At 35.1% G+C, this 72,089-nt stretch overlaps 2 protein-coding genes across 2 annotated transcripts; one reads left to right on the forward strand and one right to left on the reverse strand.

Annotated features, from left to right (window-relative positions):
- Window positions 1–11,970: 11,970 nt before the first annotated feature.
- Window positions 11,971–12,905, forward strand: LOC122229705 (olfactory receptor 1C1-like). Its single transcript, XM_042955109.1, is given in 2 exon segments — window positions 11,971–12,475; window positions 12,478–12,905. Coding segments are annotated over 2 exon segments (933 nt in total).
- Window positions 12,906–27,251: 14,346 nt separating this feature from the next.
- On the reverse strand, window positions 27,252–34,238 carry LOC122229712 (olfactory receptor 14A16-like). The gene is made up of 3 exons (XM_042955120.1): window positions 33,337–34,238; window positions 28,396–28,414; window positions 27,252–27,338 (listed from the first exon to the last, which is right to left on the reverse strand). The coding sequence occupies exons 1-3, from the start codon at window positions 34,236–34,238 to the stop codon at window positions 27,252–27,254; spliced, it is 1,008 nt and encodes a 335-aa protein (XP_042811054.1).
- Between the last annotated feature and the right edge of the window lie 37,851 nt (window positions 34,239–72,089).

A 72,089-nucleotide genomic window follows, 5' to 3' on the forward strand; every position in this document is an offset into this window, starting at 1 on the left:
TTTATCTTGAAGGAAATTATAACACAAATGTATCACAAAGTGACTGAGAAATCAGAAAAGAAAATAAGAAAAAGCCTTTATGCATTAATACCTTAAATGTCACTTGTTTTTACTATTTTTTGAACAAGTGACTGTACCTTTTCATTTTTCCCTAAAATTATATAACTAGCCATGATCCCTCTCACTTCTAAGTGACAAATCACTTACTCTACAGTCCCTGAATTCTTATGTTAGTAATAGAAAAACAAAATAAATATGACCTAATTTTAACAACAACAACAAAAAAAATAGGTGACAGATTTATATAGTTCTGACTGCTGCAGAGAATGTTCAAAGCAGTTTCCATGGAACAACTCATTTAATTTTCACAAAAGCTATGTGACGGAATGGATCTGTCAGATTGGCCTGGCTACTAACCCACAATCAGTGTTACATCAGGTCGTAGGTATGTTTTTGCTTAGGTTATATGTTCCTGATGATCTGGAATGGGGGTATAGGTCTCATCACCCTGGTCAGCCAGTGATTAAGACTATTACCTGGTCCCCTTCTGGAATATTGCTGTTCATCATGGTCCTTGAGTCAGACATACCTGGGTTTAAATGTTTCTTCTGTACGTTTTCAGTCGTTTATGTAAATCCTCTAATCCTCTGCATGCCATTTGTCTATAAAATGTAGCTCTGTGGCTTACTTTTTTTTTTAAGTATCAGAAATATATCCCTTGTGTAAGATAATGAAATACCATGTATAGTACACAACAGCAAATGGCATAGTTCATTTAGGTTATAATTAATAAAAGGAATATTAATAAAATAAGTCTATAAGGTCATATAATAGTTGTTGATCCATTCAGTACAGAGCTATTTTATATATGATTTTATCTATCTATCATCTATCTATCTATCTATCTATGCATTTATTTAATTTAAATTCAAGTTTTTTACATACAGTGAGTCTTGATGTCAGGAATAGAACCCAGGGATTCATCTCTTACATATGATACCCTGTGCTCATCCTAACAAGAGCCCTCTTTAATGACCATCACCCATTTAGCACAAAACCCCTCCAGCAACACTCAGTTTGTTCTGTTTTTAAGAGTTTCTTATGGTTTGACTGCATCTGTTTTTACCTTATTTTTCTTTCCTTTCCCCTATGTTCGTCTGTTGAGTATCTAAAATCCCATATATGAGTGAAATCACATGATATAAATATGATTATAAAGTGCTTTAAGTTACAGAACATGGAGGTGGGGAAATTCATTCATGAACAGGAAGTGATCCAGTGAGCTCAAAGAGGAATTTGGCTTTTTAAATAAGTCTCAAAACATGAGTGGTATGTGATGATAAAAGACAATGGGGATCAAAACAAATGGTATAATAAAAATAAAACAACACTAGAGCTCATTTTATGCTTAATATATACCCATGTTATGTTTCAGAAATCTTAACAAATTGAAAACAATTAATTAAAATATGAGTGTCCATATGTTCTTGTAAAATAATCTATCATTTCCAGCTTATATATTATATTTTCTGGGATCCATAAATACTATTATGTTTTGCATAAAAACAATCTTGGAGAGGGGATTGGAGCTTGGTATTAGAAGCTATTGCAAAATATTCTTAAAAGCTGATGTAACATCTTACTATAAAGTAAAACTTTTGCATTTACAAATGAGGGGGGAGAAGCTTAAATGTGAGAAGATTTTTCTCAGTTTGAGATATTTCACACAGTTTTTTTGTTTGATTTGGTTTAGTTTGGATTGGTTTTAAGATAGCACAAGTGGAGTAGAGGCACAGAGGAAGAGATAGAGATAGAGATGAGAGAGAGAATCTTTCTTTTTATTTTTTTAATGTTTATTTATTTTTGAGACAGAGAGAGACAAGAGCATGAACAGGGTATGGTCAGAGAGAGGGAGACACAGAATCTGAAGCAGGCTCCAAGCTCTGAGCCATCAGCTCGAACTCCTGGAGTGTGAGATCATGACCTGAGCCGAAGTCGGACGCTCAACCGACTGAGCCACCCAGGCGCCCCTGAATCTTAATCAGACTTTTGTGCTCAGCACAGAGCACAATTCATGGCTTTATCCCACCACTGTGGGATTGTGACCTGAGCCAAAGTCAAGAATCAGACGCTCAACCAACTGAGCCACACAGAGACCTCTCACATAGTTTTTAAAATTCAAATTCATTTCGAAAATATTTTTAAATTGATGTCATTTAATATTAACAATTAAAACCAAATTTAATCCAAGTATTGCCCTCACTAACTCTACATTAATAATATCTATTACAAATATTTTGTTTGACAAGTCCTCTACCATTCTTTTATACTCAGCATCGTTTTCCCTTGATTACTGTCTTGTCTTCCCTTGCTTCCCTTCCCCTCTGCCAATGCCTGCTTGGTTCATCTAAGCCAGGATTATGCCCTCAATCACAGTATTTCCTCTACATACACAGCCACATGCATTCTCTTGAACCAACAGTTTTATACTTCACTACCTTAAACAATTCTATATTTTGTATATGTGGAGCTCCACCCTAATGTGATAAATTCTTAAAATAAAATATTACCATATGATAATATATATTGAATACATGTTTAATATGTTATAATTCAACACTATAGAGTCTTAGAGTATGTGCTTATTATTCCAACATCTTTGCTCCATGGCTTGCGGCAAGGTAACGTTTGGAATTCCCTACAAATGTAGCTTTTGTGTTCTGCATTCATGTCCTTCTCCCTATGCAGTTTATAATTCTAATTCCTCACTACCAGACCCAGAACATATTCTCAGTTCCAATATCGACTGCCCCTTACAAACACACGCACACACACACACACACACACACACGGACACACGCACACGCACACACACACACACACACACACACACACACGAACATGCACATACATCTACTAGATAGAGATGAAGTCACACTGGTGTTTAGCCTGGACACTAAATTGTTAATACAGTCATCATGCCGTTTGTTCTTAGGTACAAGTTAAAGGAAAATCAAATTTTGCATTTCAGAGACTTGATTTTTTTTAATGTTTTCAAAGGTAATCAAGTATTATGTGGAGGGTTTTATGAGGTTTAACATACACTAATGGGCAGTGCATACAAACACAATCCACATTCAGTTAACCCATTCTGACATAGCTTCTCTAAATACTGTTCTCTGTTTTATGTTGTCTCAGCTCATCAATTGTAATGTCTAGGAATTCCTGGGACATACAGCTGAGCTCATACTACTTGTGGAAAGCCCCCACAGATATTTCCCCAACTGGAGCCAATATTGTGGCTGGACCAGTCCTTGTGATTCTTACAATGGTTATGTTTCAACAACTATGAGGGAACTTTGAAAAAACAAGACTTATTACAAATCCTGGAGGGTACACAGCATACATGGGGTTCTGCAGCTAGATCATAATACACACACACACATACACGCACACGCGCAAAAGAGGATAAAATAATTATGCAAAATGATTTAGGGAAATCAGTGACTTCATCAAACATAATAACATCCATTTTACAGAAATCCCAGAAGAAGAGAGAGGAAAGGGGCAGAAAGTTTATTTGAAGAGATAGTAGCTGAAAACTTCCCTAATCTGGGGAATAAAGTAGATTTCCAGATCCAGGAGACACAGGGAACCTGCATGAGAATCAACAAAAGCAGACCAAATCAAGACACATTGTAATTAAAATGACAAAATATAGTAATAAAGAAAAAAAATGAAAGCAGCAAGATGAAATACATCCTTATCTTGCAAGGGAAAATGCATGAAGTTAGCAGAAAATTTTTCAACAGAAAGTTTTCAAGCCAAAAGGGAGTGTCATGATATATTCAAAGTGCTGGAAAAAATCTAGATCCAAGAATGAAGTATCCAGCAAGTCTATCATCCAGAATATAAGGACAGATAAAGAATTCCCCAGATGAACAAACACTAAATGAGTTTGTGATCATTAAACCAGCTCTGCAAGATATAATGCAAGGGAATCTTTGAGGTGACAGGAGAGACCAAAAGTGAGAGTTTAAAGATAGGAAACACAAAAACAGTAAATGTGAATATTTGCACACACCCTAAAAATCAGTGAACTGACAAAAAAGGATATAAAATATAATAACATATACCTGAAATATAGAGAGGAGAAGGGGAAAGAATGTATTCAAATTTAAATAGCCATCAACTTAACATAGACTATATGTAGAAGTCATTATATACAAACCTAATGGTAACCAAGTATCCAGAACCACTAATAATATGGAAAGAATAAAGTGAAAGAAATCCAAATATACCACTAAAGAAAATCAGCACAACGTGAAACAGAGAAAGACAAGAAAGGATCAGAGAAAATGTTCAGAAACAACTGCAGAACAAATAATAAACTGACAATAAATACATATTTATCAATAATTAGTTTTCATGTAAATGAGCTAAATGCTTCAATCAATCAAAAGGCATATGGTGAAAGAACAAGTTAGAAAAAAAAAGACCCATCTATAATGTGCCCACAAAAGACTCATTTTAAACCTAAAAACAGCAGCAGATTGAAAGTGAGAGGATGGAGAAATATTTACTATCCAAATGGAAGCCAAAAGAAAGCTGGAGTGGTTGGGGCACCTGGGTGACTCAGTTGGTCAAGCGTCCAACATCGGCTCAGGTCGCGACTCACAGGTTGTGAGTGAACCCCACATCCGGCTCTCTGCTGACAGTGCAGAACCTGCTTCAGATCCTCTTCTCCCTCTCTCAGCCCTTCCCCTTTCTCTCTCAAAAACAAGAATTTTTTTTTAAAGCTGTAGGAGCAATAGTTATATCAGAAAAAAAAAAAAGACTAGATTTTAAAACAAAAACAGTAACAAAATTTGAAGAAGGATGCTGTAAAATTGTAAAGGGGACAATCTATCAAGAAACTATAACAACTGTAAATATTTGTGCATCCAACAAATCACCCAAATACATAAAACAGTTCATAACAAACATAAAGAAACTAACTAATAGTAATACAATAATAATAGGGAACTTTAACACCTCATTTACGTTAATGGACAGATTTCTAAACAGAACAAGGAAACAATTCTTCAAATGACACACTCAAACAAGTGGATTTAACAAATATATTCAGAACATCATTCATTCAGAACATCACAACATCATTCAGAACATATATTCCATCCTAAAACATCATAGTACACACTGTTTTCAAACACACATTGGGTGTACTCCAGAATAGCGTCCACATTAGGATACAAACAAGTTTTATCAAACTTGATTCAAAAAGATCAAAGTCATACCATGCATTTTAACTGACCACAATGATATGAAACTGGAAGTGAACCACAAGAAAAATTCTGGAAATACCACAAAAATATAGAGATTAAATAACATGCTACTAAACAATCAATGGACAACCAGGAAATCAAATAAGAATTTTTTTTTAAGTACATGGAAAAAATCATGAAAACATAGCAGTCCAAAACATTTGGGGTGAAGCAAAAGGAGTGTTAATTGGGAAGTGTGTAGCAATACAGGCCTACCCCAAGAAGCAAGAATAATCTCAAATAAACAACTTAACCTTACACAGGGACTAGAAAAATAAAAACTAACAAAACGTATATTCAGCAGAAGGAAATAAATAATAAAATTTAACCAGAAATACATGATATAGAGGGATGCCTGGGTGGCTCAGTCCATTAACCATCTGACTTGGCTCAGATCATGATCTCATGGTTCAAGGGTTCAAGCCTTTCATCAGGCTCTGTGTTTCCAGCTCAGAGGCTGGAGCCTGCTTCACATTCTGTGTCTCCCTCTCACTCTGTCCCTTCCCCACTCATGCTCTTTCTAGCTCTCTCAAACATAAATAAACGTTAAAACAGTTAAAAAATAAATGACATAGAAACTTAAAAAAAAAAAAACAAAAAATACATAGTACACATCGAATAAATAAGATGCTTCTTTGAAATGAAATCAATAAAATTGATAAATCTCTAGCCAGACTTATCCGAAAAAATGAAAAACAATGTTCATATAAAAAATCATAAATGAGAGAGGAAAAATAACAAATAACACCACAGAAATACAAACAATTATAAGTGAATATTATGAAAAAGTATGTGCCAACCAATTGGACCACCTGGAATAAATGGATACATTCCTAGAAACATGAAATGCCAAAACTGAAACAGTCAGAAATAGAAAATTTGAACATACCAATAACCACTAAATAAATTGAACCAGTAATCAAAAAAACCTGAACAATCAAAAGTCCAGGGTCAGATGGCTTCACAGGTGAATTCTACCAAACATTTAAAGAAAAATTAATACCAATTATTCTCAAAAAATATTGTAAAAAAATAGAAGAAAAAGGAAAACTTCCAAATTTGTTCTATGAAGCCAGCATTACTGTAATATCAAAACTGGATAAACACACCACTAAAAAGAGAACAGGAAAATATCCCGGATAAGCATAGATGCAAAAATTCTAATCAAATACTAGCAAACCAAATTCAATAATATATTAAAACAACAACAACAACAACAACAACATTCAATCCCATCAAGTGAAATTTATTCTTGGGTTGCAATCTTTGCAAATCAATCAATGTGATACAGCATGTCAATAACAGAAAGAATAAGATCCATATGATCATTTCAATATGTCAAAAAAGAAAACAAAACAAAATAATAAATGAAGACCCCTCCAAAAACTTTCAGTTTATGTGGTTCACCATTATCAGAGATCCTAAGGGGGATCCTGTGAGACAAAGTACCAGAGACATCATTACAAGCATAAAACATACAGACATCACAATGACTCTAAACCCGTATCTTTCTATAATAACACTGAATGTAAATGGATTAAATGCGCCAACCAAAAGACATAGGGTATCAGAATGGATAAAAAAACAAGACCCATCTATTTGCTGTCTACAAGAGTCTCATTTTAGATCTGAGGACACCTTTAGATTGAGAGTGAGGGGATGGAGAACTATTTATCATGCTACTGGAAGCCAAAAGAAAGCTGGAGTAGCCATACTTATATCAGACAAACTAGACTTAAATTAAAAGCTGTAACAAGAGATGAAGAAGGGCATTATATAATAATTACAGGGTCTATCCATCAGGAAGAGCTAACAATTTTAAATGTCTATGCGCCGAATACCGGAGCCCCCAAATATATAAAACAATTACTCATAAACATAAGCAACCTTATTGATAAGAATGTGGTAATTGCAGGGGACTTTAACACCCCACTTACAGAAATGGATAGACCATCTAGACACACGGTCAATAAAGAAACAAGGGCCCTGAATGATACATTGGATCAGATGGACTTGACAGACATATTTAGAACTCTGCATCCCAAAGCAACAGAATATACTTTCTTCTCGAGTGCACATGGAACATTCTCCAAGATAGATCATATACTGGGTCACAAAACAGCCCTTCATAAGTTTACAGGAATGGAAATTATACCATGCATACTTTCAGACCACAATGCTATGAAGCTTGAAATCAACCACACGAAAAAGTCTGGAAAACCTCCAAAAGCATGGAGGTAAAAGAACACCCTATTAAAGAATGAGTGGGTCAACCAGGCAAGTAGAGAAGAAATTAAAAAATATATGGAAACAAACGAAAATGAAAATACAACAATCCAAACGCTTTGGGATGCAGCGAAGGCAGTCCTGAGAGGAAAATACATTGCAATCCAGGCCTATCTCCAGAAACAAGAAAAATCCCAAATACAAAATCTAACAGCACACCTAAAGGAAATAGAAGCAGAACAGCAAAGGCAGCCTAAACCCAGCAGAAGAAGAGAAATAATAAAGATCAGAGAAGAAATAAACAATATAGAATCTAAAAAAACGGTAGAGCATATCAACAAAACCAAGAGTTGGTTTTTTGAAAAAATAAACAAAATTGACCAACCTCTAGCCAGGCTTCTCAAAAAGAAAAGGGAGATGACCCAAATAGATAAAATCATGAATGCAAATGGAATTATTACAACCAATCCCTCAGAGATACAAACAATTATCAGGGAATACTATGAAAAATTATATGCCAACAAACTGGACAACCTGGAAGAAATGGACAAATTCCTAAACACCCACACTCTTCCAAAACTCAAGCAGGAGGAAATAGAAAGCTTGAACAGACCCATAACCAGCGAAGAAATTGAATGGGTTATCAAAAATCTCCCAACAAATAAGAGTCCAGGACCAGATGGCTTCCCACGGGAGTTCTACCAGACGTTTAAAGCAGAGATAATACCTCTCCTTCTCAAGCTATTCCAAGAAATAGAAAGGGAAGGAAAACTTCCAGACTCATTCTATGAAGTCAGCATTACTTTGATTCCTAACCAGACAGAGACCCAGTAAAAAAAGAGAACTACAGGCCAATATCCCTGATGAATATGGATGCAAAAATTCTCAATAAGATACTAGCAAATCGAATTCAACGGCATATAAAAAGCATTATTCACCATGATCAAGTGGGATTCATTCCTGGGATGCAGGGCTGGTTCAACATTCGCAAATAAATCAACGTGATACATCACATTAACAAAAAAAAAAAAAAAGAGAAGAACCATATGATCCTGTCAATCGATGCAGAAAAGGCCTTTGACAAAATCCAGCACCCTTTCTTAATAAAAACCCTTGAGAAAGTCGGGTTAGAAGGAACATACTTAAAGATCATAAAAGCCATTTATGAAAAGCCCACAGCTAACATCATCCTCAAAGGGGAAAAACTGAGAGCTTTTTCCCTGAGATCAGGAACACGACAGGGATGCCCACTCTCACTGCTGTTGTGTAACATAGTGCTGGAAGTTCTAGCATCAACAATCAGACAACAAAAGGAAATCAAAGGCATCCAAATTGGCAAAGATGAAGTCAAGCTTTCGCTTTTTGCAGATGACGTGATACTATACATGGAAAATCCGAGACTCCACCAGAAGTCTGCTAGAACTGATACATGAATTCAGCAAGGTTGCAGGATACAAAATCAATGTACAGAAGTCAGTTGCTTGCAATGAAGCAACAGAAAGACAAATAAAGAAATTGATCCCATTCACAATTGCACCAAGAAGCATAAAATACCTAGGAATAAACCTAACCAAAGATGTAAAAGATCTGTATGCTGAAAACTATAGAAAGCTTATGAAGGTAATTGAAGAAGATATAAAGAAATGGAAAGACATTCCCTGCTCATGGATTGTAAGAATAAATATTGTCAAACTGTCAATACTACCCAAAGCTATCTACACAGTCAATGCAATCCGAATCAAAATTGCACCAGCATTCTTCTCGAAACTAGAACAAGCAATCCTAAAATTCATATGGAACCACAGAAGGCCCCGAATAGCCAAAGTAATTTTGAAGAAGAAGACCAAAGCAGGAGGCATCACAATCCCAGACTTTAGCCTCTACTACAAAGCTGTCATCATCAAGACAGCATGGTATTGGCACAAAAACAGACACATAGACCAATGGAATAGAATAGAAACCCCAGAACTAGACCCACAAATGTATGGCCAACTCATCTTTGACAAAGCAGGAAAGAACATCCAATGGAAAAAAGACAGTCTCTTTAACAAATGGTGCTGGGAGAACTGGACAGCAACATGCAGAAGGTTGAAACTAGACCACTTTCTCACACCATTCACAAAATAAACTCAAAATGGATAAAGGACCTGAATGTGAACCTGAATTTGAAACCATCAAAACCCTAGAGGAGAAAGCAGGAAAAGACCTCTCTGACCTCAGCCGTAGCAATCTCTTACTCGACACATCCCCAAAGGCAAGGGAATTAAAAGCAAAAGTGAATTACTGGGACCTTATGAAGATAAAAAGCTTCTGCACAGCAAAGGAAACAACCAACAAAACTAAAAGGTAACCAACGGAATGGGAAAAGATATTTGCAAATGACATATCGGACAAAGGGCTAGTATCCAAAATCTATAAAGAGCTCACCAAACTCCACACCCAAAAAACAAATAACCCAGTGAAGAAATGGGCAGAAAACATGAATAGACACTTCTCTAAAGAAGACATCCAGATGGCCAACAGGCACATGAAAAGATGTTCAACGTCGCTCCTTATCAGGGAAATACAAATCAAAACCACACTCAGATATCACCTCACGCCAGTCAGAGTGGCCAAAATGAACAAATCAGGAGACTATAGATGCTGGAGAGGATGTGGAGAAACGGGAACCCTCTTGCACTGTTGGTGGGAATGCAAACTGGTGCAGACACTCTGGAAAGCAGTGTGGAGGTTCCTCAGAAAATTAAAAATAGACCTACCCTATGACCCAGCAATACCACTGCTAGGAATTTATCCAAGGGATACAGGAGTACTGATGCATAGGGGCACTTGTACCCCAATGTTTATAGCAGCACTCTCAACAATAGCCAAATTATGGAAAGAGCCTAAATGTCCATAAACTGATGAATGGATAAAGAAATTGTGGTTTATATACACAATGGAATACTACGTGGCAATGAGAAAAAATGAAATATGGTCTTTTGTAGCTACGTGGATGGAACTGGAGAGTGTGATGCTAAGTGAAATAAGCCATACAGAGAAAGACAGATACCATATGGTTTCACTCTTATGTGGATCCTGAGAAACGTAACAGAAACCCATGGGGGAGGGGAAGGAAAAAAAAAAAAAAGAGGTTAGAGTGGGAGAGAGCCAAAGCATAAGAGACTGTTAAAAACTGAGAACAAACTGAGGGTTGATGGGGGGTGGGAGGGAGGGGAGGGTGGGTGATGGGTATTGAGGAGTGCACCTTTTGGGATGAGTACTGGGTGTTGTATGGAAACCAGTTTGACAATAAATTTCATGAAAAAAATAAAAAAAAATTAAAACTAATATTTATAAAAATAAGGGAGAAACCAACTCACAAAGAAATATAAAACCAACTCACATTAGAAGATGAATTTGGGGGGTGTCTGGGTGGGTCAGTCGGTTGAGCGCCCAACTTCATCTCAGGTCATGATCTCACGGTTCATGGGTTTGAGTCCTGTATTGTTCTCTGTGCTGACAGCTCAGAGCATGGAGCCTACTTTGGATTCTGTGTCTCCCTCCCTCTCTCTCTCTGCCCCTTCCTCACTTGCACTCTCTCTCTCTCTCAAAGCAAAATAAACATTAAAAAAAAAAAGATGTATTTGGAACTTTGTATAGTCTCCAGTGTGCTGACCTCAAGGGAGAAAATGGTGTCCTGGTTCAAGATCTGTCCCCTTATATTATATAAATAAATACACTTTAATAAGTAAATACTCCCACAGTGATACAATATAATTATCTATAGAGAGAAACATGTTTATCTGTATCTCATTACTCTCTGTTTTTTCACCCTTGAGTAGGAATCTAAATGAATCTAAATGAATGCTCAGGCCTATGGATATATAGTGGGGAGGAAAATTGTTGATTGGCAAAAGTCTTAAGGAGGAAGGTATGTATTGATAATTTTCAAAGATTTTTGCAGGGATATGTGGGTGGTTGAGTCTGTTTAAGTGTCCAACTCTTGATTTTGGCTCAGGTCAAATTCAAGCCCTGCTTTAGGCTCTGTGCAGACAGCCTGGGACTGCCTGGGATTCTCTCTCTCCCTCTCTCTCTGCCCCTCCCCCATTTGCATACTCTGTCTCTCAAAATAAATAAATAAATAAACATTTTTAAAAAAAGAAGATATTATGCAGAAAATTTGCATTTTTGTTTGAAGGAAAAAAACATTCTTTCTTGAAAAAAGTTTAGATTGTTATGCCCAACATGTCTATGTGAATATATAGACAATGTCATAAACACAAGATATAATTGGTGAGCACAAAGAATTTGAATGGTACTTTATTACACACACACACACACATGCACACACACAAACATGCACACACATGTGTGTGAGATAGTTAACATTTCTAGTCTTTACAATTTAATATTTTCCTTTCCTAGATTTGTTGGGAAGATGGAAACAGGAAATCTAACAATTATCAAGGATTTTGTCCTTCTGGGACTTTCTGGATCAGCAGAGCAGCAACATTTCCTATCTGTGCTCTTCCTATGTATGTACTTAATCACTATATCAGGCAACATGCTCATCATCTTGGTTGTGGGCTTTGACTTTCACCTCCATTTACCCATGTATTTCTTCCTTAGTAACTTGGCCTTTGTTGATATCTGTTTTACCTCAACTACTATCCCCCAAATGATAGTGAACATCGTGACTGATACACAGACAATCTCTTTCATAGGATGCCTCAGCCAGCTTTTCTTCTTCATTTCTTTTGTGAATATGGACAGCCTTCTTCTCTGTGTGATGGCATACGATAGGTATGTGGCAATTTGCCGCCCTTTACATTATACTGCAATTATGAATCTGCCCTTTTGTGTCCAGCTAGTGGCTGGGCTCTGGATTGTCACTTATCTCCATGCCCTCTTACACACTCTCTTAATGGCACATCTGTACTTCTGTGTTCCAATATCATCCACCATTTCTTCTGTGATCTCAACCCTCTCTTGAAGCTCTCTTGCTCTGATATATCCCTCAATGTGATGGTTATTTTTATAGTGGGAGGTCTATTTGCTCTCACTCCCCTTATCTGCATCCTCATATCTTATGGACTGATCTTCTCCACGATCCTGAAGATCACATCTACTCAGGGGAAACAGAAAGCTTTCTCCACCTGTGGCTGCCACCTATCAGTGGTGGTGTTGTTCTATGGCACAGCCAGTGCTGTCTATTTCACCCCCTCCTCCTCTTTTACCCCTGAGAGTGACACCTTGTTAGCCATCATGTATACAGTGGTGACTCCAATGGTAAATCCTTTCATCTACAGTCTAAGGAACAACGACATGAAGAGAACACTTCAGAAAATGCTTTGTAAGGATTTACACTTTTAGCAGCAATCATGAATACCTAATGGCTGAATTAGACATCATGAATATGGTAATAAAATGTGCATTCATGGGTGATCATAGTAACAGTAATAAAAGCAAATGACAGCTAATAAATGTCTCTGTCATGCTGGAAATGATGATAAATGCTTTATATAGATTATCACATATAATCCTCAGAGTATAAAAATTAGATAAAATTATAAATCCATCTTTCAGATATGGAAAATGAATTTCAGGGAAGTTATATAGTGTGTGTATTGCCCTACTTTGTGAGTAAGGAATCTCTGGCTCCAGTACAAATATATTCTTGTGAAAATTATCAGTCTCTGTGATAAATTTCACAAATATCATAGATTAAGATAAACCATTCTGAACTTGAAATTTTATGAGTCCAAATTTAAATAAGTAGGCATGGACACAAATACTAGCTTCATAGTAAAGTGGAATGGTAAGGTCCTTGGATTCCTAATTTATAATGCAAAGTAAGGAATGCACATTCACATTAAAAATAAAACAAACAAACAAAGCTGGAGTGATGACTTGTAACCTTCACTTTTATCTAATAAGAAAGAATAGTTGTTTCATATTTGTGTAGTAAAATATTATCTTTCCCAAAGGTTATCTCAATCCCTTACAACAGTTTTAGGTGTAGAAAGTTGCTTAGGGGTATAATTTTGCATACAGAATACTATTAGGGTTGGTGATGTCTGTTTTAGGATTTCAAATATCATACAGGTAAATTCTGGACTGGTTACCTTTACCACGTTGAGCCATCAGATATTACATTACCAATAGTTATTTTTCCAGGAATAAATAATATTACACTCTTTATTCTACAATTTTTATTAGTTGTTAGTTTTCTTCTCTTTATTAATTTGTGTTTCATCAGTGTTCAATCCTTAAATCAATTGTTGCAGACTCAGAGTAAAGGTCTAAACATTTAGCAGTTTCCCACAACCAAAATAGTGACCTAATCCAAGTTACTTGAATTCTTTCTTTTGCAAATATCTAAATAGCCAGCTGAGATGGAACAGCTATGTAATGGAAAATTCTATATCCTTTCACCATAAACACCTTGCAAGACTTTACCTGTCTGATGATGAGCTTCAGCAAAATCATGACACAAATGGCAGCACATAGGAGGGATCAATAAGGAAGAGGGAAATGATAGTGATTGGGGAGGGGGGGTGGAAGTAGATATGCAGCAGTCTACACCATATATCATGAATCTTTCTTAGACCAGATCAGAAATTTAAAAGTTGGGGACTCCTGGGTGGCTCAGTCAATTGAGTATCTGACTCATGATTTTGACTCAGATCATGATATCACAGTCCATGAGTTTGAGCCCTGTATTGCTCTCTGTGTTGACAACAAAAAGCCTGCTTGGGATTCTCTCCCTCCCTCTCTCTCTGTTGCTCCCTTCCTCACATATGCTCTCTCTCTCAAAGTAAATAAATAAGCATAGAAAAAACAAGAAAATATATAGGTAAATTTGCACAAAAGTGTAACTTGGTAGCATGAACTGGGTGTTTTATAATGCATTTGGTATCCTTCAAACTTGCCATAGAAACCATAATTCCACTTACCCACTAGGATAAATAAAGTGAACTCATGAGAAATAAAAATTTTAGTATCATATTTCAGTAGTTTAAAGGATATAGGTGATTGCAAGACACAAGAAAAGCATAAAGCCTCATAAAATGGGTGCAGCTCACCAGTCCTTCTTTATCCTGTTAAGATGGACTATGAGCATGATATATGTTTCCATTTGTTTGTATTATCTTCAATTTTCTTCATCAATGTCTTATGTCCTCAGAGTACAGGTCTTTCATGTCTTTGGCTAAATTTAGTCTTAGGTATTTTATTCTTATTGATGTCAAGAGGATAATTTTCTTAATTTCTCTTCAGGCTCCTTTTTATTTATATATAGAAAAGCAACAGATATATATATATATACATATATATATATGTGTAGGCTGCAACTTTACTGAATTCATTTGCCAGTTCTATAGTGCTTGGGGGATTCTTTAGGGCTTTTTATGTACTGTCATGTGATCTGTAAATAGGTAGGTTTTACTTTTTCTTTACACATTTGGTTGTGATTTATTTATTTATTTATTTATTTATTTAGTCTGATTGCTGCAGCCAGGATTTCCAGTGCTATGTTGAAGAAAACTGCTGAGAATGGACATCCTTGCATTGTTTCTGATCTTAGAGGAAAGCTTTCAGTTGTTCCCCATTAAATATGATGTTAGCTGTTGGTGAGGATATGAAGAAAAGGGAATACTTGTGTACTATTAGTAAAAATGTAAATTGATTCATCCACTATGGAAAACAGTATGGAAGTTCCTCCGAATATTAGGAAAAAAAGAAATACCATATGATCCAGTAATTTCACTGCTGAGTATTCACCCGAGAAAGCCAAAACACTAATTCAAAAAGATATTTGCATGCTATGTTTATTGCAACATTGTTTTATTATGTTTATTACAGACAAGATAGGGAAACAACCTAAATGTCCATCAATATGTGATTGGACAGAGAAAATATGATATATATACACAATAGAATATTACTCATTGATAAAAGAGCATAAAATCTTGTCATTCACAACATTGATGAACATAGAACGTCTCGTGTTAAGTGAAATTAGTTAGACACAAAGACAATCACCATATGTTTTTACTCATAATTGGGATATAAACAACGAAACAAAACAAAGGCAAACAAAAATAGAAACAGGCATGCACAGAGAACAAACTGGTGTTTGCCAGAGGGGTGGATGAGCAAAATATCTGAAAGGGATTAAGCGGTACAATCCCCTTTTATAAAATATGTAAGTCATGGGGATGAAAGGTATAGCATAGGGAATAGAGTTAATAATATTGTAATAATTTTGTATGGTGACAGATGGAAACTACACTTACCATGGTGAGCATTGTGTAATATATAGATTACACACAATGTTCACTGTTGTATCCCTGAAACTCATGTATATTAACTCTACTTCAAATTTTAAAAAAATATAAAGAAAGAAGGAAAGAAAGAAAGAAAGAAAGAAAGAAAGAAAGAAAGAAAACCATGCCATGACCTACATGTAACATATGATGTTTCCAAATCATACTTGATGGATATTACCTTGCACAAAAGGAGGTACTTAGATCAAGAAACTGCTCCACTCAGTATAAAATGACTATATAATTGGTACCTATGTTTCAGCATCCTTGCCTACTTACCCATTAATTCTAAATTTATTTACCATAAGCAATCCAGAGAAGTGGGATATATCCTCCTAAACACATTCCATAAGTAACACTTTTAGTTCCCTTTCTGCTAGAAATTACTGTCAGAAGATCTCATTAGATCTCATTAATTACAAAAAAAAAAAAGAAGATTTGATCTGGTTATTTCTTTTTACATGTGTCATTAGAAGAGGAAAGATTAGGCACAGACTTACCTGCTAACATTTCCTTCCCAGCCACTCATAAGATTGGGCACATGAGGAACCATAGATGTCACAGATAATTGTTTGAGTGGTTGTTTTACTATAGGATGTGAATATAGATACCCCAGAACATTTAAGAGTGACAAGGAAGTTTTGATAAAAAAAATAAATAAATTGTTCCTTTTTCCCTAATCTCTTAGTTTTTATTCTCTATACTGCTACCACTGTACTGCTATAATTTATATAAAAAAGAGAAGACTTTGAATATAAACTAAACAAACCATATACCACTTAAAAATGAGTTAAGTTTTATCCCTTGAACTTTCATCTCATTTTGTAACAATTAAACAAAACATGCTTAATAAAGAAATAGAGAAATATGAAAAATTCAAGTTTTGGAAGGATAGCTATAAAAACACTCAAGAACAGAATAAATGTAAAAGCTAATTAATTAAAGCAAATGCAAATACCATGTGAAAATATTAAGAAAAGGTTACACTATAAATGTGTTCAGTGTTCAGTGCTTTTATTAACTTATATTTCACAAAGAAGAAAGAGCCAATTATATCATATTTTTTATAAAATGTTGAAATAGTTATAAATTCTATTGATAAATTAAGAAAATGATCTGCAATACATATACATCTAAAGAGGAAGCAAGGAACTATAACCTATTTCAGAAGTACCCTCATTGTGGGATCTAGCATAATTTATCTGTTTTTAAAAATTTTGTGTTCTAATAGGCCCAAGCTTCTAAGAGTTTTTTTTTTAGAAAATTTCATTGCAAAGAAATATAAAAAATTTCTCTCTGTCTCTCTATCTGCCTTTCAATATATAATCCAATGATGTTCATATAACTTATTTTTATAATAAAATTAAAGAATGTTTCAAGTGTTCTTAATATTTATCAAAATGGATAAAAGACAATATTCCAAGCTTTTTAATGTAGATATAAAAATGATAGTGTAAATCCTATATGTGGACTTGAAAAATGCATATCACATATTGTTTTGTGAAAGAAAATAGTGCACTAAAGAGCATGTAAGGATTCATATCATCCTTGTAAAATATGTATGTGCTCACACATTTATCTATATTTGTATGTTAGAAAAATATAAAATATATAATGCAAAATATAATAAAGTAATTAACTCTGGTTATTGGGATCATCAGCAATTTTTACAATTTTCTTCTTCATTTCGTTTGACTTCAGACTGGATTGTTTTTTTTTCTTTATATACCATAAAATCATCTTTCTTTTTTTTTAATTTTTTTTAACGTTTTATTTATTTTTGAGACAAGGAGAGACAGAGCACGAACAGGGGAGGGTCAGAGAGAGGGAGACACAGAATCTGAAACAGGCTCCAGGCTCTGAGCTGTCAGCACAGAGCCCCACGCGGGGCTCGAACTCACGGACTGCGAGATCATGAACTGAGCTGAAGTCGGCCACTTAACCGACTGAGCCACCCAGGCGCCCCTAAAATCATCTCTTTTCTAATGTTATTTTCCATCCACTCTTTTGTAGAAAGCATCTTCTTCATTCACACAGAATAGCTTCTAGATCTTGGAATCTGTCATTATGCATTAGGCTTTTCTGGCTATCATATACTTTCTCTCCTTATAATTCAGTAAAAACAACCTTACCTTCCTGTATTTCACCCTCCAAAATTAAAGTTTTCCATCCACCAGTAAAATGCCTTTGATTGCCATGTTTCTTTACATCTATTGCCTTCTGTATTAATACTCATCACAGAATTTTTCACACTAGTTCTAGATATTTTGTCTCATCTTCATATGTTCATGGCCTGGAATTTTAAGTCTTTGGTCATAATTTTGTATTTAAAAAATTTCCTTGTTGTAAACATTATTGATTTGGTTTTCCTTTTTTTTTTTTTTTTGGTAGGCCTTCTAACAATAAAGTTTCAAGCCCTTTGTTACATAACTGTTTTTTCTTCACAACTAAGTAAATATAAGTTATGGAAAGACCATTACCCATATCTATAGAGATGCATTTCAGCTGGTATTGTGTTCAGCAGGATGTCCGTATACCCCAGTGACTTTTACCAACATACTTAGCAAATAATCCATGATATAGCAATATTGTTGCTTCAATTATTATGGGAAGAAAAGGTGTTGGTAAAGTTACTTATTAGCACAGGAAAAATTTGTAACTAGAGAATAGAATTTGTTACATTGTGTCATGTTTCAGGCAATATTTTAATATCACAGAAGTGAAATATATGTGTAAAATTACATTAACATTCTATTAATCCAAATAGCATCCATTTGGGCAGAGCAGTGTGGATCTGATTCTAGATATTTCTGTATGCAAAAAGTGTGATATCACACTGATTTGTTAAATCAAATAAATCTGGTGGTGTCTGGGTGGCTCAATTGGTTGAGCATCCAAGTCTTGACCTTAACTCAGCCACTAAGAGTGGGGAACTTGCTGGGGATTCTCTCTCTCTCCCGCTCCCTCTGATCCTCCACCTCACTGTCTCTCAAAATAAAAAAATAAATAAATAAACAAACTAAAAAAAACAAATCTGATGGTGAATAGCACTCAATGTTTCTGCCAGTATGGTGAATAAACAATTTGCAGTCATAATCGGGAGTCTTTGTTCTTTCTTAGTGTCTAATGCACCCTGGGTGTAAACAAAATCTTTGCTTTATGATACCATTATGTATTTTTATATTTGCCACATTTTATGGTTCTCCAATCACGGTGATCTGTGCCAAGGCCAGGAAAGTCTCCTCCCTCAGACATGTGTAAAATCACCCAACTCCTTTTCAGGTTGTTCCAGAGCACAGGTGGATATTCATTATCATTGGGTCAGAAATATTTTTCTACTCCCTCAACATCTGAGGGGCTTTACTTCTTTGGTTAAATACTGTATGTATATTTTACATGAAGAGTGCACATATTTTATGAATACAGCTGAACATATTTTTACAAACTTCACACACCCATTTTATCAGCATCTAGAATACGTAGAACAAATCACACCCCAGAACCTCCTTTACAACTCAACACTGAACATAAGTGTTATCCTGACTTCTGAAAACATCCTGTTTTAAATATTTACAGAAGATGAATGACATTTTACAGGGTACATCCTGTATGTCCAGTTTCTTGTGCTTAATATTGTCTCTGAGATTCACATCTGTTGTTGGATATAGTTACAAAATTTCCATTCCAGGTGTGATTTATAGGGTCTAGTTGTTTGAATATGCAAAATGTTTTAACAGTTAAAGACATTTTGAGAGTGTGTAGATGATGATAGATAGATGATAGATAGATAGATAGATAGATAGATAGAATATTTCTCCTCTAATCAATTTTAAACATCCTATAGATCAAATGTGGCACATTGATAATGAAATACTGACTTTCATTCAGTGTTTTAATTTTCTATTATTGCACGTACAGATTACCACAAGCCTAATAGCTTAAAAGCACGAATTGCACGTTTTTATAGGTCAGACTTACTGAAATAAAATTATGGTGTCTCAGGGCTATGTTATCGTCTCAAATCTTTAGGGAAAAATCTGTTTCCTTGCATTTTCCAGCTTCTAGAGGTTTCCCACATTCCTTGAATCATGGGCCCCCTTACTTTATCTTTAAAAGTCAACATTGCCCAGTAAGGTTCATCTCATCGGGCCATCTTTCTGATTTTCTGACTACAGTTGAGAAAGGCTCTCATTTTTTAAGATTTTATGTGATTACATTGAGCCCAGCTGGATTATCTAGGATATTCTCTCCATATCAAGGTCTATAAATTTAATTCTATCACCAATGTCCTTTTTTTTCCATATAAATAACATATTCATATATTCTGGGTACAAACATGGACTTTTGAGTATCCATGAATTGCCATTATATGACGGATTCCCAATGTTTTATTTTTTTTAACTTTAATGTTTATTTATTTTTGAGAGAGACAGAGAGAGAGACAGAGTATGAACGGGACAGGGGCAGAGAGAGGGAGACACAGAATCCAAAACAGGTATCAGGCTTCGAGTTGCCAGCACATAGCCTGACATGGGTTTCAAACCCACGAACCACGAGATCATGACCTGAGTCGAAGTCAGACGCTTAACCAATTGAGCCACCCAGGCCTCCCATCAATGTTCTTATCTCTAAGAAAACTACACTTTACATGAAAATTCCCAAATATTCCTATATATATATATATATATATATACATATATATAATCATATTATATATTGTACATCTGGCATTTGTATAATACAAATCAATGACTTGAAAATGAGACAGATACACAAATCATTTTTCTAAGAAATCAATATATATTTACTGTCATTGAAACTTTTCTCTGCATATTTCACAAATTCAGAATTTTTTTTCTTCTGAAAATAGTTATTTATGATGAAAAATACCTATGTGTACAGAATTAGAACTATTAAATACAATTTATTATAATCCATTGCCAGGAGAATGAATTATGAAGAAACTCAATGCAAATACAGAACCAGTTTTTGGAGACTCAGAATAATGATGATTAAACTCAGTCCATCAATATATCTTAAATATTTTTTTTACTTCAATATCAAGTAACATACAATTTATTTCAATAAGGTTCCTTCACGCTGGCCAATATCTTTAAAAATGACAGAAGTACCTCAGGGCACCTGAGTGGCTCAGTCAGTTAAGCATCCGACTTGGGTGCAGGTCATGATCTTACTCCTCATGAGTTTGAGCCCCGCATTGGGCTCTGTGCTGACAGCTTGGAGCCTGGAGCTTGCTTCAGATTCTGTGTCTTCCTCTCTCCCTCTCCCTCCCCCACTCACCTTCTCTCTCTCAAAAATAAATAAGCGTTAAATTATTTATTTATTTATTTATTTATTTTTAAATTTTTTAATGTTTGTTTATTTTTGAGAGAGAGAGAGAGAGAGAGCTCAAGAAGGGAAGGGCCAGAGAGAGAGGGAGACACAGAATCTGAAGCAGGCTCCAGGCTCTGAGCTGTCAGCACAGAGCCCTATGTGGGGCTTGAACTCACAGAATGCATGATCATGACCTGAGCTGAAGTCAGACGCTTAACTGACTGAGCCACCCAGGTGCCCCTAAAATTTTTTTTAAATGACACAAGTATTTCAAAGATATGACAATTTCAGTTCTGAACCATGGCACCAAAGTAAATATAATAAATTGAATCAAATGATTTTTTTTGTTTTCCTATGGCATATAAAAGTTATGTTTATACTCTAGGCTAGTAAGTGTGCAATAGTATTATGTCTATAGAAAAACTTAAATACTTAATTTAAATATTTATTGGTAAAAAATACTCACCATCATCTGAGTTTTGAGTGAGTTATAAACTTTTTGCTGGTGGATGGTCTTACCTTGAGGTTGATGGCGTCTGACTAATCAGGGTTGATCAAGGTGGAGGTGGCTGTGGAAATTTCTTAATATAAAACAATAACAGGGGAGTCTGGGTGGCTTATTCAGTTAAGTGACCAACTCTTGATTTGGGTTCAGGTCAAGATCTCACATTAGTGATTTTCAGCCCCATATCGGGCTCTGCACTGACAGTGTAGAGTCTGCTTGGGATACTCTGTCTCTCTTCCTCTCTCAGCCACCCACCCTCTCTGTCTCAAATATAAGTAACAAACATTTTTTAAAAAAAAACAATAATAAAATATGCTGTAACTATTGACCTTTCTCTTCATGGATGATTTCTCTGTAATAATTAATGCTTTTGTCAGCATTTTACCCACAGTATAACTTCTTTCAAAGTTGGAGTAAATCCTTTAAAACCCTGCCTGATTATCAACTAAGTTTATGTGATATCCTAAATCCACTTGTATTTATTTCAACAATTTTCATAGTTTCTCACCAGTAGATTCCATGTCAAAAAAAATTCTTTGTTCAGCAGTAAGAAGCCACTCTTTATCCATTAAAGTTTATTATGAGATTGCAACAATTAAGTAACATTGTCAGGCTTCACTTATTTATTTATTTATTTATTTATTTATTTATTATATTTTAAATTTAAATGAGTTAGTTAACAGATAGTGTAATAATGATTTCAGGACTAGAATTTAGGGATTCATCACTTACATATAACATCCAGTGCTCATCCCCACATGTGACCTCCTTAATGCCCATCACTCATTTAGCCTAGCCCCCTACCCAACACCCCTCCATCAACTCTCAGTTTGTTTTCGGTATTTAAGAGTCTCTTATGGTTTTTCTCCCCATCTGTTTTTACCTTGTTTTTGTTTACCTTATGCTATGTTCATCTGTTCTGTTTCTTAAATTCCACATATGAGTGAAATTGTACCTTTCGTTCTCTCACTGACTTATTCACTTATACACTCTAGTTCCATCCATGTTGTTGCAAATGGTAAGATTTCATTCTTTTTGATTGCAGACTAATATTAGAGAGTGTGTGTGTGTGTGTGTGTGTGTGTGTGTGTGTGTATACCACATCTTCTTTATTCATTCATCAGTCGATGGACATTCTGGCTCTTCCCATACTTTGGCTATTGTCAATAGCACTGCTATAAACATTGGGGGGCATGTCCTGCTTTGAATCAGCAATTTTTATCCTTTGATTAATTACATAGTAGTGAAATTTTTGGGCCACAGGGTAGTTTTATATTTAAATTTTTGAGGAACCTCCACACTTTCCAGAGTGGCTGCACCAGTTTGCATTCCCCAACAGCAGTGCAAAAGGGTTCCTCTTTCTCTGCATCCTCGTCAAAATCTGTTGCCTGAGTTGTTATTTTTAGCCATTCTGACAGGTGTGAAGTGATGTCTCAGTGTGGTTTTGATTTTTATTCCCCTGCTGATGAGTGATGTTGAAGATGTTTTCATGTATCTGTTATCCATCTGGATGTCTTCTTTGGAAGAGTGCCTGTTCATGTTTGTTGCCCATTTCTTGATTGGATTATTTGTTTTTTGGGTGTTTAGCTTGATAAATTCTTTATGCAGTTTGGATACTAACCTTTTATTTGATATGTCTTTTGCAAATATCTTCTCTCATTCCATCTATTGTCTTTTAATTTTGTTGACTGTTTCCTTTGCTGTGCAGAATATTTTTACCTCAATGAGTCCCAATAGTTCATTTTGGGTTTTGTCTCCCTTGCCTCATGAGACATGTCAAGTAAGAAGTTGCTATGGCTAAAATCAAAGAGTTTGTTGCCTATTTTCTTTCTAGGATTTTAATAGCTTCCTGTACTATGTTTAGGTCTTTCACCCATTTTGAGTTTATTTTGTGTGGTGTAAGAAAGTGGTCTAGGTTTATTCTTCTGCATGTCACTGTACACTTCTCCCAACACTATCTGTTGAGGAGACTGTATTTTTCCATTGACTATTCTTTCCTGCATTGTCAAGGATTACTTGGCCATATGCTTCTAGGTCCATTTCTGGGTTCTCTATTCTATTCCATTGACTTATTTGTCTGTTTTTGTGCCACTACCATCCTATGCTAATGATTAGAGCTTTGTAACATACCTTGAAGTATGGAATTGTGATGCCTCCAGCTTTTGTTTTCTGTTTCAACATTACTTTGGCTATGTGGGGGACTTTTCTGGTTCCATACAACTTTTAGAATTGTTTGTTCCAGCTCTGTGAAGAATGCTGATGTTATTTTATAGGAAGGTGGAGTCTTTTGGGTTTTTCACGAAGAGTATCATGTCTTCTTAAAGAGTGAAAGCTTAACTTCCTCCTTGCCAATTTGGAATCTCTTTATTACTTTTTGCTGTTTGATTGCTAAGGCTAGGACTTCCAACACTATCTTGAATAACAGTGGTGAGAGTGGCCATCCTTGTCTTGTCCTGACCTTAGGTGGAAAGCTTTGTTTTTCCCCATCAAGGATGATATTAGCTGTGGGTGCTTCATATATGTCCTTTATGATCTTCAGGTATGTTTCTTCTATCACTACTTTCTTGAGGGTTTTTATCAAGAAAGGATGCTGTATTTTGTTAAATGTTTTTCTGCATCTGTTTAGAGGATCATGTGGTTCTTATTCTGTCTTTTATTGATGTGATGTATCACATTGATTGATTTGCAGATATTGAACCAAACTTATATCTCAGGAATAAATACCACTTGATCGTGGTTAATAAGTCTTTCAATGCATCGTTGGAGCCTGTTTTATAGTGTTCTGTTGAGAATTTTTGCATCCATGTTCATCAGGGAAACTGGTCTGTATTTTTCCTTTTTTGTGGGGTCTTTGATTTTTTTTTCAATATATGAAATTTATTGTCAAAATGGTTTCCATACAACACCCAGTGCTCATCCCAAAAGGTGCCCTCCCCAATAGCCATCACCCACCCTCCCCTCCCTCCCACCCCCCATCAACCCTCAGTTTGTTCTCAGTTTTTAAGGGTCTCTCATGCTTTGGCTCTCTCCCACTCTAACCTCTTTTTTTTTTCCCCCTTAACCTCCCCCATGGGTTTCTGTCAAGTTTCTCAGGATCCACATAAGAGTGAAAACATATGGTATCTGTCTTTCTCTGTATGGCTTATTTCACTTAACATCACACGGGGTCTTTGATTTTTGAATCAAAGTACTGCTGGCTCCATAGAATGAATTTGGAAGTTTTCCATTCCATTTCTAATTCTTGGATTCAGCTTCAAAAGAATAAGTGTAAGCCCTCTTTAAACATTTTATGGAATTCCCATGGAATGCCATCCAGCCCTGAACTGTTGTTTGTTGGGAGATTTTTTGATTACTGATTCAAGTTATTTACTGAGTTATGGGTATGTGTAAATTTTCTATTTCTTCCTGTTTCAGTTTTTATAGTTTACATATTTCTAGATATTTATCCATTTAGACAAGGCAGAAAATCAGTGATATAAAAGACAAAATTATGGAGAATAATGAAGCAGAAAAAAAGAAGGCAACATAGGCAAGAGATTACAAAACAAGACTTAGAGAAATCAGTAACTTATTAAAAGGGAACAACATTTGAATAACACTTCAAAGGAGTCCAAGATGGGGAAAAGAGAGAAAAAGGGGAAGAGAGTTTATTGGAGCAAATAATAGCAAAAAACTTTCCTAATCTGGGGAAGGACACAGACACCAAAATCCAAGAAGTACAGAGAACTTTCATTAGATTCAACAGGAATCCACCATGACCAAGGCATATCATAGTTAAATTTACAAAATATACAGACAAGGAAAGAATTATGAAAGTAGCAAGAGAAAAAAGTCCTTAACCCATAGAGGAAGACAGATCTGGTTCATAGCAGACTTATCCACAGAAACTTGGAAGGTCAGAAAGGAGTGGCAGGATATATTCTGCATGCTAAATTGGAAATATATATAGCCAAGAATTCTTTATACAGCAAGCCTCTCATTCAAAATAGAAGGAGAGATAAAGAGTTTCCAAGATAAACAAAAATTAAGGAAGTTAGTAACCACTAAACCAGTCCTGCAAGAAATTTTAAGGGTGTCCTTTGAGTGGATAAAAGACAAAGCAAAACAAAATGAAAAAAGGAATAAAGACTAAAACGGTTCAGAGATTATCAGAAACACTAACTCAACAAGTAACACAATGGCACAACTTCATATCTTTCAGTACTCACTCTCAATGTAAATGGGACTAAATGTTCCAATCAAAAGACATAGGGCATCAGAATGAAGAATAAACCAAGACCCATCTATATTTTGTTTACAAGAAACCCATTTTAGACCTAAGGACACCTTCAAATTGAAAGGGAATGGCGAACCATCTATCATGCTAATGATCACTAAAATAAAGTTGGAAAAGTCATACTCATATCATACAAACTAGATTTTAAAATAAAGACTGTACCAAGAGATGAAGAAGGACATTATATCATAGTTAAGGTGTCTATCAACCAAGAAGCCCTAACAATTGTAAATATGTATGCCCCCAATATAAAGCACCCAAATATAAAATTTGATTAATCACAAACATAATAAAAACTCATCAATAATGATACCATAATAGTAGGGACTTCAATATCCAACTTACAGTAATGGACAGATCAGGTAAGTAGAAAATCAAAAAGGAAACAATCGCTCTGAATAACACATTGCACCAGATGGATTTAACAGATTTATTCAGAACATTTCATCCTAAAGCGTCAGAATGCACATTCTTCTAGAGTGTACATGGAACATTCTCCAGAATAAATCACATAGTGGGTGACAAATCAGTCCTCAACAATTACAAAAAGATTGATATCATATCATGCATATTTTCAGACCACAACACTATGAAACTCAGAATCAACCCGAAGAAAAAAATGGAAAGAGCATGAATACTTGGAGATTAAAGAACATCCTACTAAGGAATGAATGGGTGAGCCAAAACATTAAAGACAAAATTAAAAATTACATGGAAGCCAATGAAAATGTAAACACAAAAGTCCAAAACCTCTGGGATGCAGCAATGTTGGTTATAAAAGGGAAGTCTATAGCAATACAAGCCTTTCTAATTAAGGAATGGGGGTCTCAAATACACAGCTTAATCCTATCCTTAGAAAAATGTTGGAAAAAGAATAGCAAATAAAACCCAAACCTAGCCGAAGAAGAGAAATAATAAAGATTTGAGCAGAAATCACTAATATCAAAATCATTTAAAAAAAGAAAAGAGAAACAAAAAGAAAAACAAAAGCATTACAACAGATCAATGAAACCAGTAACTGGTTCTTTGAAAGAATTAACAAGCCAGATTGATCATAAAGAGAAAGGAAAGGACCCAAACAAATAAAATCACGAATGAAAGAGAGATCGCAACCAACACTGTGAAAATACAAACAGTAATAAAAGAATTTATGAGCAATTACATGCCAACAAATTATGCAATCTGAAAGAAAAGGCTTCACTTCCAATTAGAGTTCTCTTGCTGTTTCTACCAAATCTGCAGTTATTTGCTGCCCTGAAAGCAAGAAACCCTCAAAGTCACCCATGAAGTTTAAAATCACTTTCATTTAAATTCTTGTTGATGTTTGACCTCTTCTCGTGCATTATGAAGATTCTTAACAGCACCTAATGGTGAATCATTTCCAGAAGGATTTCAATTTACACCCCCAACACCATCCATCAGATGAATCACTATACATGATAGCTATATCCTTATGGTACGTACTTCTAAAATAAGAAAATTTGAAAATCAAAATTACTTCTTGATCCATGGGGTACAGAATAAATGTTGTGTTATCAGGCATAAAAACAATGTCCATCTCATTTTACACCTTCACTGGAGCTCTTGGGTGACGAGATGCATTGTCAATGAATAGTAATATTTTAAAATCAATGTTTTTTGTTTGTTTGTTTTCTGAGCAGTATTTCTCAAGAATAGGTTTAAACTTTTAATACCATGTTGGCAACAGATGTGCTGTCATGCAGGCTTTGTTGTTCTATTTATAAAGCAGAGGCATAGAGTTAGAATAATTTTTTAGTATCCTAGGATTTTCACTCTTGTAAATGACAATTGGCTTCAAGTTAATGTCACCAGATACATTAGTGCCTAAAGGAGAGATAGCCTATCCTTTGAAGACTCAAAGGCAAACACAGACTTCTACTGTCAAGCTATAAAAGTACTATATAACATCTTCCAATATAAGGTTGTTTCATCTGCATTTAAAATCTGTTTTTTAGTGTAACCACCTTTATTAATTATCATAGCTAGTTCTGCCGGATACTTTTTTGAAGATTTTATTTAAATTCCAATATTTAATATACAGTGACACATTAGTTGCAGGTGTACAATTTGATGATTTAATACTTGCATAAAAACCCAGTGCTCATCACAACAAGTGCACTCCTTAATCACCACTATATCCTTAACCCAAACACCCCACATTGCTCTGGCACCCATTAGTTGGTTCTTTATAGCTAAAAGCCTGATTCTGGGTTTGCTTTTCTCTCTCTTTTTTCCCTTTGATCTTTGTTTTGTTTCTTAAATTCCACATATGAGTGAAATCATTTCTCTTTCTCCAACTGACTTATTTTTCTTCGCATAATATTCTGTAGCTCCATCCATGTAGTTGCAAATGACAAGATTTCATTTCTTTATGGCTAATAGTCCATTGTATATATTCACTGCTTCCTCCTTATTCATTCTTTAGCTGATGGACAATTGGGTTCTTTCCATAATCTGGCTATTAGAAATAATGTTGCTATAAACATTGGGTTGCATTCATCCTTTTGAATTAGTATCTTTGTATTTGGGGGTAAATATCTCCTAATGCAATTACTGGATTATAATCTAGCTCTATTTTTAACTTTTTCGGGAACCTCCATACTGTTTTCCAAAATTGCTATGAATTTCCACCAAGAGTCTAAGAGGGTTCCCTTTCTCTGCATCTTTGCCTACACCTGTTGCTTCTTGTGCTGTTAATTTTAGCCATTCTGACAGGTGAGAGGTGCTTGCTCATCTTGGTTTTGATTTGCATTTCCCTAATGTTGAATGATGTTGAGTATATTTTCATTTTTCTATCAGCCATCTGTATATCTTCTTTGGTAAAAGATCTACTCATATCTTCTCATTATTTAATTGGATTAATCATTTTTTGGGTATTGAGTTATATATATTCTTTATATATTTTTGAAACTAACCCTACATTGGGCAGGCCATTTGCAAATATATTCTCCCATTCCTTAGGTTGCCTTTTAGTTTTGTTGTTTATTTCACTGTGCAGGTAGAAGCTTTTCATATTGATAATGTCCAATCATGTATTTTTGCTATTATTTCCCTTGCCTCAGGAGACATATCTAGTAATAAGTTGCTATGTCTGTGGTCAAAGAATTTAGTGCCTGTGATTTATTCTAGGATTTTTATGATTCAGTCTCACATTTAAGTCTATAATCCATTTTGAATTTATTTTTGTATATGGTATAAGAGTGGTTCAACTCATTCTTCTGCATGTTGTTGTACAGTTTTCCCAACACCATTTGTTGAAAAGACTCTCTTTTTTTATTGGATATTCTTTCCTACTTTTTAAAAATATTTTTTAATTTTTAAAAATATTTAGTTTTTTTTTTCCTTTGGGAGAGAGAGAGAGAGAGAGAGAGAGAGAGAGAGAGAGAATGAATGGGGGAGGGGCAAAGAGAGAGAAAGACAGACACAGAATCTGAAGCAGGCTCCAGGCTCTGAGCTGTCAGCACAGAGCATGACACGGAGCTTGAACTCACTGACCATCAGATCATGACTTGAGCTGAAGTCAGAAGCTTGACGAACTTAGCCACCCAGGCACCCCTCACTGGATATTCTTTCCTGCTTTGTAGAAGATTAATTGACTATATAGTTGTGGACTTTTTTCTGATATTTCAATTCTGGTTTATTGGTGTATATGTTTATTTTTGTGCCAGTAACATGTTGTTTTTATTACTACAACCTTGTAATATAACTTGAAGTCTGGCATTGTGATGCCTCCATAATGTGTTCACTTTTCTAGATTGCTTTCGCTATTCAAGTCTTTTGTGTTTCCATGTAATTTAGAGGATTGTTCTAGATCTGTGAAAAAATGCTGGTGGTATATTGATGGGGATTGCATTAAATGTGTATATTGATTTGCATAGCACATTTTAACAATCTTTGATCCTGCAATCTATGAACATGGAAATGTCTAGTACAGGTCTTTCACCTCTGGTTGTGTTTTTTCCTAGATATCTTATGCTTTTGGTGCAATTGTAAATGAGATTGGTTTCTTAATTTTCCTTTCTGCTGCTTCATTATTCATGTACATAAATGCAACAGATTTTTGTGCATTGATTTTGTTTCCTGCAACTTTACTGAATTCACTTATTAGTTCCAGCAGTTTTTGGGTGGAGTCTTTCAGATTTTTTTATATATAATATTAAGTTTGCCAATAGTGAAAGTTTTCCTTCTTACTTGCTAAATTGGATGCATTTTATTTCTCTGTTGTCTGATTGCTGTGTCTAGGACTTCCAACATTATGTTAAATGATAGTGCTGAGAGTGGACATCCATGTCTTGTTCCTAACTGTAGAGGAAAAGCTCTCAGTTTTTCCCCGTTGAAGATGACACTAGCTGTGCATTTTCCATAGATGATCTCTATTATTTTGAATTATATTCCCTCCAAACCTTCTTTGAGAGTTTTTGTTATTAAAAGATGTTGTAATTTGTCAACATGTATTCTACATGTATTTAAGTGATCACATTTTTTATCCTTTCTTTTATTAATGTGGTGTTTCACATTATATGAATATTGAACAACACTTTTAACCTAGGAATAAATCCTACTTGATTGTCATGAATGATTTCTTAAAATGTAGTTTGTTGGTTCGTTAGTATTTTATTGAGAATTTTTGCACTCTATCCATCAGGGATATTGGCCTATAGTTTTCTTATTGTTGTTGTTATCTGGTTTTGGTATCAAGGTAATGTTAGTTTCATAGACTAAAATTCAAAGTTTTCCTTCTTTTTTCTATTTTTTTTTGTAATAGTTTGAGAAGACTTGGTGATAACTCTTATTTATTTCTTTACTCATTTTTGTACTTTAGAGAGGGAGAAATTGAGCAAGTAGTGGAAAGTGGCAGAGCTAGAGAGAGAGATCACCTTAAGCAGGCTCCACACTCCATGCATAGCCCAATGTATGGCTTGATAACAGGACACTGGGATCATGACCTGAGCTAAAAGTCAAGAGTCAGATGCTCAACCAACTGACCCACCAAGGTGCCCCAGTCATAACTCTTCTTTAAATGTATTGTAGAATTTACCTGTGAAGCCCTCTGGTCCCCTTTTGTTGGGAGATTTTTTTATTACTATTCAATTCCTATGCAAGTCATCAGTCTGTTCAAGTTTACTAATTCACACTATTTCAGTTTTGGTATTTTATAAATTTCTAGGAATTTTACCACTTCTTCTAAGTTTTCAATTTATTCACATATAGTTTTTCATAATATACTTTTATAATTCTTTGAATTTATGTGCTGTTGCATGTTATTTCTCTGGTCCCATATTTGATTTTGTTTATTTGTGTCCTTTCACTTTTCTTTTTGATAAATCTGGCTAGAAGTTTGTATATATTTTTTTCAAAGAACCAGTTCCTGATTTTATTGATTCGTTTTATTGTGGGTTGTTTGTGTGTGTGTGTGTGTGTGTGTGTGTGTGGTTTCTATAACATTTATTTCTGCTCTAATCATCATGATACCCTACCTTCTGCTGGATTTAGGCTTTGTTTTTCTTTTTCTGGCTACTTTAGGTGTAAGATTAGGTTTTATATCTTAAAAATTTCTTGCTTCTTGAATTAGGCCTCTATTGTTATAAATATCCCTCACAGGACTTCTTTTGCTGCATCCCAATGATTTTGGATCATTGTGTTTATTTTTAATTCCATGTGTTTTTAAAATTTCTTCTTTCATTTTCTTGTTGATCCATTCAGTGTTTAGCAGCATGTTGTTTAACTTTCATGCATTTGTCAGTGGGGAGTTAAAGTTCCCTATTATTAGTGTATCATTATCAAATCATTCCTTTATGTTTGTTATTATTTTATATATTCATGTGCTTCCATGTCAGGTACATAAATATTTACAATTGTTAGATCTTCATGTTAGATTGTCCCATTTATAAATATATTGTGTCCTTCTCTATCTCTTGCTATTGTCTTTCTTATAAAGTCTAGTTTGTCTGATATAAGTATTGCTTCTCTTGCTTTCTTTTGGCATTCTTTGGCAGGATAAATGTTTTTCCATACCCCCACTGTCAATCTGTACATAACTTTAAATCTAAAAGAAGTCTCTTGTAGGAAGCATATATATGGGTATTGTTTTGTTTTTATCCATACTGACACCTAAGTGTTTTCAATGGAGCATTTAGTTCATTTAAAGGCAAAGTTATTATTGACAGATATGTATTTATTGTCATTTTATTATTCATTTTCTCATTGCTTCGGGGACTTCCTATGATCCTTTCTTGTCTTCCTCACTGTGTCACTGTGCCCTTTAATATTTCTTGCAGGGTTAGTTAAGTAATCACAAACTCCTTTAATTTTGTTTTTCTGGGAAATTCTTTTATTTTTATTTTTATTTTTTATTTTTTGATGTTTGTTTATGCTTGAAAGAAAGGACAGAGTGTGAGCGGGGGAGGGGCAGAGAGACAAAGAGACACAGAATCCAAAGCAGGATCCAGGCTCTGAGCTCTCAGCACAGAGCCTGGCTCAGGGCTCGAACTCATGAAATGTGAGATCATGACCTGAGCCGAAGTCGGATGTTCAACCAACTGAGCCACTCAGGCTCCCCTTTTGTGGGAAATTCTTTATCTCTCCTTCTGTTCTGAATAATAGATAGCCTTGCTGGATAGATTATTCTTGAATACAGATTTTTTTCCACTTAGCACTTTGAATAAAATCACATTTTGTATATCTGTGTCTTCTCACTAGACTTCAGGGACACAAATGATGCCAGAAAATGTCATATAGTACCTTATGAAAAGGGGAAGTCAGATGGACAACACATTGTTTTTACTTTTGCCTTGTTGAGATGAAATCAACACAACATGAAATTATACATCTTAATATGTACAGTTTAGTGGCATTTAATACATTCACAGTGCTGTGCAGACATCACCTACCTCTGTCTATTTCCTTTAATTTGAGAATGCATTATGTATATTGTGTCATGTGGCATTTTACATATTATCTTTCTTAAGAGTTACTATATTATCAGTTTATCTAGAAGAGCCAAAGTTTATTTCTGATGTTCCAGTATCCTGTACAATTTACCATTCATCACAGAAAAGGACCTTCCCATTAGTATGACAAATATAAGTCAGCATATATCTGTACACTTCCAAGTAGAAACCTATGGGTTTTGCCATCAACTTGATCTAAACAATGAGGATACTTCTTAATTGCACTTTAATGAGTACAATTAAATTTTTCATGATAACTTTTGCTCTATATATCCAGTATTATTACTAGGCTATGAAATGGATTATTTATATAATCATGTCAGTGAATAAAAAGATCACAATGTATGCAATATTAACTCTTTAGTTTGATAGACAATATCTTCTCATTAACAATTTCCTTAGTGCCATCTTCATATCCTTATTTCTCAGACTATAGATGAGGGGGTTTATGGTGGGTGGCACCACAGTATAGAATACTGAAACTAGCAAATCAAAGAGTGATGGATATTTGGATAAGGGGTGTAAATAGGCAAAAAACCCAGAAGAGAGAAACAGAATCACAACAATGAGGTGAGGCAAACATGTAGAGATAGCTTTGTGCCTGCCTTCTACAGAGGGCATCCTCAGCACAGTGGAGAATACATAAAAGTAAGAAATATCAATAAACACAAAACAGCCAAAATCTAACAGTAGGCTGAGGCCAATGACTACTAATTCCCCAATGTTATATGAACAGGCAAGAGAGAGGAGTTGTGGGACATCACAGAAGAACTGATTAACTTCAGGAGGCCCGCATATGGGTATGGAAAAGGTAGAAGCTGTATGAAGAATTGCATTGAGACATCCACTGATCCATGAAGAGGTGACCATCTGAATGCAAGCTTCATGGCCTATGATGATGTCATATCTGAGAGGATGGCAGATGGCAACATAGCGGTCATAGGACATGACTGTGAGTAGTGCTACTTCTGTACTGGCTAAGAGGAAGAAGAAAAAGACCTGTGAAACACATCCAAGAAAGGAAATTGTGTTTTGATTCATTAGAGAGTTCATGATGGATTTGGGAACAGTGATGGAAATGAGGCAGAGATCCAGAAAAGACAGGTTCTTCAGGAAAAAGTACATTGGAGTGTGGAGCCGATGATCCTTGGTGGTGAGGGTGATGATGAGAAGGTTCCCCAGTATGGCTGCTAGGTAAATTAGCAAAAACAGGACTGCATGTAAGATCTGGATCTCCCTAATATCTGAGAAGCCCATGAGGAAGAATGTTCCTCCAGAGGTGAAGTTTTCCATTTCTCTGGATATTTAATCAATTACTACAAAAAATAAAGTAAACAACTTAAGACTCAGCTGAAGACAATTTATTGTTGTAGTTTCTTAATTTCCCTTTCCCTTACTGTCATGTACATCTATCAAACTATATAATACCACATGAGAGTAACACCAGAAAGCCTCCATCGAGGTCATTGAACCACAGTGATAACACTGTGGAATGACTGAAGGGGGTGTCAGCACATTCCAAATCACCCACCTCATCTATCTGTCTAGAGCAAGTACTATACTCTGGATCTCTCTAACATGGAAAGTTTTATAATGTGTATTGCAATAAGTAGTGAGACAAACCATGGAATATGAGGAATCAGCCCCAAATATAAATTACAACTTACTCATTTAATATCTTTTAATCTTGAATAAATATCAGAGTACAAATTTATTCAATGTACAGAGTAGCTTTCCCATTTGATTCAATTAGATAATGCATATAAAAACATCTGGCATAATTCACTAGCAAGAAGGCCTTTAACAAACACCATTTCTTCTACTTATCCATTCTTCCTCCATTATGCCTGAGTCAGGAAATTTTGAAAAACTTTCAAATGGTAAGGCTTTTTTTTCTTTATTAAAAAGTTTATTTCTTTTTTGTGTGTGTGCATTGGGTTGTTGTTGCATTGTATTGTTTTTGAGTTTGTTTGCAATTCTTGAAATTGTAAGAAACTTTCAATAATATGAATTATTCTTGTTCATTGAAATACTAATTAGGTAGATTCCAATGGAATGTTATTGACTATTTTTCTGTACTCAGACCCATTCTGTATATATTTATTAATAGTTACTTATTTTTGAGAGAGAGAGAGAGAGTGTGTGAGCAGGGGCGGGGAGGGCAGAGAGTGAGAGAGAAAAAAATCTGAAGTAGGCTACAGAATCAGTCTCAGCAGCAACCTCAACATTCTTCTGGAGATACAGTTATTTATCTTATAATTATTTATTCTAAATTACATATTAATTATTCAACAATAGAGAACATATTACATTCTTACCATACAATTCTAATAAACATGAAAGATAGAGTTTGGGGGACCAAAGGCAGTCAGACATTAACTGCATCAGGAATTCTGAGGAATCACAGTGGATTGGATATAGAATGTGGGAAATTAAATTATTAGCCCTTGGAATAATGATACTGTATAAATAAGAAAAGAGAACAGGTGTTATTTAAGCCAGAGAATGCACTGTGAACAAAGCAGGATCAAGGCAGTCTGAAGAGGTGTACATAGAATGCTTGATAGGAAAGGTGTGAAGACATTTCGTGGGGTAGGGATGTAGGGAATTGCAGGACATGAACTGAGTGGCTCAGCCTTTACTATGTCTACACTGACAGCAAATGACACTCCAGGGTTTGAAGAGAATGGCATAACAAAGGTGGCATTTCTGAGAACTTAGTTGTTCTTTATGTTCAGTAACTTTTGAAGAAAGATTTTTTTGTGTGTGTTAAAGGGAAGCAGAGAACATATTATTTTAATAGTATACTTATGACCATATAATGAAGGTCTGGAATCAGTGTACACCAATAGGTATGTGAAGGAAAGAGCAAATGCAAAATAACTTAAGAGAAAGGAGATGCGTGGAAGATTTGAATGTGTTATTGAATAAATAAAAGTGAAATAAAGGTTCGAATAAAATTCTAGCTACAGACCGATGGTTGTGAATTGTTTCATCTTTGCTCCAAAACTAGCCAGAAGATAGAATGTACTTGTCTGTGTCCAACTCATTTACTTTTTTCCCACTGTGGCTCTCTTGCTTGTGTTCTGAATTCTAGTGTTATAGCAAACTGTTTTGCTAATGACAGACTTAGAAGAAAAGGCTTTCTATAGAGGTTTTTGTTTTGTTTTGTTTTCCTCAGAGAGTAGGAACAAGTTGTTTTATGTCTTGACAAAAGGTGGTTATGAATATCTTAATTAATTATGAAATAAAAACATAAACTTTTAACTGGTATTAAGAAATTCCTGGGGCACCTGAGTGGCTCAGTCAGTTTTGAATCCGACTCTTGATTTTGGCTCAGGTCATGATCTCACCGTTTGCAAGATAACAGCCCCAGGTAGGGTCTGCACAGATAGTACAGAGCCTGCTTGAGATTCTCTCCCCCTCTGTCTCTGCCCTTTCTACCTATCTCTCTCAAAATAAATAAATTTAAGAAACACTTTACACTATCATTGTACTCTTATAAGTGTTTTATAGCAGGGAAAGAGACATCTTTGTCCCTCAAAATACCAACAGACTTCCCATAGCCTGATTCACCCTGGCTTCCATGCCTGGGCTAAGAATGAAGCAGACAATGGCCTCTCTTCACTTCCTTGGACCTGCCACTGATGAGAATACCTCAAGCTATAAGTGTTGAAACAACTGTTAAATGCTTAACTATTTTTGACCAAGCCAGTGTATTAGATTTTTTTCATTTTGTTTGTATTAACAAGCTAAAGCAGATATTTGTAGAAATAAAGTTCAAGTATCTTATATTTTGATAAGCCTCTTAAAATATTTCTAGTCCCATAAATATTTTAATGTTAACTGCTCATCTTTGTGTTTTAAATAGCTCAATGTTGAAATCCTTGTATCTTCTTTTTTTAAATATGAAATTTATTGTCAAATGGGTTGTCATACAACACTCAGTGCTCATCCCAAAAGGTGCCATCCTCAATACCCATCACCCACCCTCCGCTCCCTCCCACCCCCCATCAACCCTCAGTTTGTTCTCAGTTTTTAAGAGGAATATTTATTCAGTAACGTCCTCTCCCACTCTATTCCTTTCAAGTAGAACAGATGAGAGTTTTGTTCTGTTTTATTGTTTTGTTAATTTGTTTTCTTTTTCAGAATAAATGGATCTCAGAAAGCATGCATTTTGTCAAGTTAGCCAAAGCCAAGTGTAAATCACAATTTATTAAATGCACTGTTGGGAAAGTGAGATCTTGCCTAATTCCCTACACCAGTCACATTCTAATATATTTTTATGTATTATTGAATACGACTTACATCCATACTGAACACAACTCATTATATGAAGAGATTGGAGCTGTGGAGAGCTTAAAAAACTAGTCCCATGTCACACAGGGTAGAGGAAGGATTTGAACACAGGTGGTCTCACTCCTAAAGTTTATAAGCTAAAAAGTCTTATGTAATGTTGAAACTTAGACTTGACTGTATCCCTGGTTATCATCATTAAAAGCTTTTACAGAAGTTTTACTTTAGCATTCTTCTTCAGCATGGTGCTTCTCTTTGTGAAAACAGACTTAATATCTCAATTCTTTACAGGATGGGGCACATCCAAGTCCAGTGGATCATAGAGGTTGGTTTGACAGGCTCTCCTCCTTTCTATCTCTTTTTGTGGACTCTCAAAGGATAATGCTAACAGCTAATGTTCAATACGCTTACTCTGTGCACTTTACCCATGTTAACTCTGAGGTTTGAAATGGATTATCACACACATAAAGATAAGAAAATGAATACTTACAGAAGTGTAATTGTTTGACGAGGGTTTCAAAGCAAAATAACAGCCATAACCACATTCAGAGCAAAGACAGTAGAATCACCACCAATATGATCTTATACAGGATTTTGCCTTGGCAGAGAGCACTAAGAACCATAGGTTCCTGTCCATGCTCTTTCAGTTTTAAAGAGATTCTCCATTGAGTGGGTAAGTAAACACCCTGGGAATAGACCCAAATTAAAAACAAAAGAAAACAAAACAAACAAAACAAAACAAAACAAAACAAAACAAAACACATTGTCCTTGGAAAGAAAGAGACTTCATAGGGGTTACCTCATTTATCACCAAAGTTGTGACAAAAACTAACAAGACAGAGACTATTCCAATTTTACATCTTTCTTTAACATTACAGTAGGAAAAAAAATCCATTACCTTAAGGTGCATATACTTAATATACAGTAAGGTTGAACAAGTTTTAAAGTGTGTATGAACCACTTGCCTTAATTTTGTGTGGGATGTCTTTTTATACCTTTTTCCTATATTTAGGAATCTTCATTGCTTTCTTTAAGCTTTACATATGTTCAGAAATTTAGAACTTAATTGTCTCATGATTTTCAGGTATAAGGGCAATTATTTTCTCTTTTTTTTGTTTTTATATTTTTTGTAATAATATTTTGCATATGAAGTTTCATTTAATCTAGCCAAATGTACTAATCTGTTTTGTCATGACTTCTGGCTTTGAGATCTAGTTTAGAAAGGATTTGTTTTCTCCTTTCCTATATTTTAGATTATACTATTTTTTTTAAAAAAAGCAAGATATAATTTTCTAACTTTTTTCAAGTCCTTATCATTTCCCCTTCTCATTCAGAATTATCTTAAAAGTTTATTTCACTCATAGCATCATTACAAAATTCTTCTTAGCTCATTTTTATTGATGTAGATATTACAATAGCTTTTTATTAAATAATTGCTTCAGTGTGTTTTTAGTAATTTTCTAGGCATGCAATCATAATATCCTAAAAATAAGCATAATTTAAATTTTTATTCCAATTTCAAAACTCATATGTATTTCACATGTTTAGTTATACTGATAAACACAAGAGTATTTAATTGCAAATAGACTTTTCTTATTTCTGGAAGTTTGGGAAATATGCATCATGTTGCACACTTCATATATGCTATGGGGATAAATTCAATGCTGACATATTATTAGGTTTTACTAAAAATTAGTGCTGAGTTTGATGATGACATAATTCTTAATTTAATTAATGTTGAAATATATTAATATAGGGGCGCCTGGGTGGCTCAGTCGGTTAAGCGTCCGACTTCGGCTCAGGTCGCGATCTCACGGTCTGTGTGTTCGAGCCCTGCGTCGGGCTCTGTGCTGACAGCTCAGAGCCTGGAGCCCATTTCAGATTCTGTGTCTCCCTCTCTCTCTGCCCCTCCCCTGCTCATGCTCTGTCTCTCTCTGTCTCAAAAATAAATAAAAACATTGAAGAAAAAAAAAAAGAAATATATTAATATATTTCCTGTCACTAAAGCTAACTTGACCTCTGGAGCAGAATAGTTTCTGTGCTATAATTTTTAGTGACTTTTGGAAGATAGGTAATATTGCTTCAGTTGAGTGTGTTCCCTTGGTATTTACAAATATAATATATACTTGCATATTTTTTTCTGAATATGTAGTTTTTAACATATTTACAAATACAGAATACAAAGAAAATTAGTCTTATACACATATAATATGTGTATAAGTAAATATAAATATAAATAAGTATAAATAAGTATAAATATAAATAAGTAAAGAATATAATTTTAAAGTAAAAGAGCAAGCAATACAGAACATTTTAAAATTTTAAAAACATTTTAAAATACAAAACATTTTAAAATAGTGTAGTCATGCAACAAAAATGATGAAGCTTGAGAATATTATGCTCAGCAAAAAAATCCTGATTCATATGACCACATATTATATGATTCTATTCACATGAAACATCCAGATTAGAAAAATTCACAAGACAGATAGGAAATTAGCGGTGTCAGAGACTGAAACTAGGACAAAATTGGTAGTCACTGGCATTGGGTATAGAATTTAGTTTTTAAAGTAATGGAAATGTTCTAAATTTAAATAATGGTGATGGTATACAATTCTTTGAATACACTAAAATTCACTGCAGAGTATACATTAAAATGGGAAATTTTGGAGGTGCCTGGGTGGCTCACTTGGTTAAGTGTCTGACTTCAGCTCAAGTCATGATCTCATAATTCATGAGTTTGAGTCCCACATCAGGCTCTCTGCTGTCAGCACAGAGCCTGTTTCAGATCCCCTACCCTCTGCCCCAGTCACTCATGCTCTCTCTCTCTCTAAAGAAATAAAATAAACATTTTAAAAAAATAAAATGGAAAATTTTATGATAAGTGAATTATATTTACAAAGGTGTTGGGACACCTAGGTAGCTCAGTTGGTTGAGCACCCAACATTGGTTCAGGTCATGATTTCACAGTACATGAGTTTATGCCCCACGTTGGTCTCTGTGCTAACAGTTGAGAGCCTGAAGCCTGTTTCAAATTCTGTGTCTCCCTCTCTCTCTGCCCGTCCCCCACTTGTGATCTGTCTCACTCAAAAATTTTAAAAAACATTAAAAAAATGTTTAAAGGTGTTACATTGAGAGGAGTTAAGATGGTAGAGGAGTAGGGATACACTAAGCTTGTCTCATCCTTGGGACACTGCTAGATAAACACCAAATAACTTTGAACACCCAAGAAACCAATCTGAGCATGGAGAGAGCACATCTTCACAACTAGAGGTAGAAAAAACGGCCACATCTTGGAAGGTAGGAGCTTCCAAGAGTTGACTTTGGGGAGAAAAGAACTGTGGGTGCTGTGAAGGGAAGGAAGTCCTGATCATGATGAGAGGAGTGAAAGAGACAGAGAGAGAGAGAGAGTGAAAATTCATGAGGGAATTGCACAGGACAAACTTCCCTGAAACCTTTCACTGGGAAAAGGGGAGGGGTTGACTACAGCAAGTTATTATAAGAAGCAAAACACAAAGGCTGAAGATTTAGAGGTCCATGCCATCACTGGGGTTATGCCTTGCAGTGTTGGTGGTGTTCTGGTGCATAAGGAGGGTGGAGACCCAGGAGTAGGCACCATGGTCTGAAGATACCCTGGGTCAAACAGTGAGAAACAGTACTCCTACCTGAAGTGCATTTGGGAGTGGTGTCACAGTTTCTCCAGGGACAAAAAGAACTGGCAACACCTCTTTGCTGCCCGCACCCTATCATTGGAACAAAGTTGCTTGCTGAGGGCTGCAAAACTTAGTGCCAACATTGTGTTGTACTTTACCATAAACTCTGAACTAATGCATGGTTATGCAACTGCTTTTTTGAGATACACTGGCAAATGGCAAAAACTCTGAAAGACCCTGACCCAGAGGGTCAGGATGGGTCCATGTTGTTCTGTTCCCTAAAATTCGGAGTTTGGAGTTTCAAAACCCAGCCACATGCCTGAGATAAAACAAAGTAGCATTGTGTCACCTAGCAGGCAGACAGCTCAAACACAGGCAGGGTGAAGGCAGAGATCTGGCCAAAGCTGGGGACACAAAACAGGTGTTTGCTTTTTTGTGAGGGCTTCCTAATGAGTAGCAAGTCTGAACTCCCTTTTTCAGGGACAAGAGAGCAGGCAATGCCATTTTCCCACCCACCCATCAACAGTGCACAACATCAGTGGCAAAAAGTGCTACCCAGTGGAGGCCAGAGGTGCTTACACCAAAACCCCACCCCACTGCTCATTGCAGGTGCATCTCCTCTAGGCCAAGTCCACCTGAGAATCAGTGGCCCCATCCCCAGAAGACAAACACAAACTCCTCACATTCAACAAGTCTACTAATCAAAGTACTTTAAAACTTCAGGGGAAATGGGAAATGGTAAATGGGATCTGGCTTCCTTGTTTTTGTTTTGTTTACTTTTGTTTGTTTGTTTGATAAAGCTTCTTCTACTAGTAGAGCAAAACACACCTAGGATCTAGCTTATTAACTGTTTTTACTCCTCCTTAATATAGCCACAACTCTGTCCTGTTGTCTAGGAATACAACAGACTTTCCTAACAATCACACAGATGCAAAATAATAACCAAGAAAAAAAAATTGTAAAACAGAGAAATTCACCCCAAAAGACAAGACAGGAAGAATTCACAGAGAGAAATTCAATCAATTTAGATACAAGTGAGATATCTGAACCAGAGTTTAAAGTGACAATCATAAATATACTAGCTGAGCTTGAGAAAAGCATAGGAAACACTAAAGAATCACTTATTTCATGAATAAAATAACTAAAATATTGTCAGGCTGAAATTAAAAAAAAAAACAAAACTATAACTCTAGTGTAAAACTGAATGGATGCTATTGCATAGGATGGACAAAGCAGAGGAATGATTCAGTGAAATAGAAAACAAAAGTGTGGTAAATAATGAAGCTGGAAAAAAGTCATAAAGAGATATATTGGATCACAAATGTAGACTTAAGGAACTCAATAACTCCTCAAGCATAATTACAATGATACCATAGGATACCCAGAGGAAGAAGAGAAATAGAAAAGAGCAGAAGGTTTTTTGAACCAATTATGGCTTAAAATTTCCCTCATCTGGGGAAGGTAATAGATATAGAAATTCAAGAGGCACAAAAAAACTCCCATTAAATCCACCAGTGTCAGCCATCACCAAGACATATCATAGTCGTATTTACAAAATACACAGAGAAGGAAAGAATCCTGAAAGCAGTAAGGGAAAAGTCTTTAATCTATGAGGGAAGACAGATTAGTTTTGCAGCATATTTGTCCACAGAAACCTGGCAAGCCAGAAGGGAGTGCATAATATATTCATTGGGCTGAATGGGGAAAATATGCAGAAAAGAATACTTTATCCAACAAGGCGGTCATTCAGAATAGAAGAAGAGAGGGGGGCCTATGTGGCTCAGTCAGTTAAGCCTCTGACTTTGGCTCAGGTTATGATTTCATGCTTCATGAGTTCAAGCCCGGATCAGGCTCTGTGCTGACAGCTCAGAGCCTGGAGTCTGGTTTAGATTCTGTGTCTCCCTCTCTACCTTCCCTCATTTACACTCTGCCTCTCTCTCTCAAAAATATATCAACATTTAAAAAAATTAAAAAAATAATAGAAGAGATAAAGAATTTCCAAGGCAAACAAAAGTTAAAGGAGTTTGTGACCACTAAACCAGTTGCATGAAAAGCAATGGGAACTCCGAGGGGGGAAAAATCAACAGCAACAAAGACTAGAAAGGAACAGAGAACAGCACCAGAAACTCCCACTTAACATGTAACAAAATGGCACTAAGTTAGTATCTTTCAATAATCACTGTGAATGTAAATGGACTAAATACTCCAATCAAAAGATACAAGATATTTAGATTTGATTTTTGAAAAGACCCATCTATATGCTATTTACAAGAAACTCATTTTAGACCTAAAGACACCTACAGAGTGAAAGTGAGGAGATAGAGAAACATCTATCATTCTAATGTTTGCCAAAAAAAAATGTCAGAGTAGCCGTACTTGTATCAGACAAACTAGATTTTAAACCAAAAACTGTAACAAGAGATGAAGAAGGGTATTATATCATAATTAAGGGGTCTAAACATCAAGAAATCTAACTAAGGTAAATATTTATAACACAACTTAGGAGCACACAAATGCATAAATCAATTAGTAACAAACATAAAGAATTTCATGGATAATAACACAATAATAGTAGGGGACTTTAAAACCCCAATTACAACAATGAACAGATAAACTAAGCAGAAAATCAACAAGCAAGCATAGCTTTTAATGACAAACTTTATCAGGTGGAGTTAGCAAATATGTTCAGAACATTTAATCATAAAGCAGTGAAATACATATTCTTTTCAACTGTAAATGAAATGTTATCCATAATAGATAACATAATGAGTTACAAATCAGTCCTCAAGAAATACAAAAAGACTGATATCATACCATGCATATTTTCAGACCTATATAGACATTTCACACTTTAAGCTATGAAACTTAAAGTGAGCCACAAGTAAAAATTTGGGAAAACAACATCTACATGGAGATTAAGAACATCTTACTAAGGAATGAATGAGTTAGCCAGGAAATTAAAGAAATAAAAAAATACATGGAAACAAATAAAAATAAAAACGTGACAGTTCAAAAACTTAAGGATGCAACAAAGGTGTTCCTAAGAAAGAAGTATATAGCAATATAGGCCTACTTCAAGAAGAAAACTCTAAAACACACAACCTCACCATACACATTAAGGAGTAAGAAGAGGAATATCAAATGAAATATAAAGCCAGAGGAAAGAAAAATAAATAAATATTTGAAAAAATGTACACAACAAACAACAACAATAATAAAAAAAGAACAGAGTAATGAAGCTAGGAACTGGTGCTTTGAAATCATTAATAGAATTGATACACCCTTAGCCAGACTTATCAAAAAGAAGAGAATGGAATGAAATGGATAAAATCACAAAAGAAAGGTGAATAATCACAATGAACACCCTAGAAAAATAAGACAATTATAGGAGGAATGGATTGTAGTGAAAAATGATATGCCAACAAACTGAATAATCTGGTAGAAATAGACAAATCCTAGAAACATACAAATTATGAAAACTAAAACAGGAAGAAACAGAAAATTTGAACAGACTCATAACCAGGAATTTTACTGAATCAATAACCAAATTTATCCCAACAATCAAAATTCTACAAAGGGGAATTCTGCCAAATATTTATAGTTAATACCTATACTTCTCAAACTGTTCCAAAAAAAATAGAAATGGAAGGAAAACTTCTAAACTCTTTCTATGAGGCCAGCATTACATTAACTCCAAAACCAGACAAAGACCCCACTGAAAAGGAGAATCATAGGCCAATAGCCCTAATTAACATGGATGCAAAAATTCTCAACAAGATACTAGCAAATTGAATTCAACAGTACATTAAAAGAATTATTCACAACAATCAAGTGGATTTATCCTTTGCCTAGAGGTCTGTATCAATATTAGCAAATCCATCAACATGATGCATCACATTAATAGAAGAAAGAATAAAAACCGTATGATCCTGTCAATATATGCAGAAAAATATTTGACAAAATACAACATTCATTCCTGATAAAAAAAAAACCTTCAACAAAATAGATATAGATGGAACATACCTCAACATCACAAAAGCCACATATGGAACACCACAGCTAAAGAAAAACTGAGAGCTTTTTCCCCTAAGGTCCAGTAGAAGACAGGGATGTCCACTCTCACCATGAATATTTACCATAGTACTTAGCTTCAGAAATAAGAATACAAAACGAAATAAACAGCATCCAAATTGGAAAGGAAGAAGTCAAACTTTCACTTTCTATAGACAACGTGATACTCTACATAGAAAACCTAAAAGCCTCCAACAAAAAAATGGCTAAACTAATGGCTGAACTAATACATTAATTCAGCAAAGTGCGGGGCATAAAGTCAATGTAAGTAAATCTGTGGCATTCCTATACACCAATAACTAGAAGCAGAAAAATAAATTAAGGAAATGATCCCAATTAATATTTCTCCAAAATCAAGACACCTATGGATAAATGTAAACAAAAAGGTAAAAGATCTGTACTCACTCTGAAAACTATAGAAAAGTTATGAAAAAAAGTGAAGAGTACACAAAGAATTGGGTAAAAAATTCCGTGCTTATGAATTAGAAGAGCAAACATTGTTAAAATATCTATACTACCCACAGCAATGTACACATTTAATGATAGCTCAGCAAAAACAAAAACAAAAACAAAAACAAAAACAAAACCACACCAGCATATCTCACAGAGCCAGAGTCAAAAATCCTAAAATTTGTATGGAACCAAAAAAAAAAAAAAAAAAAAAAAAAAAAGACATCAAACAGCCAATGGGATCACTATTAGTTAGGGAAATACACACAAAACCATGATGAGCTAACATCTCACACCTGTCCGAAAGGCTAAATTTAACAACACAGGAAACAACAGATGTTGGCAAGGATTCCTTGCCCTCTTAAGAAAGGGGAACCCTCTTAAACAGTTGGTGGGAATGCAAACTGGGGCAACCACTCTGGAAAACAGTATGCAGTTTCCTCCAAAAGTTAAAATTTGATCTACTCTATAACCCAGCAATTAGACTACTAGGTATTTACCCAAAGAATCCAAAAAATACAGGTTTGAAAGGGTCCATGAACCCCAATGTGTATACCTGCATTGTCAACAGTAGCCAAATTATAGTGTGGATGGAGCTAGAGTGTTTTATGCTGAGCAAAATAAGTCAGAGAGACAAATACCATATGATTGTACTCATATGTGGTAGTTCGAAACAAAACAGAGGTACATATGAGAAGGGGAAAAAAAGAGAGGAAAGCAAACCATAAAAGACTCAATGATAGAGAATAAACTGGGTGTTGATGGAGGGAGGTGGGTGGGGAATTAGCTAAATGGGTGATGGGTATTAAGGAAGCCACTTGTTATGATGAGAACTGGGTGTATAGATAAGGGATGATCACTAAATTCTACTCCTGAAACCAATATTACATTATATATTAACTAACTAAAATGTAAATAAAAATTTGGAAAAATAAATAAATGACATCCTTAATACCAAAAAAATATGTGTTACATCGAAAACAAAAATAAAATAGTCATCTTGTTCTATGTATCACAAAAAATTTTAGACTGTCTAATGCACAGATTAATATAATTCATATAGTAACATATATGTATATCTAAAATACTGCTATATGAAATCTTGTTTTACTTTTATTACCAACAACTGCTCTCTTTTATGCTAATGTCATAATTTATTTAACTTGTCCCCTTCGGTGGATATTTAAGTTGTAATAGTTTCTATTGGTGCAACTATTTTGATTTTTTTAGATATAATTTGCAAGAAAAATATTGTATATATAGTGTTTCAAATAATTATGAGATTATAGAAATCAAAATAAAGACTTAAATATACATCAATGACTGAAGCAACCAGAAACATATATATGTGTAATGATACGTCGCCTCGTTTAAATATATTTTTCATATATGTTTATTGATATGATAAAACATGGCATAATTAACTCCAGGGTAACATGGGTAGCTCAGTCAGTTAAGCTTCTGACCTCAGCTCAGGTCATGAACTCACAATTTGTGAGTTTGACCCCAGCTCAACTCTCTCTGCTGGAAGTGCAGAGCCCATTTTGTATCTTCTGTCTCCCTTTCTCTTCCCCTTCCCCGCTCGTGTTCTTTCTCTTTCTCTCTTTCCCTCTCTCAAAAATTTGTGTTCTCTCTTTCCCACTCTCTCAAAAATAAATCTTAAATTTTAAAAAAATGTATAATTAACTCCAGAGTCTCATTCTATTTAATCCTTTCTTAGTGTGCACATGGTTTTTATTTGTGTGTGCTTTTACTCAAATAAAGTGGGAGACTTTTTCTCTCTCTCTCTCTTTTTTATTTTATTATTTTTAATTCAAGTTAGTTAACATACAGTGTAGCAGTCTTGGCTTCAAGCACAGGACCCAGTGACTCATGTCTTATATAAGATGCTCAGTTCTTGTCCCAAAAAGTGCCCTCATTAATGCCCATCACCTATTTAACACTCCCCCCACTCCTCCAGAAAGGCTTAGTTTGTTCTCTATATTTAAGACTCTCGTGGTTGCCTCCCTCTCTGTTTTTATCTTATATTTCCTATCCTTCCCCTATGTCCATCTGTTGTGGTTCTCAAATTCCACATATGAGTAAAATCAAATGATATCTGTCTTTGTCTGACTGACTTATTTTGCTTAGCATAATATCCTTAAGTTCCATCCACATTGTTGCAAGGGGCAAGATATCATTATTTTCCATCACTGAGTGGTTTTATATATACCATATCTTCTTTAACCATTGATCTGTTGATGGAGATTTGGGCCCTTTCTATAATTTGGCTATTGTTGATAGTGCTGCTATAAACATTGCGGTGCATATGCAACTTCGAATTAGCGTTTTTGTATCCTTTGGGAAAAATACCTGGTAGGGCAATTTCTGGCTCATAGAATAGATCTATTTTTAATTTTTTGAACAGCTTTCAAACTGTTCTCCAGAGTGGCTGCACCCATTTGCATTCACACCAACAGTGTAAAAGTGTTCCCTTTTCTCCCCATTGTCACAAACATCTGTTGTTTCCTGAGTTATTAATTTTAGCCATTCTGACAGGTGTGAGGTATCTCATCATGGTGTTGATTTGTATATCCTCGATGATGCGCAATGTTGAGCATCTTTTCAAGTGTCTGTTAGCCATCTTTATGTCTTCTTTGGAAAAGTGTCTATTCATGTCTTCTGCTCATTTCTTCATTGGAATATTTGGTTTGGAGGTGTTGAGTTTGGTAAGTTATTTATATTTTGGTTGCTAACCATTTATCTGATATGTCATTTGCAAATATATTCTCCCATTCCATTGGTTGCCTTTTAGTTTTGTTGATGGTTTCCTTTGCTATGCAGAAGCTTTTTATACTGATGAGGTCGCAATAGTAAATTTTTGTTTTTATTTATCTTTCCCCCATATGCATGTCAAGTAAGAAGTGGCTGTGGCCACAGTCAAAGCATGGCTACTTGCTTGTCCTGTAGGATTATCATGGTTTCCTATCTCATATTTAGGTCTTTCACCCATTTTGAATTTATTTTTGTATACGGTTTCAGAAAGTGGTTCACTTTCATTCTTCTGCATGTCACCGTCCAGTTTTCCCAGCACCATTTGCTGAAGACACAGTATTTTTTTTCCATTGGATATTCTTTCCTGCTTTGTCAAAGATTAGTTGGCCATATATTTTTGGGTCCATTTCTGGTTTCTTTATTCTGTTCTGTTGTTCTGTATTGCAGTTTTTTGTGCCAATAACATATTGTTTTGATGACTACAACTTTTTAATGAAGCTTAAAGTCCAGGATTGTGATTCCTCCAGCTTTATTTTTCTTTTTCAAGGTTACTTTGGTTATTTGGTATCTTTTCTGGTTCTATACACATTTTGGGATTGTTTGTTATAACTCTGTAAAGAATGCTGGCATTATTTTGCCAGGAATCACATTGAATGTGTAGATCGCTTTGGTAAGTATCAACATTTTCACAATATTTGTTATTCCAATTCATGATCATGGAATTTTTCTCTATTTTATTGTGTCTTCTTCAATTACTTTCATAAGCTTTCTATAGTATTCAGTGTATAGATCTTTTACCATTTTAGTTAGATTTTTTTCCTAGGTATCTCATACTTTAAAGTGCAAATGTAAATGGGATTGATTCCTTGATTTCTTTCCCTGTTGCTTCATTATTAATGTATAAAAAATGCAGCCAATTTCTACACATTGATTTTATATCCTATGACTTTGCTGAATTTATGTATCAGCTGTAGCAATTTTTTTGTTCATTCTAGTTTTCCATATATATTATCATGTCATTTGTGAAGAGTGAAACTTTCTTTCTTGCCAATTTGATTTCCTTCCTTTTTGTTGTATTATTGCTGAGACTAGGAGTTTAAGTACAATGTTGAACAACAGTGGTGAGAGTGGACATCCCTGTCTTGTTTCTGATCATAGGGAGAAATCCCTGAGACTCTCCCCATTGAGGATGATATTAGTTGTGAGCCTTTCACATATGGCTTTTATGATGTTAATGTCGGTTCCTTCTATCCCTACTTTCTTTAGGGTTTTTATGAAGAAAGGGTACTATATTTTGTCAAATGCTTTTTCTGTATCTATTGAAAAGACTATATGATTATTATCCTTTCTTGTATTGATATGGTGTATCATACTGATTAATTTGCAAATATTGAACCCACTCTGCAGCCCCGGGATAAATCCCACTTGATGATGTTGAATAATACTTTTAATGTACTGTTGAATTCAATTTGTTTGTATCATGTTGAGAATTTTTGCATCCAGGTTCATCAGGGATATTGGCCTATAATTCTCCTTTTTAGTGGCATCTTTGTCTCCTTTTGAAATCAAGGTAATGCTAGCTTCATGGAATTAGTTTGGAACCTTTCTTTCCATTTCTATTCTTTGGAGCAATTTGAGGAGAATAGGTATTAACTCTTCTTTAAATGTCTAGTAGAATTACCCCTGGAAGCCATCTGGTCCAGAACTCTTATTTGTTGGGTGATTTTTGATAAACAATTCAATTTCTTTGCAGGTTATGGGTGTGGTCATTTTTTCCATTTCTTCCCATTTGAGTTTTTGTAGTGTGTAAGTTTCTAAGAATTTGTCCATTTCTTCCGGTTTGTCCAGTTTGTTGGCATATGTTCTTTCATAGTTTTCTCATATTTGTTTATATTTCTGTAGTGTTGGTTGTAATCTCTCCCCTTCCATTTGTGATTTTATCTATTTGGATCTTCTATATTTTCTTTTTGAGAATTCTGGCTATGGGTTTATCAATTTTGCTTATTCTTTCAGAGAACTCTCCTTTAGTTTCATTCATATGTTCTACTGGTTTTTTTTTAAATTTTTGGATTCTATATCATTTATTTCTGCTCTAATCTTTATTATTTTCCCTCTGCAGACTTGGGCTTTATTTGCTGATCCTTTTCTAGATCCTTTAAGTGTATGACTAGGTTATGCACTTGGAACATTTCTTGCTTCTTGAGACAGGCCTGAATTGCAATGCATTTTCTTTGAACTGCCTTTGCTGCATCCCAAAGGGTTTGGAATGTCATATTTTCTTTTTTTTTTTTTTTGCTTCCTTGTATTTTTATTTTAATTTCCTCTTCAATTTTCATTCATTCTTTAGTGGGATGTTCTTTAACTTCAATGTATTTTAGGGCTTTCCAAGTTTTTTTCTCTTGTGGTTGATTTTGAGTTTCACAGTGTTGTGATCTGAAAATGTATATGGTATGATATCATATTTTTGTACTTGTTGAGGGCTGATTTGGGCCCAATATGTGATTTATTCTGGAGAATGTTCCATGTGCACTCAAGAAAATGTGTATTCTGCTGTTTAGGATAAAATGTTCTGGATATATCTGTTAAGTCCATCTGGCCCAGTGTGACATTGGGAGCTGTTGTTTCCTTGTTGATTTTCTTCTTAGATGATCTGTCTTTTGCTGTAAGTAGATTATTAAAGCCTCATACAATAACAGTATTTTTATCAAGGAGTTTGCTTATGTTTGTGATTGTTTTATATATTTGACCTGAGAAAATCACCAGAAACAAAATCTACAGATAACACAATGGCACTAAATTCATATCTTTCAATAATCACTCTGAATAGAAATGGACTAAATGGCCCAATAAAAATACATAAAGTATCAGAATGGATAAAAAAACAAAATCCATCTCCATGCTGCCTACAAGAGAATTATTTTAGCCCTGAGGACATCTGTGGACCAGAAGTGAGGGTATGTAGAACCATCTATCACACTAACAGATGTCAAAAGAAATCCAGAATAGTCTTACTTTTATCAGACAAACTAATTTTTTTTATTTATTTTTATTTTTTATTAATTTTAATGTTTATTTTTTTAGAAAGAGACAGACAGAGCATGGGGGGGGGGTGCAGACAGAGAGGGAAACATAAAATCTGAATCAGGCTCCAGATTCTGAGTTGTCAGCACAGAGCCCAACGTGGGGCTCAAACTCACAAACTATGAGATTATGACCAGAGCCAAAGTTGGACATTTAACCAACTGAACCACTCAGTCTCCCCCAAACTAGATTTTAAAGCAAAGAGTGTAACAAGAGATGAAGAAGGGCATTATATCAGAATTAAGAAGTCTATCCATCAAGAAGAGCTAACAATTGTAAATATTTGCCCCCCTAACTCTGTGGTACCTGAATATATAAGTAAATTGATCTCTCATTCTAATTCACTTGTAAGTAAACATGTATGTTATCATTTTTTTTAGCTTTTTTAATGTTTATTTATTTTTGAGACAGAGAAAGACAGAGCATGAATGGGGGAGGGTCAGAGAGAGAGGGAGACACAGAATCTGAAGCAGACTCCAGACTCTGAGCTGTCAGCACAGAGTCCAATGCGGGGCTTGAACTCACGGACCATGAGATCATGACCTGAGCAGAAGTCGGAGGCTTAACCAACTGAGCCACCCAGGCGCCCCTCATTTTTTTAAATTTTTCATTCTTACATAGCTGACTTTGCTAATACACAGAAACAGATACAGAGGATTAGAAAAATTGAGAAGACAGAGAAATTTGTCCCAAATGAAAGAACAGGCCACAGCCAGAAATCTAAATCAAACAAATATAAGTAACATGCCTTATATAGAATTTCAAGTAATGATTATAAAGATACTTTGTTAACTTGAAAAAAGAGTCAAAGGCTTCAGTAAGACCATTAATACAAAGATAAGGGATGACATAGTGGACATAAAGGTAAAATAAATTAAATCAGAAACACATTTGATGAAATAAATTGCAGGCTAGATGAAGCAGAGATGATCTATTAGACAGAGAAACAGAATGTTAACATGCTGAACAAAAGAAAAAAGAAAATTATGCAGTAGAGAATAGACTAATAATCCACTGTCTCCATTACATAATACCATTTGTTTTATAAGAGTCTAAAAGTAGAAGAGAGGGGAAAGGGGGAGGGGATAATTTGAAGAAATAATAGCTTAAACTTTACCAAATTTAGGGAAGGAAACAGATACAGATTCATGAGACACAGAACACCCCCAAAAAATCCACAAAAGCATATCCACAACAAGACATATTGTAAATAAAATGGGAAGAGACAATGAAAAAGAAAAATGATTAAAATCAGAAATACACAAGAAGATAATTATTTACAAAGGAAACATCATGAGGTTATCAGCAGGTTTTTCAGTAGGAGCTTTCCAAGCCAGAAGGCAATTACATAATGTATTCAAAGTGCTGAATGGGGAAAAAAAAGTCTGCAGACAAGAATACTCTATCCAGCAAAGCTATCATTCAGAATGAAGGAGAGACAAAAAGTCTCCCAGACAAATAAAAACTAAAGGAGTTTTTGACCACTGAAACAGATTTGCCAAAATTACTAAAGGGGATTTTGTCAGTGGAAAGGGAAAAACAAAGTGACAGTATGAAGGTAGGGAACACAAGAACAGTGAAAATTACTTTTTCTGTAAAAAATCAGTTAAGGAACTCACAAAATAAGTGATGTAAAATATGACACCACATACCTAAAACTTGGGGAGGAGAGGAGTACAGAATGGGTTCAAACTTAAATGACCATCAAGTTATTATAGACATTAATATGCAGAAGATGTTATATATAAACTTAATGGTAACCATAAAGTGAAAACCATGAATAAATATGCACAGAATAAAGAAAAAATCCAAATATATCACTTAAAAAGTCAAATATGAAAGAAAAATAGACAAGATATTCAAGAAGATGACCAGAAACAAGTAATAAAATGGCAATAAATACATATCCATTAATAACTACTTTGAATGTAAATGGATTAAATGATCCAATCTAAAGACATATGGTGAAAGAATAAATAGAAAACAAGGTCCATCTATATTATGCCTACAGGAAACTCATTTCTCACTGAAATTTATCTGCAGATTAAAAGTGAAGACATGTAGAAAAATGTGTCACATAAATCGATGTCAAAATAAAGCCAGAGTAGCAAACTTATATTGGACAAACTAGATTTTGAAACAGAGACTGTAACAAAAAACAAAGAATGGCACTATATAATCATGAAAGAGACAATCCAATAAGAAGATATAACAATTATAAATATATAAATTAAATTATATAAATTTAAAAATAAACAATTTATAAATTATAAAAAAATATTTATAAATTATAAATAAAATTATAATATGCACCTAACATGGGAACACCCAAATACATAAAAGTTTAATAACAAACATGAAAGAACTAATCGATAATAGCACAATAATAGTAGGGAACTTCAATACTCACTTACTTCAATGATCATATCATGGAAACAGAAAACCGGCAAAGAGACAACGGCTTGAAATGACACTGGACCAGATGGACTTATCAGATATATTCTGAACATTCCATGCTAAAAAGCAAAATACACATTCTTTACAAGTGAACATGGAAAATTCCTCATAATATATCAAATATTAGGCCACAAAAGAATCCTCAACAAATTCAAAAACATCAAATCATAAAATGCACCTTTTCTGACCACAACATCATGAAACTGGAAGGCAAACACAAGAATAAATCTGGAAATACTAAAAACACATGTAGGTTAGGTAACATGTTGCTAAGCAATGAATGCATCAACCAAGAAACAAAAGGAGAAATACAAATTTTCTGGAAACAAATGAAAATGAAAACAACTTTTTGAAACCTTTGGAAAGCAGCAAAAATTTTTCTATGAGAGAAGTAGATAGAGGCCTATAGAAAAGAAGTAAGAAAAGTCTCTCAAATACGTAACCTTATACCTAAAGGAGCCAGCCAAAGATCAACAAAAAGTCTTAAAACCAGAAGTGGGAGGTAAATAATAACAAATAGGGTGGAAATAAATGGTATAGAATCTAAAACCACAACAAAACAACAACAATAAAATAGAACAGATGAATGAAACCAGGAGGTTGTTATTTGGAAAAAAAAATTAATATTGAAAAACCTATAGCCAGACTTAACAGGAAGAAAAGAAAAATGACCAAAATAAATAAAATTACAAAGGAGAGAGAAGAAATAACAACATAACAGAAATGAAAACAATGATAAGAATGTATTATGATAAAGTATAGCCAACAAATGGACAACCTAGAAGAAATGGATAAATTCTTACAAAAAATACACTACTGAAACTGAAGCAAGAAGTATATAATTTTAACAGATTATTACCAGAACAAAAAACTGAATTAGTAATTAAAAACCTCACAGTAAACTAAAAGTCAGAGCCAGGTGGCCTCACAAGTCAGTTATACCAAATATTTAAAGAAGAGTTAATACTATTTTTCTCAAACTATTCCAAAATGAAAACAAAAAAGGAAGGAAAACTTCCAAAGTTATTTTATGAGACCAGCATTACCCTGATACCAAAATCAGATAATGACTCCTCTAAAGAAGAGAACTACAGATCAATATTTCTGATTAACCTAGATTAAAAAAAAACACACTAAAAAAAAGTACTAGCAAAGGGAATCCATAAATACATTAAAAAATCATTCACCACAATCAAATGGGCTTTATTCTTCGATTGCAAGGGTGGTTTGGGTCAATATAATTTTATTATATTTTAATATAATAATTATTTTAAATATTTTAAATATATTTTATATAATGTATATATTTATATTTTATATTTATATGTTATATATTTATATATTTATATTTTATATTTATATATTTATATTAAATATATTTTAAAATAATAATTATTTGAATAAAAGACATATAGGGGGAATAACCTCAGGGTTAACAAGGCACCTTTTCTTTTGTTAACCATCTCTGCTCTAGGCTGCTTTGCCTGCAGCACAGCAGTCTATAGTCTAATTTACCTGTTTGCCTAACTTGGTCCTTCCCTCCTGTGAGAGCAGTTTCTTGCTAAAGTACTAAATTGGGGGGCACTTATGCCCTGAACGCCTATTCTTGTTTACCACCTATATCTTTGTAATTGGTGTCTTTGCACTCCTATTTTGGGGGTCTTGCCCCTCCCTCTCTATTCTGGTGGGGGGCTCTGCACCCCTTCTCTAGTCTGGGGACCTTTGTATCCTCTCTCTGGGGTTGCCTTTGCACCTCCCTATTCTTGGGGTGCCAATCTTGTTTACCCAAACTCAGGTGTGAGCATATTACTGCTTTGTATTTCTTTATGCCTTGTTAACCCATTGGTGTAAGCCTGGGGGATTCCTAAGCTTATTCCCCACAATTTTCAATATCAATTCTGTAAGTCCAGATTCAAATGGCTTTACTAGTGGATTCTAGAGCATTGAGTGGATGACTATGAGCAGTGGTTTACAACCTTCCTCAAGAAATAGAGGGAAAAGAAACATTTTCAAACATATTCTGTGAGCACAGTATTACTGTAATACCAAAGTCAGACATTAAAAGAAAACTACAAACTGTTGTAACTCATGAACACATGAATTATTAAAATCTTCAAATATTAGCAAACTGATCCCAGGAATACAGGAAAATTATTATAAACCATTATCAAGTGAGATTTTTACCATGAATGCAATATTTGTTTACATTTGAATACTGATTTAGATAACATATATCAAATTCATAGAATAAAGTATAAAAAAAGTAACTCCTACAACGGATTACATACAATAATTTGAATAAACCCAGCATGCGTTGAGGATAAATACTCTTAGTCATCTTGGAATAAAAGTCAGCTTTCTCCAATTGATAAATCTACATCTATGAAAGGTCTACAACTGAAATCACTATTAATGATGAATATTTTCTAAATGTCACCATGCCCATATCACAGAAAATCAAAACAAAACAAGTATATCTTGTCATTTGTATTTTAACATAACATCAGAAGTTCTAATCAATATTTTAAGATAAAAATAATAAAATTTATTAAAAGCATACAGACTGATAATGAATAAAGTTGTATTTATAGATGTCATGACACTGTGAGTTGAAAATCCTAGAGGATCCAACATGGCAGAGAAGTAGGGGGACCTGAAGTTCCCTCATCCTTCAAACATTGCAGTGTTGAGGCCAAAGGACTTTTAATTCCAAGAGTCTGGGCTGTAGAGTGACAGACAGTTCTCTGGGGACCCACGAGGACAACCTGATGGACCACAGGTGTGTGACTGCAAAGTGGGAGAGATAAAACGGGGTCCATAGGCACAGAGGGGAGGGAACCTCTTCTGCAGAGAGACAAAGGGAAGAGAAAGAGAGGCTGTGAAAGCATAGGACAGTATCTAGACAAGAGAAAAACCACGGACTTGAGATGGAGAAAGATCCAATTTCTAACTGCCAGGCTTTCTCCGAACTGGGGCTGGCTGCCCTTTTCCCACACCTGGGGAAGAAGGAAGCCAACCCTGGGCTTCATATCTAGTTAGGAGGACCAATCCACAGTGGGAGAAAGTAATCCACTTTCTGGAGTGCTGTGGGAAGAAGGTATATAACCAGTCAAAGGACAAAGACTGCCTGTGCCCAATAGCCAGAGGCCATATATCAGTGGCATGGAGCAGCACTTCCCTGGAAGAGCAGGGCCCTTGAAGACATTGTGGTTTAAATTCCAGCCAAGAGCCAGGGAGGCTCAGGAAACAGTGGAGTGGGACAAACCTCCTTTTTCATGCCTGTGGCGCTGTGATAACACTATGAGGAACCGGGTGGTTTGAGACACCCAATCCATGAAGAGAGACTGGGGTATCACCATTTTTCTCCCCATCACCAACAAGGTGGGGATTCAGGGAATGGACAGCAGACCCACAGTGAAGGCGGAACCCACCTACAGCAAACCATGCCCCTCTGCATCTGGTAACTGGGTGGCCACCAGAGACTGACACTGACAAACCAGAGAGCCTCTCCTCCAGACCAGCACTGCACCTGGTTCCAAGGCACCCAGCCATTTTGCATTTATGATTTAATTCTTGGACTATTTTATATATATATACACATACATATGTATACATATACACATAATATATATGCATATTATATAATAATATATATAATATGTATATGTATTATGTATATTATATATTAATATATATAATATGTATATGTATTTTCTTCCTTTTCTCCTTCTTATTTCTTCCTTCCAGAGTCTGGTTATTCTGGTTGTTGGTTTGTTTAAGCAGGCATATTTAATCTATTCTCTTTCTACCTATTCAATATCTCCTTCTTTATTTTCCTCTCTCTCTCTCTCTCTCTCTCTCTCTGTCTGTCTGATTAAGTAGTATAGTTTCTCTGCCTTGTCAATTTTCTTTTCTTTTTCCCCTGCCCAGTTGTTTTGTTGTAGCTGGGTTTTTTTTTGTTTTGTGGTTTTTTGTTTTTGTTTTTTTTTTGCTTTTTGTTTTTGTTTCTGTTTTTTGCTTTGTTTTTGTTGGTTCTCTTTTCAAGGAGTACTTCAATGAACAAATCAAAGCACACCTCCTGAAGGGGCCAACACATCATTACGAGTAGGGAGATAGAGCAACCAAAGTCACAACAACGGAGAGAAATTTACCTCCTGAAAGACCAGGCCCTGGACAGTGTATGACTCTTCTTTCATATAGTAGTGCCTGCAGATGCAGGATACGTAACAAGCTTTTGAAACACATAAGAGGCAGAAAACTAGCCAAAATGATGAAACAGAAGAATTCTCCTCAAATGAAATTCTAGGAAGATATGACAGCTAGAGAATTGATAAAAACAGATATAAACGATATAACTGAACAAGAATTTAGAATAATAGTTAAAAGATTACTCGCTGGGCTTGAAAAAAGTATAGAAGACAGCAGAGAATCTATTTCTGTAGATCTCAAGGAGCTAATAAATTGTCATGATGAAATTTAAAAAATGTTGTAAATGAGATGCAAAATAAATTAGAGGCGGTGACACCGAGGATTGAAGAAGCAGAGGGCGGAATAAATTAAATACGTGATAAAATTATGGAAAAAGATGAAGTTGAGAAAAAGGTAAAAAAAAATTCTAGACCACATGGGGAGAATTACAGAACTAAGTGATTCAATGAAATGTAATAATATCCGTATAATAGAAGTTCCAGAAAAAGAAGAGAGAGAGAAACAGACAGAAGGTGTACTTGAAGAAATCATAGCTGAAAACTTCCCCAATCTGGGGGAAAAAAGACATTGAAATCCAGGAGGCACAGATAACTCCCTTCACACATAACTTGAATCAATCTCCTGCACAACATATCATAGTGAAACTGATGAACCACACAGGTAAAGCGAGAATTCTTAAAGCATTTAGGGACAAATGGGCATTAACCTATAAAGGTAGACACATAAGAGTAGTAGCAGACCTATCTACTGAAACTTGGCAGGCCAGAAAGGAGTGGCAGGAAATTTTCGATGTGCTGAATAGGAAAAAATATGCAGCCAAGAATCTTTATCCAGCAAACCTGTCATTCAGAATAGAAGGAGAGATAAAGGTTTTCCAAAACAAACAAAAACTGAAGGGGTTCATCAGGACTAAACCACAGCTACAATAGATCCTGAGGGGGACACTGAGAGTAGAATGTTTCAAAGACAACAAAGCAACAGAGACATCACTACAAGCATGAAACCTAGAGATATCACAATGACTCTAAACCCATATCTTTCAATAATAACACTGAATGTAAATGGACTAAATGCTCAAATCAAAAGACATAGGGTATCAGAATAGATAACAAACAAGACCCATCTATTTGCTGTCTACAAGAGACCCATTTCAGATTTCAGGACACTTTCAGATTGAAAGTGAGGGGATGGAGAAAAACCTACTGTGCTACTGGAAGTCAAAGAAAGCTGTAGTAGCCATACTTATATCAGACAAACCAGACTTTAAACGAAAGGCTGTACCAAGAGATGAAGAAGGGCATTATATCATAATTATGGGGTCTATCCAAAAAGAAGAGCTAACAGTTATAAATGTTAATGCATCCAATTCGGTAGCACACACACATATATATAAAACAGTTAATCACAAACATAAGCAATCTCATTGGTAAGAATGTGGTAATGCAGGATACTTTAATACTCCACTTACAGTAATGGACAGATCGTCTAGGCATAAAATCAATACGCACACAACGGCCCTGAAAAATACACTGTACCAGATGGACTTGACAGATATATTCAGAGATTTTCATCCAAAAGCAGCATAATACACATTCTTCTCCAGTGAACATGGAACATTCTCCAAGATAGATCACATACTGGGTCAAAAAAGCCCTTAATAAATATAAAATAATTGAGACCATACCATGCACATTTTCAGATCATGATGCTATGAAACTTGAAATCAACCACAGGAAAAAGTTTGGAAAACCTCCAAATGCATGAAGGTTAAAGAACATACTACTAAAGAATGAATGGGTCAGCCAGGCAGTTAAAGAAAAAAATAAAAATAAAAAAATCTATGGAAGCAAATGAAAATGAAAACACAACAGTCTGAAACCTTTGGGATATAGCAAAGGCAGTCCTAAGAGGAAAATACATTGCAATCCTGACCTAACTCAAGGAACAAGAAAAGTCCCAAATACAAAATCTAACAGCACACCTACAAGAACTGGAAGCATAACATCAAAGAAACCCCAAGGCCAGCAGAAGAAGAGAAATAATAAAGATCAGAGCTGAACTTAACAACATAGAATCCAAACAAACACACAAAAAAACACTAAAACAGATCAATGAAACTAAGAGCTGATTTTTTGAACAAATAAAATTTATAAACCCATAGCCAGACTTCTCAAAAACAAAAGATAGAGCATCAAAATAGATAAAATCACAAATGAAAATGGACTTACCACAACCAACACTTCAAATAAGATTATTAGAGATAATTTAAAAAATTATATGCCAACAAACTGGACAACATGGAAGAAATGGACAAATTCCTAGACACCCACACACTACCAAAACTCAAACAGGAAGAAACAGAAAAAATTGAACAGACCCATAACTAGTGAAGAAATTGAATTAGTTATCAAAAATCTCCTAACAAACAAGGGTCCTCGGTTAGATGGCTTCCCAGGGGAATTCTACCAGACATATAAGAGAGAGTTAAAACCTGTTATTCTTAAACTGTTTCCAAAAAGTAGAAATAGAAGAGAAACTTCCAAAATCATTCTACAAAACCAGCATTATCTATTTTCCAAAACCAAAGACCCCACTAAAAAGGAGAATTAGAATCCAATATTCTTGATGTACCTGGATGCAAAAATTCTGACAAGATATTAGCAAATTGAATTTAACAGTACATTAAAATAATTATTCACCACGATCAAGTTGGGTTTATTTCTGGGCTGGTCCAATATTGGCAAACCAATCATATTCATACACAACATTGTTAAAAGAAAAGGTAAGAACCATATGATTCTGTCAATAGATGGAGAAAAAAAGCATTTGACAAAAACAGCGTCCATTCTTGATAAAAACTCTCAACAAGAAGGAATGGAGGGAACATACTTCAATATAATAAAGGCCATATATGAAAGACTCACAGCTAAAATCATTCTTACTTGGGAAAAACAGAGCATTTATCTTACAATCCCAAAAAAGTCAAGTGCATCCACTTGCACAATTACTGTTTAATATAGTACTAGAAGTCTTAGCCTCAGCAATCAGACAACAACAACAAAAAATAAAAGGCATCCAAATTAACAAGGAAGAGGTCAAATTTCAATATTATCAGATGACATGATACTTTATGTACAAAACCTGAAGACTCCACCAAAAAAATTGCTAGAACTAATGCATGAATTTAGCAAAGTTGTGAGATATAAATCAATGTGCAGAAATCCATTGCATTTCTATACATCAATAACTAAGTAGCAGAAAAAATAAATCAAGAAATCAATCCCATTTGCAATTTCACCAAAAACAATAAGATACCTAGGAATAAACCTAACAAAAGAGGTAAAAGATCTGTCATCTGAAAACTATAGAACACTTCTGAAAAAAAATAGGATGCAAAACAATGTAAAACCATTCCATGCTCATTAATTGGAGGAATAAACACTGTTAAAATGTCTCTACTACCCAAAGCAATCTATGCATTTAATCCAATCTCTACAAATACCACCAGCATTTTCTGTGGAGCTAGAACACACAATCCTAAAATTTGTGTGCAATCACAAAGACTCCGAATAGCCAGAGCAATCTTGAAAAAGAAAAGCAAAACTGGAGGCATCACAATTCCACATTTCAAACTATATTACAAAGCTGTACTCATCAAGACCATATGGTATTGTTTTTGTAACCGATACATAAATCAGTAGATAAAAGGATAAAACCCAGTATTAGACCCACATATATATGGTCAACTAATCTTCAACAAAGTAGGAAAGAACAACCAATGGAAATAAGACAGTCCCTTTAAAAAATAGTGTTGGGAAGACTGGATGGCAACATGTAGAAGAATGGACCTGGACCACTTTCTTACACCATACACAAAAGTAAATTCAAAATGGTTGAAAGACCTAAATATGAGACAGAAAACAATCAAAATCCTAGAGGAGAAAATAGTCAGCAACCTCTTTGACCTTGCCCAGAGCAACTTCTTACTAGACAAGTCACCAAAGGCAAGGGAAAAAAAATAAACATGAACTTTTGGGACTTCATCAGGATAAAATTCTTCTGCACAGTGAAGGAAATAAAATCATCAAAACTAAAAGACAGCCTACTGAATGAGAGAAGATATTTGCAAATGACATATCTGATAATGGGTTAGTATCCAAAATCTATAAAATACTAATCAAAGTCAACACCCAGGAAAAAATAATCCAGTTAGGAAATGGGCAGAAGACATGAATAGACACTTTTCCAAAGAAGGCATCAGGTGACTAACATACACATGAAAAGACAGTGAACATCATTCATCATCAGGGGTATATAAATCAAAACCATGATGAGATATTGCCTCACATCTGTCAGAATGGCTACAATTAACACATAATAAACAGCAGGTGTTGATGAGGCTGCAATGAAAAGGTAACCCTCTTGCATTGTCCATGGGAAAGCAAACTGGTGCAGCAACTCTGGAAAACAGTATGTAGATTCCTCAAGAAACTAAAAATAGAACTACCCTATGATCCATCAAATGCATTATTATTTACCCAAATCATAAAAAATACTAATTCCAATAGGCACATGAACCCCATTGTTTATAGGAGTATTATCAACGATAGCCAAACTATGAAGAGAGCACAAACATCCATCTACTGATGAATGGATAAAGATGTGGTATATATACAATGGGACATTACTCAGTCATCAAAAAAGAATGGAGTCTTGATATTTGAAATGATGTGTTTGGAGCCAGAATGTATTATGCTAAGCAGAATAAGTCAATCCGAGAAAGACAAATACATAAGATTTCACTCATATGTGGGATTTAAGAAATAAAACAGATGAACATATGGGAAGAGAGGTATACAAGAGAGAGAAACAAATCACAAGGGACTCTTAATTTTAGAGAAATAACTACGGGTTGATGGATGGAGGTTGGTAGGTGATGGGCTAGTTGGGTGATGGGAATTAAAGAGGGCACTTATGATTAGCACTGGATGTTATATGTAAGTGATGAATTACTGAATTTTACTCCTGAAACCAACATTGCATTATACAGTAAATAAGTAATATTTAAATTTTTTAAAAAGGGAAAAATAAAAAAAAATAAAATTAAATGAAGCAGAGTTAATACTTATTTATCTAAACTATTCCAAGAAATTGAAAAGGAAGGAAAACAACACAGGGAACAACAGGTGTTGTCAGGGATGAGGATAAAGGGAAACTCTCCTGCACTGTTGGTGGGAAAGCAAATTAGTTCAGGTACTCCAGAAACAAATATGGAGGTTCCTCAAAAAGTTAAAATTAGAACTACCTTAGCAATTTCACCACTAGGTATTTATCCAAAGAGTTCAAAATTACTAATTCAAAGGGATACATGTAGCCTGAGTTTTATAGCAGCATCATAAACAATAGTCAAATTATGGAAACATCCCTAGTGTCCAGTGGCTGACAAATGGATAAATATTATGCTAATGTTTGGCGTTCTTTATACACATTTAATTAATACAATAATAAAATAATAATATACACATTTTAAAAAATAAATAAAATGCTTCTGCATAGTGGGGCACCTGGGTGGCTCAGTAGGTTAAGTGTCCAAGTCTTCATTTTGGCTTGGGTCATGATCCCAAGGTCGTGGAATTGAGCTCCATGCTGGGGTCTGTCCCTAGTGTGGAGCCTGCTCTATCTCTATGATGTCTTTCTTCCTCTCCCTCCCTCCCTCTCTCTCCCTCCACCCCCTCCCCAGCTTGGTCTCTCTTTCTCTGAAATAAATAAAATGAAAACAATATTAAATGTTTCTGCAGAGAAAAAAAAAAAGTGAAAAGGCAACCCACACAATGGGACAATATATTTGAAAATTGTTTACCGGATAAGCTGTTATTTTCCAAAATATACATAGAACTCATACAAATTTAACAGCAAAAACACAATTTGAGTTTTAAAATGGGCACAGGGTCTGAATAGACAATTTTTCAAAGAAGACATAATACATGCCAAATAGGGATATGAAAAGATATTTGACAAACTAATCTTGAGGGAAATGCAAATCAAAACCACAATGAGAGGGGCACCTGGGTGGCTCAGTCAGTTAAACATTGGACTTTGGCTAAGGTCATGATTTCGCAGTTTGTGAGCTTGAGCCTCACATCAGGATCAGAGCCTGGAGCCTGCTTCAGATTCTGTCTGTCTGTCTCTCTCTCTCTGTTCCTCCCCCACTTGCTTTCTCTCTCTCTCTCTCTCTCTCTCTCTCTCTGTCTCAAAAATAAATAAACATAAAAAAACCACAATGAGATATCACCTCGTATCTATTAAAATGGCTACCTATTAAAAAGACAAGAGATAAGAAAAGTTGCCGAGGATGTGGAGAAAGAGTAACTTTTCGGTAATGTTCCTGGGAATGTAAATTGATGCAACCTCTATGGAAATCCACAATGTGTAACTCCCTCAATAAACTAATCCAATAACTAAAATATGATCCAGCGATTCCATTTCTGAATATAGACCCAAATGAAATTAAATCTCTATCTCAAAGAAATATCTGCACCCCCATGTTAATGCAGCATTATTTATAATAGTCAATACATGGAAACAAAGTAAGTGTCCACTGGCATTTTAATATTTAAAGAAAATATGATAAATATTATTCAGACACAAAACAGAGTAAAATCATGTCACATATGACTACATGGATGGACTTTGAGGGGTTTATCAAAAGTGAAATAAGTCAAAGAGAAAAACTGTATGATTTGACTTATATTTGGAATATATATATATATATATATATATATATATATATATATATCAAACTCCTGGAAACAGATAACAGATTGCTGGTTTCCAGAAGTAATAGGTAAGGAAGGGTGGCTGAGTAATGGATTCACAGTGGTCAAAATGTGTAAACTTCCAGTTATAAGTGAGTTAAGATTTGAGGATGTGATGTACAGCATGGTGACTATAGTTAACAATGTTTTCATGTATATTTGAAAGTTGTGGAGAGTAGATCTTTAAAGTTCTCATCACAAGAAAATTATGTGTTACTATGTGTAGTAGTGGATGCTAAATGAATTTAATGGGGTAATCATTTTACAGAATATACATATATCAAAATTTTATGTCATAAATATTAAAATAATATTGTGTTATATGTCAATTATATATCAACAAGCCCGGGGAAACCAATAGTCAAAGGTCAATTGGGCAGAAGACATGAATAGACATTTTCCCAAAGAAGACATTGAGATGTCTAACAGATGCATAAAAAGATGCTCAACATCACTCATCAAAAGGGAAATACAAATCAAAACCATGATTGGAAAAACAAAACAAAACAAAACAAAACAAAACATGATGAAACACCATCTCACACCTGTCAGGATGACTAAAATTAACAACACAGGAAAAAACAGATCTTGAGGAGGCTGCAGAGAAATGGCAACCCCTTTTGGTTGGAATGAAAACTGGTATATCACCCTGGAAAACAGTATGGCACTTTCTCAAAAAGCCAAAAATAGAACTATCCTATGACTCAGCAACTGCACTATTACAAATTTATCCAAAGTATAAAAAATGCTGATTAGAAGGGACACATGCACCCCAATGTTTACAGCAGTGCTATCAACATTAGCGAAATTATGGAAAGGGCCCAAATGTCCACTGACTGATCAATGGGTAAAGTAGATGTGGTATGTACATAGAACTACTCAGCGATGAAAAAGAATGAAATCTTGCCATTTGCAACAATGTGGATGGAACTAGAGGGTATTATGCTAAGCAAAATATGTCAGTCAGAGAAAGATAGATATCATATGATTTTATTCATTTGTGGAATTTGAGACAGACAACAGATGAACATAGGGGAAGGGAAAGAAAAATCAGATAAAAACAGAGAGGGAGGGAAATCATAAGAGGTTCTCAAATACACAGAGTAAAGGGAAGGTTGCTGGAGCAGAGGTGGGTAGGGGAATGGGTTAAATGGGTGATGGGCATTAAAGAGGGCACTTGTTGGGATGAATACTGGGTGTTATATGTAAGAGATGAATCACTGGGTTCTACTCCTGAAGCCAAGACTACACTGTATGTTAACTAAAATGAATTTAAATTAAAAAAAAATCATTAGTTTAAAGTTAAAAAAAACACTATTATTTTAAACGTTAAAAGTTATTAATACACTGGAAAGGAGAAATAGGGAAGAGTAGGAAGATTCTGAGCTTACTTCTTCCACCGAAAATGAGACAACTACATATAATGCAACTCACTCTGAAAACAAATTTGAGACTAGCAGAACAGACTTTGTACAGCTAAAGACATAAGAAAAAGTCATTCCAAGCACAGTAGGAGGAACAGAGATTTGGTTGGTAATCAATCCCCTGGTCCAATGACCCACTAACAGAAGGATTATCAGAGATGCAGAGGTCTTCCTGAGGAGGGAGGGAATCAAGCACCATATCAGGCACTCCAAGTTTTGAGGATCGTTATGGGGAAGATGAGTTTCCCTACCATCACACTTTGAAAATCAGTGAGGCTTGAATCCATGAACGTTGAAAATCAAAGGGGCTTAACTAAGGGAAAGCAAAAAAAAAAAAAAAAATGCTATAGGAAGCGAACACTCAGATCTTAAATTGCCACTGTGCATTATCACTCAGTTGAAAACCCAACACAAAATTAACAGTTTGGAAAACACCAGCATTACGTACAAGATTTACTGACTAATATTATGGTGTGTTATAGAGGGAAATGGATCTGATTCAGCTTTCTCTAGGAACAGAATTGCTGGCAGGTGCCAGTTTTCTTGACCTCCTTCAACCTTAGCTGGCCAGAAACCTGTGGAAGACTACTGCGACACTTTCCATCTCTTTCATTAGCACTGTGCACCCTACCCTTTAAAAAGTTCTTCTGTGGGACCACTCCAACCAGCTTCGTTCCATGACAGGCACACTGACAAAACGCTCCGTCCCTGCCACACAAGATGGGACATACCAGCCAGGATCACTGCCCCTACAAAATGATCCATGCCCTGAGGAGAAGAGAGAGGCCCACCTACCAGCATGCCCATGAAAGCTGTAGCCAAGCCTCTTAGCCAGTTGTATTGGAGGTTAAACCTATTCACCACCAAACCCACAGTAGCTATAGCCAGGCATCTCAAATTTCTACAGCTGGGAGAGCTCTACTCATCAGTGCACCTGAAGTAGTTGCAGCTGGTCATTACAACCAGCCAGAATCCAAGGTCAGCCCCACTCATACATGTGCCTGTAGCATATACAGTTGAGTCTCTCAACCAGCCATGCTAAGAGCCAGCCATATCCAAAAGTGCACCCACAATATTCATGTCCCATCACTGCTGCAAGCTAGGCTGATGGCCAGCCAAGCCCATTAAAACATCTGCACCAGGAGTCATCTTCCTACTAGCGTACCTGCAATAATCACAGTTAGTCATTGCAGATGCCTGAGCTATGGAGCAGCCCCACCATCCTCACAGCACTCAGCCCAGTGACAACAAAAGGTGCATACAGCCAATATAGGGGATAAATCCGGGGTGCCTTATACTGGTGACAATAGGGGGAATGGTGTTACTGGGGTTCACAGGACAACATCTGCATAAGATCACCATCTTAAAGACCAGGAGAAGCAGCCAAATCTACATAATACACAGAAATATAAGCAAAGTCAGACAAAACAAGTAGATAGAAGAATATGTTCTAAATAAAAGAACAAGTGAGATCTCAAAAAAAAAAACACCCCTAAATGAAATGGAATAATCAGACTACCCAGTAAAGAGTTCAAAGTAATGATCATAAAGACATTCACAATACTTGAGAGAAAAGTGTATAAACTCCAAAAGAACTTAAAAGAGAGATATAAAATATAAAAAAAGACCAATCACAGTTAAAAAAAATAAAATGACTGAACCTAGGTGGCTCAGTCAGTTAAGTGTCTGACTCTTGACGTCATGGTTCATGAGTTCAAGCCCTACATCAGATTGGCACAGATTGTGTGGAGCCTTCTTGGGATTCTATCTCTCCCTCTATCTGTCCCTTCCCTGCTCTCTTTATAAAAAAATAACTTAAATGACAAACACTAGACAGAATCACAGAAGCTTAGAGGGTCAGCAAGAATAGATCAGTGATCTGAAAGACAGGTAGTGGGAAAAACCCAAGCTGCCCAATTACAATTAAAAAGAAACAAAATAAGAAAAATGAGGATAGGTTAAGAAACCTCTGAGACAACATCAATCATACAAAAAACTGTCATTATAGGATCCAGAAAGAGAATAAAGAAAGGGGCAGAATATTATTTAAATAATTAATAAGCTGAAAACTCTCTTAAGATGGGGAAGGAAACAGATATCCAGGTCCACTGAGCAGATAGCACCAAACAAAAATGAACTCAAGGATGTCCACATCAACACAAAATTAATATGTCAAAATTAATTAATTAATTAATTAATTAAAGATAAAAATAGAATCTAAAAATAAGCAAGAGAAGTGGCTCCAAGAAGCATGAAGTGGCATGGTATATTGATATTTCTAAAAGGAAAAAACCTATTATCTAGAAGGTTGTCATCCAGAATTGAAAAATAGACAAAGACGTTTCCAGTCAGAAGTTAAAGGAATTCATTACAAATAAACCAGACTTACAGAAACCATAAAATTCATTTCGTTAATTATAAAACAAAAGGCCATAAGTAGAAGTAAGACATTTATGAAAGGAAAAAGAAAATCATTGGTGTAAAAAAAACTTATAGAAAAAGTAGTATATCAATCATTTATAAAGCTAGTGTAAAGGTTAATAGACAAAAATCGTAAAGTCTGTTATATTTGCAAAAATATTTTAAGGAAAATACAAAATAAAAAGATGTAAAATATGACATCATATGCTAAAACATAAAGCAGGAAGGAATGTGTGTGTGTGTGTGTGTGTGTGTGTGTGTGTGTGTGTGAGGTATAAGAACCTCATTGTATCAACAAACCAAAAACTTGCAACAGACATATCAAAGAGAGAGAGAGAGAGAGAGAATCCATGAATACTTTATTTTTTAATATAATTTATTGTCCAATTTGTTTCCTTACATCATCCAGTGTTCATCCCAACAAGTTCCCTCCTCAATGCCCATCACCCACGTTCACCTCTCTCCAAACCACCATGAACCCTCAGTTTGTTCTCAGTAATTAAAGGTCTCTTATGGTTTGCCTCTTGCTCTCTCTGAATTTATTTTTCCCCTTTCTCTCCCATATGGTCTTCTGTTAGGTTTCTCAAGACACACATAGGAGTGAAAACATATGGTATTTGTCTTTCTCTGAGTGACTTATTTCATTCAGGATAATACCCTTCAGTTCCACCCACATTGCTGCAAATGGCCAGATTTCATCCTTTCTCATTTCCAAGTAGTATTCCATTGTATATATAAACCACATCTTTTTATCCACTTGTCAGTTGATGGACATTTAGGATCTTCCATAATTTGACTATTGTTGAAAGTGCTGCTATAAACATTTGGTATATGTGCTCCTATGCATCACCACTACTGTATTCCTTGGGTAAATTCCTAACGGGATAATGCTGGGTCCACACTGTTTGCCAGAGGGGCTGCACCAGTTTGCATTCCTACCAACAATGCAAGAGGGTTCCATTTCTCCACATCCTCTCCAGCATATATTGTCTCATGATTCATTCATTTTAGCCACTCTGACCTGCATGAGGTGGTATCTCAGTGTGGTTTTGTATTTCCCTGATGAGGAGTGACGTTGAGCATCTTTTCATGTGTCTGTTGGCCATATGGATGTCTTCTTTGAAAAAGTGTTTATTCATGTCTTCTGCCCATTTCTTCACTAGATGATTTGTTTTTCAAGTGTGGAGTTTGGTAAAATCTTTATAGAATGTGGATACTAGTCCTTTATCCGATATGTCATTTGCAAATATCTTTTCCCATTCCATTGGTTGCCTTTTAGTTTTGTTGATTGTTTTATTTATAGTGTAGAGGCTTTTTATCTAGATGAGGTCCCAAAAGTTTATTTTTTGCTTTTAATTCCCTTGCCTTTGGAGATGTGTCGAGTAAGAAATGGATGCAGCTGAGGCCAAAGAGGTTGTTGCCTGCTTTCTCCTCTAGGGTTTTGATGGTTTCCTGTCTCACATTCAGGCCTTTCATCCATTTTGAGTTTATTTTTGTGAATGGTGTAAGAAAGTGGTCTAGTTTCATTCTTCTACATGTTGCTGTCCAGATCTTCCAGTACCATTTGTTAAAGACACTTTTTTTTCCCATTGGATACTCTTTCCTGCTTTTTCAAAGATTAGTTGGCCATACATTTGTGGGTCCAATTCTGGGTTCTTTATTCTATTCCATTGTTCTATGTGTTGGTTTTTGTGCCAATACCATGCTGTCTTGATGATTACAGCTTTGTAGTAGAGGCTAAAGTCTTGGATTGTGATGCCTCCTGCTTTGGTTTTCTTCTTCAATATTATGTTGGCTATTCAGGGTCTTTTGCGGTTCCCTAAAATTTTAGGATTGTTTGTTCTAGCTATGAGAAGAATGCCGGTGCAATTTTGATTGGCATTACGTTGAATGTGTAGATTGCTTTGGGTAGTATTGACATTTTAACAATATTTCTTCTTCCAATCCATGAGCATGGAATGTTTTTCCATGTGTTTTTGTCTTATTCAATTTCCTTCATAACTTTTCCATAGTTTTCAGCATACAAATATTTTACTTTTGGTTAGGTTATTCCAGGTTATTTTATGGTTCTTGATGCAATTGTGAATGGGATCAGTTTCTTTGTTTCTCTTTCTGTTGCTTCATTATTGGTCTATAAAAATGCAACCGATTTCTGTATATTGATTTTGTACCCTGCGACTTTGCTGAATTCATATATCAGTTGTAGCAGACTTTTGGTGAAGTCTGTCAGGTTTTCCATGTAGAGTATCATGTGGTCTGAGAAAAGTGAAAGTTTGACTTCATCTTTGCCAATTTTGATGCCTTTTATTTCATTTTGTTGTCTGATTGCTGATGCTAGGACTTCCAACACTAGGTTAAACAAAAATAGTGACAGTGGACATCCTTGTCATGTTCCTGTTCTAAGGGGAAAGCTTTCAGTTTTTCCCCATGGAGAATGATATTAGCTCTGGGCTTTTCATAAATGGCTTTTATGATGTTTAATATGTTCCTTCTATTACAACCTTGTTGAGGGTTTTTATTAAGAAAGTTGGTGTATTTTGTCAAATGCTTTTTTTCTGCATTCTTGACAGTATCATATGGTTCTTTTCTTTTATTAATGTGATGTATCACATTGTTTGATTTGTGGATATTGAACCAGCCCTGCAGCCCAGGAATGAATTCCACTTGATTATGGTGAATAATTATTTTTATATGCTGTTGAATTTGATTTTCTAGTATCTTGAGAATGTTTGTAACCATATTCATCAGGGATATTGGCCTGTAGTTCTATCTTTTTTTTTTTTTTTTCTGGGTCTTTGTATGGTTTGGGAATCAAAGTAATACTGGCTTCATAGAATGTGTCCAGAGAGTCTCCTTCCATTTCTATTTTTTGGAAGAGCTTGAGAAGGATAGGTATTAACTCTACTTTAAATCTTCGATAGAACTCTGTAGGGAAGCCATCTGGTCCAGGACACTTATTTGTTGGGAGATTTTTTTATAAATGATTCAATTTCTTCACCAGTTATGGGTCTGTTTGAATTTTCTATTTCTTTCCGTTTGAGTTTTGGTAGTGTGTGGGTATTTAGGAATTTGTACATTTCTTCCAGGTTGTCCAGTTTATTGGTATATAATTTTTCATAGTATTTGCTGATAATTGCTTATACTTCTGAGGGATTGGTTGTAATAAATCCATTTCCATTAGTGATTTGTCTGTTTGGGTCCTGTCTCTGTGTTTTGAGAATCCTGGTTAGGGGTTTATAAATTTTGTTTATTTTTTCAAAAAACCAACTCTTGGTTTCATTGATATTTTCTACTGTTTTTTTATATTGTTTATTTCTGCTCTGATATTTATTATTTCTCTTCTTCCGTTGGGTTTGGGGTGTCTTTGCTGTTCTGCTTCTAGTTCCTTTAGGTGTGCAGTTAGATTTGTATTTGGGATTTTTCTTGTTTCTTGAGATAGGCCTAGATTGCAGTGTATTTTCCTCTTAGGTCTGCCTTTGTTGCATCCCAGAGAGTTTAGATTGTAGTATTTTT

This window comes from Panthera leo, chromosome A1, assembly GCF_018350215.1.
Source record: "Panthera leo isolate Ple1 chromosome A1, P.leo_Ple1_pat1.1, whole genome shotgun sequence".
NCBI classification, from domain to species: domain Eukaryota; kingdom Metazoa; phylum Chordata; class Mammalia; order Carnivora; family Felidae; genus Panthera; species Panthera leo.

Coding starts and splice junctions, on each gene's coding strand:
- LOC122229712 (XM_042955120.1), bottom strand. CDS start 34,238: ATGGAAAACTTCACCTCTGGAGGAACATTCTTCCTCATGGGCTTCTCA.